Source organism: Aegilops tauschii, chromosome 3 (assembly GCF_002575655.3).
Source record: "Aegilops tauschii subsp. strangulata cultivar AL8/78 chromosome 3, Aet v6.0, whole genome shotgun sequence".
Classification (NCBI taxonomy): domain Eukaryota; kingdom Viridiplantae; phylum Streptophyta; class Magnoliopsida; order Poales; family Poaceae; genus Aegilops; species Aegilops tauschii.
Genome location: NC_053037.3, coordinates 218,275,603 through 218,347,691, shown reverse-complemented (window position 1 = coordinate 218,347,691; position 72,089 = coordinate 218,275,603).

Here is a 72,089-nt window from a genome sequence, read left to right as displayed (position 1 = left end):
TTCGACATTGTTATTTTCACGTCAAACCCGCTGACCATGTTATATGACAAAAATAAGCAGATTCTCACAATGATAAGTGTGGCCCGCTTGTCAGGAGTAACCAAGCGAATAATTTTACAGGAAAATAAGAACGTTGTTGGGATCAAGTAGGTGCCACACTTTATTGTACTATAGTGAGATAGAGGGAGAGCTGGCATGTTGGTCCATAGGTATTTATGTCATTATAACATGGCAAAAGAGATTTGAGTCACAATAATGGTGTCTAGCACAACACACCCCTCAAATAAAACTAAGCACCCTGAAATTCTTTGACAACTAAACTGCTGGCTATATGATGTTGGCCATATATATTGTACGTATATAATGTGAAGAAACGAGTGGTAGTACTACCAACTACAAGATGAACTATACGAAATACTAGCATGTGCGTACTGAAGAGTTAAAGTAACGAGAGGGAACATAACATAGTTCTGCTGGGGGCTCAGCATAACACACCCCTCAAATAAAACTAAGCACCCTGAAATTAAACTAAGCAACTAATCCGGTAGACACTGCATTACAACCACCATGAGCAACGACACTGCCACCTTACTCAGACTCCTCGTCCACGTGCTCGACTTCGTCCTTGTCCCTCTTCCTCTTGGCCGATACTTCTTTGCTTGAACCGCACACTTGGCTCTCGCTCTTCATCCAACCCTTGTAGATACTGAAACAAAGGTAGGCATCCATTGCAGCGTAATTGATCTGGTGTATATCTAGTACATTCCACTGCCATTCACGATGAAACTTGGGTGGAGGTTTCGTCAGTTTACCATATGAAGGATCAACCATGGCTCCTGCCAGGGTCAGCATTGAAGGCTAATCACAGGAGGGCACCAACCCATTCTTCTGGAGGTCGAAGGGCTCGCCTACAACGAGGCCTATCCGACACAGGACTTCTTTGTCGTTTGTAAAGTCTACAGAAACGAATTTGACTTTGCCACCCCCGAGGAAGTGCTTAAAATCCTCGCACTCAACGTCGACATGGCATATGTGGTAGAACAAGCACAAGTTATGCACGCAAACCTGGATCACGGCGGGCTTCTTCTTCTCTTCCTCCTTTAGATTCTTCTCTTTTCCCAGGACTGTGGTGTACTCAACATCTAGCCCAGCGACCCACTCATCATTTGACTTTTCGAACATGCGTCTGAAGCGAGCAAGGCGTCCTTTCACCGTCGTGGAAGAACGGGTGTAGATGACGTTGAACTCATCAACGGTGATGGTTCTAACCTTGTACTCACCACCGATCATGGAGATTTAGGAGGCCATGGATTTGGGAGGAGGGTTAGGATTAGTGGAACTGCCGTAATGTGAAAGGACGGGACGACTAGGAGTGAACTGCCGTAATGTTAAAGGATGACCGGGGACGAGTAGGAGCAAACTGCTAGCGGTTTTCCGATTGTAAAAATGCTGAGTGGGGCGTGCGAATGACAGGGTAGTGGGCTTGCCCGGTGGATAAATGGATTCATGCACAGTACTATGGGGCCCAATTAGATGTCATGTCTACTAAATGCCCAATTAAATGGCTTCATGCATCTGCGTGTTCGCACGTCAAGCGTCGGGAAAATTACAGGTGATACGAAGCTTTCCATTCTCCCATGATATGGGCTTCCGAGAGCCCCTGGATCTGAGATCGAGCGGTTGCATGGCGTGATTCTAGACCTATGGGTGAATATCCTATCCTGGAGGGTTATTCTACAAATTTTTAGCAACTTAGCATGCGACCGTTCGATCTCAGATCCAAGGGCTGCCAGCAGCCCGTATCATGGTCGCGCCTACCACGACCATCGCCTCACTCGCGCGGTCGCGCCCTTGGAGATTTCACATGGTGCGTTAGGCTATCTGATGTTGGCATGTCATACATAGTCATCACTTAGTCACTCATACAACAAGGTTAGCTATAAGGTTGGCCATAAGAGTATTTTTTTTACTTCTCTCTATATCTTTCTTCGTATTCCATCCGTTCCTAAATATAAGTCTTTGTAGATATTCCACTACGTGGACTACATACGAAGCAAAATGAATGAATCTATACTTAAAGTGCATCTATATGCATCCGTATGTGGTTCATAGTCAAATCTCTACAAAACTTATATTTAGGAACGAAGGGAGTAGTATTTATTGCATTTGCCAAGGAGTGACCTCTTCCAATGAAATGATGCTTAGATGAGGTGCTAAGGGCATTAAATGGCTTAGCAACTCAAATTCCCAATGCATAGGTGCTTAGTTTTTTGTTGCTAAGCTTGCTTCATTTAATTAGCTATAGACTTAAAATTGTTTTTTCACCTAGGTACACGCGCTTAGCACCGTTTCTTCCTGGGGTCACCAAACTAGTCTCTCTCTTCTTAATTAACTTGCCACATTAGACTTTATGCCTATGTGGCAGGCTTAGCACCTGTACGAGCAAGTACAATAGTGGGCTATAAGCCCACTTACATGGCATTTTTGCATATGTGGAGGAGAGAGGCAAGGAAAAAGTGGAGAAGTGGGCTCTCATGCAAGAGCCAACCTCTACATGGTGGAGCATTGGGAGAGGCACCTGTATACCATGGAGGCGATCAGGAATCGGGAGTCTCACACCGGTCGTAGTGCCGCAGTTAAAATGATAATGGCAAGTCAAATCACGGGGCCCCACCTGTCCAGGAGTAACTCGCTGTCAAATCACACAGACCTACGTTTGCAGTAGCCTACTCCCTCATCTTCTCGTGTCTCTGTCGAAACGACTAGGCGGAACTGTCTCGCCTACCATGCGGGAAAAGCTCCGCCCTCAACTTTTAAATGGTATAGTATAATTTTGTATCCATGGATTGCACCATGGAGCAAAGCCTCAAGAAAACGGCGGTACACATGTACAGAGTATACAACATGCCCGTCGCGTTTGCGTCGCACCCCAGACGGTCTGTCGGCCTGGCACGCCACTCTCCAAATGGAACGCGCGTCATATTGCGTTTGCACACACATGTGGGGCCGCAATTGAGAACCGACCATAGGCACACTCCCCGTCCCGGCAAGTCGGGTGAGTTAATAGAGCGATAGTAATGGAGCAGTGTTGTACAGCCGTTGGTGCCTGGGCGATCCCTGCATGACACGGAAGATCAGTTCGTCCATGCATGTGACCAGACTCCAGTAGACATGGTTGGATTCGCTATCGTCTACATTTCATGCAGGTTGTGTTGTACAGGGCTGTAGTTCTGATGAGAAATCTAAAAAAATATTTCTTGTCATCTCGCAATATTAGGTGTCTGCGATGGTTAAACAACGACAACTGAGTTCCTCCAAGGCGCTGGTCATTGGGGGCACATGCACAAAGACTACTCGGCTGCCATCTAGGTCAAGCCGGCTATGTTAATTAGGACATCTATCGATGGACCCCTTTTCTGCGAGTTTATCTTTAATTTGAGCTTTGATCCTCGCCTAGTTTGTCCGTCGGGATTCATGTTGTCTCCTTGGGGTAGTGAGGTTATGGTTTCTTGTCATGTGGCATGTTTGTGTGTTATATGTTAATCCGGTGCTTCAGATCAAAATGACGACAACTGCGCCTCCGATGCACGTGCATGAAGACTTCTCGACATTCATTGACGAGGTCAAGCTGGCTTCGGTAGACAGAAGAAAACTACTCCACTATATAGGCAGGAGCCTCTGCGCTTGCTTGCTAGTGTTGCTCTCTTCACACTGTCTTGTCCTCTCCAGATATAAACACGACAGCGGTGGCCACACTCTCTCTCTCCGCTCACCGCTGGTCACAGATCCAGCCGGATCCTCTTCGCCGGGGAAGGTGAGAAGGTGCAACGTTCATGAGGTCGTCCTCGGCGATGGCTCTTACCCACTGCCGGCGCGTCTCGATCAGCTTGCCTTGCCATTTTCTCCCACGCACCGCCGGCTAGGGAGGGCCTCCGACCCCTTCTTCCTCCCTGCCGTAGTGTGGGCAGACCCGGCCTCCCACCGCCCACCTAGCGACATCCCGGCGACCCTCAGGTATAACTTCCTTTGAAACCGGCCTTGCTCTACTTCCCCAGCTCCTAACGTCACTGCATTTGTATCTTTTACTATTTCTCAGGCCCCCTCGTAGATAGGATCGATCGGCTGTTTAAAAGCCACCTAAATTTTTACTGTTAAGAGGTAAAACTAGTTCATGCACTCGAATCTAGTACTACTTGGTTCAAACAAGGAAGAAAGGGGGTGGGGGTGGGGGAAGATTTGTTACCTGAATCTAGGACTTGGTCGAAAGAGGAAATAATGGGGGCGAAAAGTAGCAGAGACTGGCTATCCAACTGGTCTCTTGGTCTAATAGGGAAAGAAAGGGAAACGCGGTACAAACTCAATATAAACCCGATCTATTGGTTGAAAAAGGAAAGAAAGTGGGGACTGGGGGACAAGTCAACAGAGTATGTCCATCACTAGATTTGCTAGCCTCACACAGTATAAGGTGGCTATACCGAACAAAAATGGGACCAACCCAGATATCCTGTTCTGATGTTTGTTGCCCCGAGCCCTTCTTATGTAATGCCACTGGTAAAATGTAGCAGTCACACTGTTAAAAGTAAGGACACGTTAAACCAATGTTGTTTTCAATGTAATGCCTCGAGTAATATGAATCAACGGCACTGTTTCATGTCCTGCTAAATTTCCCATTAAGATAAGTTGCTTCTTTTCGTTAGAAATGCAACTGTCCAGGCCCGCCTACTCTCCCGTGCCCAAATACCAACTCTGTAGCAGCTATTAATGTAATGTTGCTGGTAAAATGAAGCAATGGCACCATTAAAGTAATGTCGTATTTAACGGTTGTCATAGTTAATCCTAATGCCCACACTGATATCTAGCAATGCTGCTGCTTTAGAAATTGCTACTGTCCTTGTAGGATTGCCATTCAGATAAGGAACATGCTTCTTTTCATTTGATGTATGTTTCATCACTTGTTAGTCACCCTCCTTTCCACCTTTTTATGCAAACACAGATATACATTTCACGCTTCATCTTAGTTGAACTGAACAAATGATATCCAAATTATAGTTGAACATTCCACGAGCTTCACAACTAACCTTGATGTTGCTCAATTTATTGCAGATAATGAAGAAGAAGCTCTGTGGGTTTCATTTTCTGATGGAAATGGAACTGGGGATGGAGCCCTTTTCTTTAAAAAAATGAAGAAGAAGCTGCTAGCTCATGGGACATTGCTTCATTTTAGGTGAACTGCACCAAAAGGTCCCATGAATTGAATCATCCATGTTGGTGACTGGTATCATCCTTTCTACGATGGTGTTAACTGCAGATATGGTTCCCATCACGAGGTATGTTCCTTTTTGGTCCGACCGTTTGCCAAAGACCCTGCATGTTGAGTCTGCTCTTGTGCTACTGTTTTGGCACTGCCATGATAAATCAGTAATATTATTATTTTGCACCTTAATCTAGTGGCACTATTTAATTTGAGGCAATGTTTTGGCACCGCTAGTGCCACGGATTTTTTTATGTATCGAAACAGGGAGTTTCCTCTGGTTTCATTAAAGAAACCCAACCATAGAGAACTATCATCCGACAACATCTCAGTGTGAACGGGCAGTTATGCAACTACTACTAGAACGGACTGAGTACTAGCAGGAGACAAGTTCGCCACATAAGCTTGGCAGGAAGGGGGACGCAGCACCAGTTCGACCATGTTTGGATTACAACCCAAATGCTACCACAGAAACATCAGGGGGGAATATAGGGACTGAAAGAGCCAGCTTCAGCATCCTAGTCTAAGAACCCCCGGCCTCCATCCTTGCGATGCACGGTACACCTTGTTTGCCACCTGCTCGACCCTAGTGCCACTGATAAAATGAAGTAAAAATACAGCTAAAATAGAGCGAGTGTCCTCTCTATCATTTCATTTCCAATTTACATAAAGAAAGTGCTTCTCTTTGTTAGTATATGTTTCATCAACTAGTCCCATTGTTAATGTTTAAGCGTTTCTGCAAACTGGGGGGCTTAATTTTAGTTGACCTGCACAGAAATAGAGATTGAAATGTCTCAAGGCCCCTCCTTGTACTACCGCTGTACACTAATGTTCATCACTGGCAGAAGGTGTATCGGGGAGACTTGGGTCGATTTCCAGTATGAGGCCTACCGTATGAGGCGTCGTAGGGCCCATCTCGCCCTCGCAACATGGCATACTATGATACTATCACAATATTTTCTTCTATTTATTAGTGTATGTTTCATCAACTAGTGCCACTATAATGTAATCATGCTTTTTCATTATCTGTGCAAACAGGGTTATTCAGCTGCATTTTGGTGGAACTACACAAATGTACGGATGGAACCGGCATATATGCAGAGTGCGAGGTGTGCCAAGTAAAAATTACCGACACCAACCTTGCTCCATGCATGCATTGGCATCCACCACCACCAGTGGGATGTGTGGCGCTCTCTATGGACGGATCTTTCTTGGCAGCAAATCCTCTAACCAAATACTAGTAGCTTATATTGGCAGTTTTCTAGGGAGTACTCTTTTCTGATAGAAGCACCAATCTATTTTTCTTGATTTGTACACAATGTCACAACTTTGACCCAAAGGTCCAGAGCTATTTTAGGGTGATTGTCGTAGTACTCGGAGACTGATTGTAAGCATGATTTTCATTAGCCGTCACACTGATTGTAAGCATGAGCAGATGGAAGATTAGGTTAGTGCGAAGCTTACCTTAAACCCTACCGCCGCCGTTGAAATGAGGCGAGCGTCGAGGGAACTGTGGAGAACGGCAGGGAAGTGACGTCGCGCCATCGGGCCTCCTCTTGCGGTGGGAGAACGAATATTCCTGTGGCTCCGGCTAGCTCTCCACCCTCACGAATGGCACACCGTACTTGATCAATTCGTTATCCTCTGGATGCTTGACCTTCGACCTGTACACCCACCAACTCGGCTTGACTTTCGCCTCGGGCGAATCTGTCTTCTCCATCGCCCAGAGGAGATACTCGATGAACTAGAAGGACTGCGGCGTGACTGCCGCCAGGAGTACATCGCCGCCCTCATCACCGTCGTCTCGCTCTTTCGCATAAATTGCCAAATGGACCTCACCGTCCATGAGATCTCCCACTCATTGTCAAACCAAGTAAGGATCTCCTTCAACCTGGCTAACTTCGCCTAGTCACCGCCGGTGATCTGCCTGATTCGCTATTGCACCCTCTCCATAGATGTCCTTCTGAGAGGTCCGGTGCTAGCTTTGGAAGATGGGAGGAGAGACGGTGCTCTTGCAATAGAGAAGAGGGAGAGCCGAGATGGTGGTTTTGCAATGGAGAAGATGGAGAAGAGAGGGAGTGGTTTTGCAATGGAGAAGAGGGAGAGGCAAGACGGTGGTTTTGGAATGGAGATGATGGAGAGGAGAGGAGGTGGTTTTGCAATGGAGAAGAGGGAGAGGAGCGTGCGGCAGCGATTTATGATTGGACAAGAGGGCCGACACGCTCTGATTGGATCAAAATCAAAATCAATTTACCCTTCAATTAAGAAAGCGACCCCACATTAACTAGTCTCCCTTTTATTCTGGGTCATAATTGACCATGATTTTCACAAATAAAATATATGTTATATGTTGCAAAAATAATATAATTTGAAAGTACATTCAGATACGAACCAAACGATACAATTTTCTGTGACATGCATTCACATTTTGCTTGTCAAATACAGTACGTGGTCAAACTTTGACCCAAAATACGCAAAACAAAAGAATACTTCCAAGACCAGCGCCGCTCCTCTCCTCTTAAACCACTGCTGCTCCTCTCATGTTCCAATCTAAATCCAGCACCGCTCCTCTCCTCTTCCATTTCAAAACCACCGCCCCGCCTGTCCTGTACCAATCCAAAACCAGCGCCGCTCCTCTCCCGTTCTAATCCAAAACCAGCGCCGCTCCTCTCCTCTTCCGTTCAAAAATCACCACTGGCGAGTGAAGGTGCTGTGGAGAAGTAGATCGATGGAGGAGTACAACCTATATGTGAGGATCGCAGACGGCGACCCTGTGAAGCTAGCTAGGATGTTGGAGATACAATTTTGGTTTGACAACAAGGACCAACTAGCGGCGACGACGACATCCATGGCCAAATATCTGCAACAGAGCGAAAAGGCGGTGATACTCCCGAAGGGAGTCACACCAGAGTACTTAGAGCTGCTCCTCTGGGCCATGGAGCAAACAGATTCACCGAATCCGATCGTGAGGCAGCGGTGGTGGGAGTATCGATCCCAGATGGAGCATCCATCAGGGATTGAAGGATCGAGCATCTACAGGGTGCCGCTTGTGAGGGTGCCGTGCTAGAGCGAGCCGGTGGAGTCTTTGTTGACCAAACCCAACTGCAAGAGGAGAAAAGTAGTTGGACCGACGATGCTTCCCAGCCATCCTCTCCCTCGCCGTTCACATCATCTCACGGGGCAGCTGTCTGCCGCCGAGGAATAGGAGGGGACTGCCCCTCAACCCAATAGTCGGGAAGTTTGTGAATTGTCAGGAGGAGCTTAGGCTTGTCAGTATTTGCAGGTTGTGAATTGTGTTTTGTGTTGTGTATTTTGAGAGTACTTTCAGATATGAATGTCTTTTGAATTTCAGATTTGCAGCATTGAGCATAAGAAGTATTTATGAATTCTAGAGATCTATTTTTAGCACTTCAAAATTTAGTTTCATGGGAGTATAAAAGTGCAGACAATGTGATTCTCAGAGAAGAAACTACAAGTTTCAGTTTCAGATAAGAAACTGCAAGTTCAGTTTCAGATAAGAAACTGCAAGTTTCAGAGGCAGAGCATTTATATTAACACGCCCTTTTCAAATAGGGAGAACATCATGTTGGAAGTTTTATTAATGGTCGAAAATGGAAATACCAGCTAGTTAACATCACGCTGATCAACATTCATGCATAGCACATCTTCATATGATGCACAGTCAAAAAGATATGCTATTTTCCAAAAGCCCACACAATGTCGAGTGTGCGAAAAACAGAGAAAATGAGGGATGAAGTTTTGGGAAGTGTTGGATGTGGTGTGCGTAGATGACAATGGGGACCCACATGACAATAATGGCAGAGGCAAAAAATTGGAGATATTTTCCCTACATCAGGTGGAATCAAACCCGGACGGAACAGCGATCGGGTAGTGTCACTTGGCCTTTAGGCTAGTTTAGTAGTTTCGGTAGAAATAAGGCACTGCCTCGGGTGGTTCGTGTTGGGAATCGTAGCATAATTTTTTTTAAAATATTCCTACGCTCACCAAGATGCATCTATGGAGTGTACTAGTAACGAAGGGAAAGGAGTGCATCTACATACCCTTGTAGATCGCGAGCGGAAGCGTTCAAATGAACGTGGATGACGGAGTCGTACTCGCTGTGATCCAAATCACCGATGACCGAGTGCCGAACGGACGGCACCTCCGCGTTCAACACACGTACAGTGCAGCGACGTCTCCTCCTTCTTGATCCAGCAAGGGGGGAGGAGAGGTTGATGGAGATCCAGCAGCACGACGGCGTGGTGGTGGATGTAGCGGGATGCCGGCAGGGCTTCGCCGAGCATATACGAGAGAGAGAGGTGTTGCAGGAGGATAGGGAGGCGCCCAAGGCTGTAATGCTACTGCCCTCCCTCCCCCCTTTATATAGGCCCCCTGGGAGGGGGGCACCGGCCAGAACCCATCTAGGGTGGGGGGCGGCGGACAGGGGGGTGCCTTGCCCCCCAAGGCAAGTGGGAAGCCCCCACCCTAGGGTTCCCAACCCTAGGCGCATGGGGGGAGGCCCATGGGGGGGCGCCCAGCCCACTAGAGGCTGGTTCCCTTCCCACTTCAGCCCACGGGACCCTCCGGGATAGGTGGCCCCACCCGGTGGACCCCCGGGACCCTTCCGGTGGTCCCGGTACAATACCGGTAACCCTCAAAACTTTCCCGGTGGCCGAAACTTGACTTCCTATATATAATTCTTCACCTCCGGACCATTCCGGAACTCCTCGTGACGTCCGGGATCTCATCCCGGACTCCGAACAACTTTCGGGTTTCCGCATACACATATCTCTACAACCCTAGCGTCACCGAACTTTAAGTGTGTAGACCCTACGGGTTCGGGAGACATGCAGACATGACCGAGACGCCTCTCCGGTCAATAACCAACAGCGGGATCTGGATACCCATGTTGGCTCCCACATGTTCCACGATGATCTCATCGGATGAACCACGATGGCGAGGATTCAATCAATCCCGTATGCAATTCCCTTTGTCAATTGGTATGTTACTTGCCCGAGATTCGATCGTCGGTATCCCAATACCTTGTTCAATCTCGTTACCGGCAAGTCTCTTTACTCGTACCGCAATGCATGATCCCATGACTAACGCCTTAGTCACATTGAGCTCATTATGATGATGCATTACCGAGTGAGCCCAGAGATACCTCTCCGTCACACGGAGTGACAAATCCTAGTCTCGATCCGTGCCAACCCAACAGACACTTTCGGAGATACCCGTAGTGCACGTTTATAGTCACCCAGTTACGTTGTGACGTTTGGCACACCCAAAGCACTCCTACGGTATCCGGGAGTTGCACGATCTCATGGTCTAAGGAAAAGATACTTGACATTGGAAAAGCTTCTAGCAAACGAAACAACATGATCTTTTATGCTATGCTTAGGATTGGGTCTTGTCCATCACATCATTCTCCTAATGATGTGATCCCGTTATCAATGACATCCAATGTCCATAGTCAGGAAACCACGACTATCTGTTGATCAACGAGCTAGTCAACTAGAGGCTGACTAGGGACATGTTGTGGTCTATGTATTCACACATGTATTACGATTTCCGGATAACACAATTATAGCATGAACAATAGACAATTACCATGAACAAAGAAATATAATAATAACCATTTATTATTGCCTCTAGGGCATATTTCCAACAGTCTCCCACTTGCACTAGAGTCAATATTCTAGTTACATTGTGATGAATCGAACACCCATTGCGTCCTGGTGTTGATCATGTTTTGCTCTAGGGAGAGGTTTAGTCAACGGATCTGCTACATTCAGGTCCGTATGTACTTTACAAATATCTATGTCTCCATTTTGAACACTTTCACGAATGGAGTTGAGCGACGCTTGATATGCCTGGTCTTCCTGTGAAACCTGGGCTCCTTCGCAAGTGCAATAGCTCCAGTGTTGTCACAGAAGAGAGTCATCGGGCCCGACGCATTGGGAATCACCCCTAGGTCGGTAATGAACTCCTTCATCCAGACTGCTTCCTGTGCTGCCTCCGAGGCTGCCATGTACTCCGCTTCACATGTAGATCCCGCCACGACGCTTTGCTTGCAACTGCACCAGCTTACTGCTCCTCCATTCAAAATATACACGTATCCGGTTTGTGACTTTGAGTCATCCAGATCTGTGTCGAAGCTAGCGTCGACGTAACCCTTTACGACGAGCTCTTCGTCACCTCCATAAACGAGAAACATATCCTTAGTCCTCTTCAGGTACTTCAGGATATTCTTGACCGCTGTCCAGTGTTCCATGCCGGGATTACTTTGGTACCTTCCTACCAACTTACGGCAAGGTTTACATCAGGTCTGGTACACAGCATGCCATACATAATAGACCCTATGGCCGAGGCATAGGGGATGACACTCATCTTTTCTCTATCTTCTGCCGTGGTCGGGCATTGAGCCGTGCTCAATTGCACACCTTGCAATACAGGCAAGAACCCCTTCTTGGACTGATCCATATTGAACTTCTTCAATATCTTGTCAAGGTATGTACTCTGTGAAAGACCAATGAGGCGTCTTGATCTATCTCTATAGATCTTGATGCCTAATATATAAGCAGCTTCTCCAAGGTCCTTCATTGAAAAACACTTATTCAAATAGGCCTTTATACTTTCCAAGAATACTATATCATTTCCCATCAATAATATGTCATCCACATATAATAAGAGAAATGCTACAGAGCTCCCACTCACTTTCTTGTAAACACAGGCTTCTCCATAAGTCTGTGTAAACCCAAACACTTTGATCATCTCATCAAAGCGAATGTTCCAACTCCGAGATGCTTGCACCAGCCCATAGATTGAGCGCTGGAGCTTGCATACTTTGTTAGCATTCTTAGAATCGACAAAACCTTCCGGCTGCATCATATACAACTCTTCCTTAAGGAAGCCGTTAAGGAATGCCGTTTTGACGTCCATCTGCCATATCTCATAATCATAGTATGCGACAATTGCTAACATGATTCGGACGGACTTCAGCTTCGCTACGGGTGAGAAAGTCTCATCGTAGTCAACCCCTTGAACTTGTCGATAACCCTTAGTGACAAGTCGAGCCTTATAGATGGTCACATTACCATCCGCGTCCGTCTTCTTCTTAAAGATCCATTTGTTTTCTATGGCTCGCCGATCATCGGGCAAGTCTGTCAAAGTCCATACTTCGTTTTCATACATGGATCCTATCTCGGATTTCATGGCTTCTAGCCATTTGTCGGAATCCGGGCCCGCCATCGCTTCTTCATAGTTCGAAGGTTCACCGTTGTCTAACAACATGATTTCCAGGACAGGGTTGCCGTACCACTCTGGTGCGGAACGTGTCCTTGTGGACCTACGAAGTTCAGTAGTAACTTGATCCGAAGCTTCATGATCATCATCATTAACTTCCTCCCCAGTCGGTGTAGGCACCACAAGAACATTTTCCCACGCTGTGCTACTTTCCGGTTCGGAAGGGGTGACTATCACCTCATCAAGTTCCACTTTCCTCCCACTCAATTCTTTCGAGAGAAACTCCTTCTCTAGAAAGGACCCGTTCTTGGCAACGAAGATCTTGCCTTCGGATCTGAGGTAGAAGGTATACCCAATAGTTTCCTTAGGGTATCCTATGAAGACGCATTTTTTCCGACTTGGGTTCGAGCTTTTCAGGTTGAAGTTTCTTGACATAAGCATCGCGTCCCCAAACTTTTAGAAACGACGGCTTAGGTTTCTTCCCAAACCATAATTCATACGGTGTCGTCTCAACGGATTTCGACGGAGCCCTATTTAAAGTGAATGCGGCAGTCTCTAAAGCATAACCCCAAAATGAGAGCGGTAAATCGGTAAGAGACATCATAGATCGCACCATATCCAATAGAGTGCAATTACGACGTTCGGACACACCATTTCTCTGAGGTGTTCCAGGCGGCGTGAGTTGTGAAACTATTCCACATTTCCTTAAGTGTGCACCAAACTCGTGACTTAAATATTCTCCACCACGATCTGATCGTAAGAATTTTATTCTCCTGTCACGTTGATTCTCAACCTCACTCTGAAATTCCTTGAACTTTTCAAAGGTTTCAGACTTTTTTTTCATTAGGTAGACATACCCATATCTACTTAAGTCATCAGTGAGAGTGAGAACATAACGATATCCTCCGCGAGCCTCAACACTCATTGGACCGCACACATCAGTATGTATGATTTCCAATAAGTTGGTTGCTCGCTCCATTGTTCCGGAGAACGGAGTCTTGGTCATCTTACCCATGAGGCATGGTTCGCACGTGTCAAATGATTCGTAATCAAGAGACTCCAAAAGTCAATCTGCATGGAGCTTCTTCATGCGCTTGACACCAATGTGACCAAGGCGGCAGTGCCACAAGTATGTGGGACTATCGTTATCAACTTTACATCTTTTGGTATTCACACTATGAACATGTGTAACATCACGTTCGAGATTCATCAAAAATAAACCATTGACCAGCGGGGCATGACCATAAAACATATCTCTCAAATAAATAGAACAACCATTATTCTCGGATTTAAATGAGTAGCCATCTCGAATTAAACGAGATCCAGATACAATGTTCATGCTCAAAGCTGGCACTAAATAACAATTATTAAGGTTTAAAACTAATCCCGTAGGTAGATGCAGAGGTAGCGTGCCGACGGCGATCACATCGACCTTGGAACCATTCCCCACGCGCATCGTCACCTCGTCCTTCGCCAGTCTCCGTTTATTCCGTAGTTCCTGTTTTGAGTTACAAATATGAGCAACCGCACCGGTATCAAATACTCAGGAGCTACTACGAGTACTGGTAAGGTACACATCAATTACATGTATATCACATATACCTTTGGTGTTGCCGGCCTTCTTCTTGTCCGCTAAGTATTTGGGGCAGTTCCGCTTCCAGTGACCACTTCCCTTGCAATAAAAGCACTCAGTCTCGGGCTTGGGTCCATTCTTTGACTTCTTCCCAGTAACTGGTTTACCGGGCGCGGCAACTCCCTTGCCGTCCTTCTTGAAGTTCTTCTTACCCTTGCCCTTCTTGAACTTAGTGGTTTTATTCACCATCAACACTTGATGTTCTTTTCTGATCTCTACCTTAGCTGATTTCAGCATTGAATATACCTCAGGAATGGTCTTTTCCATCCCCTGCATATTGAAGTTCATCACAAAGCTCTTGTAGCTTGGTGGAAGCGACTGGAGGATTCTGTCAATGACCGCGTCATCCGGGAGATTAACTCCAGCTGAGACAAGCGGTTGTGCAACCCAGACATTCTGAGTATGTGCTCACTAACAGAACTATTCTCCTCCATTTTACAGCTGAAGAACTTGTCGGAGACATCATATCTCTCGACCCGGGCATGAGCTTGGAAAACCAATTTCAGCTCCTCGAACATCTCATATGCTCCATGTTTCTCAAAACGCTTTTGGAGACCCGGTTCTAAGCTGTAAAGCATGCCACACTGAACGAGGGAGTAATCATCAGCACGCTGCTGCCAAGCGTTCATAACGTCTTGGTTCTCAGGGATTGGTGCTTCACCTAGCGGTGCTTCTAAGACATAATCTTTGTTGGCTACTATGAGGATGATCCTCAGGTTCCGGACCCAGTCCGTATAGTTGCTGCCATCATCTTTCAGCTTGGTTTTCTCTAGGAACGCGTTGAAATTGAGGACAACGTTGGCCATTTGATCTACAAGACATAGTGTAAAGATTTTAGACTAAGTTCATGATAATTAAGTTCATCTAATCAAATTACTCAATGAACTCCCACTCACATAGACATCCCTCCAGTCATCTAAGTGAAACATGATCCGAGTTAACTAGGCCGTGTCCGATCATCACGTGAGACGGACTAGTCAAGATCGGTGAACATCTCCATGTTGATCGTATCTTCTATACGACTCATGCTCGACCTTTCGGTCCTCCGTGTTCCGAGGCCATGTCTGTACATGCTAGGCTCATCAAGTCAACCTAAGTGTATTGCGTGTGTTCCGAGGCCATGTCTGTACATGCTAGGCTCGTCAACACCCGTTGTATTCGAACATTAGAATCTATCACACCCGATCATCACGTGGTGCTTCGAAACAACGAACCTTCGCAACGGTGCACAGTTAGGGTGAACACTTTCTTGAAATTATCATAAGGGATCATCTTACTTACTACCGTCGTTCTAAGCAAATAAGATGCAAAAACATGATAAACATCACATGCAATCAAATAGTGACATGATATGGCCAATATCATCATGCTCCTTTGATCTCCATCTTTGGGGCACCATGATCATCTTCGTCACCGGCATGACATCATGATCTCCATCATCATGATCTCCATCATTGTGTCTTCATGAAGTTGTCACGCCAATGATTACTTCTACTTCTATGGCTAACGCGTTTAGCAACAAAGTAAAGTAATTTACATGGCGTTATTCAATGACACGCAAGTCATGCAAAATAATAAAGACAACTCCTATGGCTCCTGCCGGTTGTCATACTCATCGACATGCAAGTCGTGATTCCTATTACAAGAATATGATCAATCTCATACATCACATATATCATTCATCACATCTTCTGGCCATATCACATCACAAGGCACTTGCTGCAAAAACAAGTTAGACGTCCTCTAATTGTTGTTGCAAGTTTTTACGTGGTTTGTAGGTTTCTAGCAAGAACGTTTTCTTACCTACGTATGACCACAACGTGATTTGCCAATTTCTATTTACCCTTCATAAGGACCCTTTTCATCGAATCCGTTCCGACTAAAGTAGGAGAGACAGACACCCGCTAGCCACCTTATGCAACTAGTGCATGTCAATCGGTGGAACCTGTCTCACGTAAGCGTATGTGTAAGGTCGGTCCGGGCCACTTCATCCTACAATGCCGCCGAAACAAGAAACGACTAGTAGTGGAAAGAAGAATTGCAAACACAACGCCCACAACTGCTTTGTGTTCTACTCGTGCATAGTAACTACGCATAGGCCTGGCTCATGATGCCACTGTTGGGAATCGTAGCATAATTTTTTTTAAAATTTTCCTACGCTCACCAAGATGCATCTATGGAGTGTACTAGCAACGAAGGGAAAGGAGTGCATCTACATACCCTTGTAGATCGCGAGCGGAAGCGTTCCAATGAACGTGGATGACGGAGTCGTACTCGCCGTGATCCAAATCACCGATGACCGAGTGCCGAATGGACGGCACCTCCGCATTCAACACACGTACGGTGCAGCGACGTCTCCTCCTTCTTGATCCAGCAAGGGGGGAGGAGAGGTTGATGGAGATCCAGCAGCACGACGGCGTGGTGGTGGATGTAGCGGGATGCCGGCAGGGCTTCGCCGAGCATATATGAGAGAGAGAGGTGTTGCGGGGGGAGAGGGAGGCGCCCAAGGCTATAATGCTACTGCCCTCCCTCCCCCCATTTATATAGGCCCCCTGGGAGGGGGGGGCGCCGGCCAGAACCCATCTAGGGTGGGGGGCGGCGGACAGGGGGGTGCCTTGCCCCCCAAGGCAAGTGGGAAGCCCCCACCCTAGGGTCCCCAACCCTAGGCGCATGGGGGGAGGCCCATGGGGGGGCGCCCAGCCCACTAGAGGCTGGTTCCCTTCCCACTTCAGCCCACGGGGCCCTCCGGGATAGGTGGCCCCACCCGGTGGACCCCTGGGACCCTTCCGGTGGTCCCGGTACAATACCGGTAACCCCCGAAACTTTCCCGGTGGCCGAAACTTGACTTCCTATATATAATTCTTCACCTCCGGACCATTCCGGAACTCCTCGTGATGTCCGGGATCTCATCCGGGACTCCGAACAACTTTTGGGTTTCCGCATACACATATCTCTACAACCCTAGCGTCACCGAACCTTAAGTGTGTAGACCCTACGGGTTCGGGAGACATGCAGACATGACCGAGACGCCTCTCCGGTCAATAACCAACAGCGGGATCTGGATACCCATGTTGGCTCCCACATGTTCCACGATGATCTCATCGGATGAACCATGATGTCGAGGATTCAATCAATCCCGTATGCAATTCCCTTTGTCAATTGGTATGTTACTTGCCCGAGATTCGATCGTCGGTATCCCAATACCTTGTTCAATCTCGTTACCGGAAAGTATCTTTACTCGTACCGCAATGCATGATCTCGTGACTAACGCCTTAGTCACATTGAGCTCATTATGATGATGCATTACCGAGTGGGCCCAGAGATACCTCTCCGTCACACGGAGTGACAAATCCCAGTCTCGATCCGTGCCAACCCAACAGACACTTTCGGAGATACCCGTAGTGCACGTTTATAGTCACCCAGTTACGTTGTGACGTTTGGCACACCCAAAGCACTCCTACGGTATCCGGGAGTTGCACGATCTCATGGTCTAAGGAAAAGATACTTGACATTGGAAAAGCTTCTAGCAAACGAAACAACACGATCTTTTATGCTATGCTTAGGATTGGGTCTTGTCCATCACATCATTCTCCTAACGATGTGATCCCGTTATCAATGACATCCAATGTCCATAGTCAGGAAACCACGACTATCTATTGATCAACGAGCTAGTCAACTACAGGCTGACTAGGGACACGTTGTGGTCTATGTATTCACACATGTATTACGATTTCCGGATAACACAATTATAGCATGAACAATAGACAATTACCATGAACAAAGAAATATAATAATAACCATTTATTATTGCCTCTAGGGCATATTTCCAACAGTTCGATCTCGTCCCGCGCCTTTGTGCGCTCGCCGTGGCACCGCTGTCTGCCGTTGTGAACATGCTGAACAAATGAGAGGAATCTCGAGAGGACTGCACGTGGAGAGGAAGACAGTCGGGACCCACTAGGTCTATGGCCGTACGCAAGCAAGTGCCCCATTGGAAAAATACTTCCTCCTAATGCTATACTAACGTTGGGGCCCACGGGTTTGTCAACATAGTTACCTTTTTTTGAGGTGCTTCAACGTAGTTACTAAAGGAGATAAATTTACAACGAAGCCAGGGAGCTGGCAGGTATCATTTATTATCAGTGGGCCAGCAAGTATCAGCTGGGTTGTGGGCTACCTCGTCTAGGCTTTCTTTTTTAACATGCGCAACCCATGACATGCCGGTTTGTATTTTCTTGAGGGCCGTCATGTATCAACCGGCCTATGGACCTCCATCCGAGGTTTTATTTTTCCTGAAACACCGGCAGCCCAACTTATGTATTTTTTTGAAGAAAACACAGAGGCCAGCTCCAACTTATGTTTCCCTTCTAACTATATTATATATATTTAAATTATTTTATATGTTATTGTATATTATTGTTATTGTCATCATATATTTAACACATACTTACATATATAAGAAAACAATATCCCACATCTTATTAACTTATAAAAATAATTTCTTAACAATAAAATCCTAGATTTTCTTACATTAAGGCAACGAAAATCCTGGTGATTGTGTACAAAAGCTTGGTAAGATTTAAGGGCCAATGTAATAATAAATCACTTATTATTTAAATATATTTATAACAAAATGATCAGCCCCTATTTATTTTTTGATAACATTGTTGCGCCCAACCCAACATTATAATTATAACCAGCCCAGCAAAATCGTGTATTTCGAGAAAGTGCAAATGGCCTGTAATTTTTAGGAAAAAAATAAATGGGCCGCACGGACGCTACATTATTTGTTCAGCCAACCCAGAAAATTCGTGTATTTCGAGAAAGTGAAAATGGGCTGTAGTTTTAAAAAATGGGCCGCATTGACGCTACATTATTTGTTCACCCAGCCCAGCAAATGGACTGTAATTCTAAAAAAACAAGATCAAATGGACTGTAAATTCTGAAAAAATGGGTTGAATATGTGCCACATTTTTGGAGGCTGAAATGTGGGCCAATAGGTCGAAGACAACGCAAGTCGTTGTCAACTTAGTCAACAAATGATTCTGACATCGATAGCCATTGGATTTACATCCAACGACCGGCATCCATCTTCAATCTCTCGTCTTCTTCCTCCAGCACCGCCGGGACCACCTGCTCCCGCCTCCTGCTGCAAGCAGCTCTACTTAGCACGCTTCACTCTGAAGCGCTACCCCACCGCCGGCCAGGCCATCCCTTCACCCCTCCTATTCTTCTCCACCGACTGCCGAACCATGCCGCACCAGAACCAGTTAACCCTCGTACACCTCTGCGTCTGCGACTCCACTCTCGCATCTTCCCATCTCCGGCCCGTTGCTGTCTGGGGCCTCGCCCTCGTCCACCACCTTGGATGCGCTAGGTGCGGCATGGTCAACACACAAAAAATTGAATACCCCCTGCCAGCTGGGACCCACCATAGTGGGAGGCTAACTTGTGGGCCTACTAAGTTGACGGGGACGGAGGGCTTTGTCAACTTAGTCAATATGAACGATTCTAGCTCCAGTGACCGTACCATGTCCATCCAATGGCCGTAGTGGTTCTTCAACCTCTAGTCTTCTTGCTCCAGCCGCCCAAACCAGCGCCGGTCGTGCCGCGTGCTCCTGCCTCCCGTGGCCGGCTGTGCTGCCGCGGAGGCCTCACCGCCCCCTACTACTCCCACCGCTGGCCAGGCCCTACGGCGACGGCAGCCTCACACCGCAGTCAACCCTCGTACTCCTCTCCGCGTGGGCATCCACTGCCACGTTTTCCCCGACACTGCGTCGTCCCCTTCCTAGGCCTCGCCGTCGTCCTCCGCCTTGGTGCTCTCGGCGCGGCGTGGTCAATGTGGTCAAGGAACGACTTCCATCGGAAGAGTACTGTACGTGGAGAGGCTGACAGCTGGGTCCATGGCCGCAGCAAGGAAGTGCCTCCTTATTATGCGGAAAATAATGATTCCTCCACCTGATAGCAGGGACCCACCAGACGGGCCACCGTATTTCATGAAAAAATGTTTCCCCCCTGATTGCTGGGACCCACCAGCTACATCTTCGCACACAAGGAAGTGCCTCCTTATCCTCCCTGACAGTCGGGACCCACCTGGTCGAAGCATACGTAGCATTGTCATTCTGGTTGTGAACGTGTACGTACATACGATCGATCTGTCTGCAGGCTGCAGCGATGAACCGTGGCCGAGTAAGGAAGGGCACGTGTCGTAGTAGAGGCGCGCACGTAGCATGTACATGTACGTACAACCAGGGTTCAAGAAAGTAAATACGGCCACGTATGTACATGCAGGCGGGGTCTCGAACGCCTACTCATGCATACGTACGACCAGGACTTGTGTACCTGGAGAGGCAGCGATGGTGTCCTGTTCATCGGTAGCCAACCGGCTGGGTCGGAACGAAATGCGTCGTGTTCATCGGGAGCCAACCGGCTTGGATGGAACAGCCGATCGAAACGAGGCCTGGCGTACCGCAGAACGGAGGAAACGACCTTGTGTTCGACTGCCTACTGTCGGAATGAGATCATGTTCACCAGGAGGGGTGTGGCGTACCACAAAATAGAGGAAACGGACTTCTCTTGGACCTCCTAGGGTCGAAACAGGGTCCTGTTATCAGGAGGGGTGTGCTGTACCGCAAAAGGGAGGAAAATGACTTGTGTTCGAGTGTTACGGTCGAAACATGGGTCCTATTCATCGGGAGGGGTGTGGTGTACCGCAAAATGGGTCTCCACGGGCTACTGTTCATCTCCACCGTCGACCTCCTCCAGCCTCCACGGGCTACTGTTCATCCACCGTTGACCTCCTCCAGCCTCCACCTGTGACTGTTCATCCACGGGCTCCTGTTCATCCAGCCTCCACCGCTCCTCCACTGGCTACTGTTCAACCAGCCCTCTTCACGGGGTCCTGTTCAACCTCCCCTCCATGGGCTACCGTTCATCCAGCCCTCCACCGGCTACTGTTCAACCAGCCCTCAATGGGGTCGTCCTGTTCATCCAGCCCTCCACGGGGTCCTGTTCATCCACCCCCAACCGGCTCGATCGATCGGGGTCATGTTCATCCAGCGGGGCCCTGTTTATCTACTACCACAGGGTCATGTTCATCCAACCCCCCACCGGGAACTGTTCATCCAACCCCCCCAACAACACTCACTGTTCATCAAGAGGCAGTAGGTTTAATCGGCTTCAGTTAGCAGTTGTAGCGAAGAATCGCTCGATCGGGATCAGTTAACAGCCAGATCGATCGATCGCTGGGGTTCAGTAATGTGTAGCCTATAGTGCAATTGCTCGGGTTCAGTAACGTGTAGCCTGTAGTGCAATCGCTCGGGTTCAGTAGGCGAACGCCTCGCTCTGGTTCAGTTAGAGCCGAACACATCGCACCCACGCGGGTACGTGTACGAGAGAAACACGCATCGCTCGGCCCCCGACCATGCACCGTAACCGGGAACCCCCCGATATTTTCCTCGCCCTCGCTTCTACCATGAATTTTTTTCGTCATGGACGACACAAAGGATGTCATGCAGTTGCATCTCCGGCCCGCCCAGGACGAAAAGCCCATTTTCTGTCATGATTTTTTTCTCATAGAAGTAGGCTCCCACCACATCTATGATGATACCGGGTTTTGTCACAATTATTGTCATAGAAGTGTCATAAGCATGACAATTTTTTTCGTTCGGCCCAAAATGTCACGGATGTGTCTTTTTTTGTAGTGAGGTTGGATCCTGAGGCTTGGAAACAAGGACTAGCAGCACCTCCTCATTCGTGGGAGCGCACTGCTCTACCGCGGGGACCGGTGGTCTGGCGGGAGGGTGTAGCTCAGCAACCGACGGGGAGTTGTTGCTGCCAAGCTCCCTGCCGGGAACCTCGGGAGGTTCTACCGGGAGAAGCTTGCCGGAGTCCAGTTTCCTCGTCTTTCTGGCAATTGTTGCCGTGGATACGAAGGGTTGAGTCAGACGGAGAACAAAAGTCCCTGGTTCCGCAGGGAGCTTTTGCGCAGCGCACTTTGACAGATGATCAGCAATGCTGTTTTCCGCATGAGGTACGTGCTCTGTTTGTAATCTGTCAAAGCGCTCCTCCATATTTCTCACTTCCTCAACGTATGCCTCCATCAATGGACTTTGGTAATCCTTGTTTACTTGTCTCACCACAAGCTGTGAGTCTCCATGGATGATCAGCTTCTTGATTCCCAGTTCTGTTGCAATCCTGAGCCAGCAAGGATCCCTTCATACTCTGCAGTATTATTGGTAACCCTCTCCCGGGGAAAATGCATTTGGATGATGTACTTAAGGTGTTCCCCAGTGGGAGCAACGAGAAGCACGCCAGCGCCTACACCTTGTAGGGAGAAGGACCATCGAAATACATAATCCATTCTTGGGGTGCTTCCTTGTCGGGGATGACTGTCTCCAACACTTCTTCATCAGGGTTTGGTGTCCACTCTGCAATAAACTATATCAGTGCTCTGCTCTGAATAGTTGATGTGCTCTCAAACTTCTGGCCAAAACTGGATAACTCCAAGGCCCACTCCACTATCCTGCCGGTGGCCTCAGGGTTTCTGAGTATGCGTTGCAAAGGAAAGCGGGTGACAACATGATCTCGTGGGCTTGGAAGTAGTGGCGCAGTTTGCTCAAGGCCATGACAAGGCCAAAAATCAACTTTTGCATGCCAGAGTACCTTGACCTAGCCCCCTGCAACAGGGAGCTAACGAATTACACTGGGCGCTGCAGCACTTTCTTCCTTGCCGCAAACTTGGGACTGTCTTCGTTGTCTTGCTCTCCATTGTCTTGAACTGTATCTGACCTTGCCGGGACGTGTTCACTTTCCTCTCCAGAGGGGACAATGGTTGTGGTTGTCGCTTCATGCACTTCCCGCTGCACCACCAGTGCTGCACTAGTCACTTGATTAGTCGCCAGTAAGTATTGCAGCAACGACTCTTGTGGTTTGGGAGCGACCAAAGTGGGCATAGAGGAAAGGTAGGTCTTGAAATCTTGTAGCGCAGCGTTTGCCTCCAGGATCCACTCCACAGGCCCTGCCTTCTTCAAGATTTTGAAGAACGGCAAGGCGCGCTCGGCAGACTTGGAAATTAATCTGCTAAGCGCGACAACACATCCAGTCAAACGCCTCACGTCCTTAACTATCTTGGGTTCTTGAATCTGCTCGATAGCCTTGACCTTGTCGGGGTTGGCCTCTATCCCTCGATGGGACACAAAGAAGCCAAGTAGCTTGCTTAGAGGAACACCAAACACACACTTCTCCGGGTTTAGCTTCAAGTCGATCTTGCGCAGATTAGCAAAGGTTTCTTCCAAATCCTAAATGAGGGTTGACCTGTCCTTGGTTTTGACCACAATATCATCCATGTAAGCTTCAATGTTTCTGTGCAACTGTTATTCAAAGCCAATCTAGACTGCCCTTGCAAAAGTGGAACCAACGCTCTTCAACCCGAAAGGCATCCGTACAAAGCAGTACATGCCATATGGGGTTACGAACACGGTCTTCTCTTCGTATTCCATGGACATAAAGATCTGGTGGTATCCAGAGTATGCATCCAAGAAAGAAAGCAGGTCACACCCGGAGGTGGAATCCACAATCTGGTCGATGCGCGGCAAGGGAAATGGGTCATTCGGACATGCCTTGTTCAGATTCGTAAAATCTATGCACAGCCTCCATTTCCCATTATCCTTGCGTACCACCACAGGATTTGCCAACCATGTTGGATGCAGTCCTCCTCTGACCAGACCAGCTGCCTCAAGTTTCTTGATCTCCTCAGCAATGAACTGCTGCCGCTCCAAAGCTTGCTTCCTGACCTTCTGCTTGATGGATCAGGCATGTGGGCAGACAACAAGGTAGTGCTCGATTACATCCCTGGGAACACCGGGGATATCCGATGGTTGCCAGGCAAACACATGGATATTCGCCCGCAGGAAGGCAACGAGCGTGCTTTCCTATTTGTCATCGAGGGTGGCACTGATAGTGAAGGTACCATCAGCGCCAGCCGGCCCTACCGGGACCTTTTTCACAGCGGCTGCAGTAGCCTTGGATCTCTTGCTATTGGAACTCTCCAGCAAGTCATCGACAGGCGCAGCGTACTCCGAAGAGGTATGCTTCCCGGATTCCTTGCTAGCATCCTTGTTAGCTTTGTTCTTTTCTTTACTCTCCTTGATGGCAACAATGGCTTCAGCGGCCTCTGCCATGACTGCTTCTCGGTACATCTTGTCCACGCAAATGATTGCGTCCTTCTCATCTCATGGAATGGAAATGACGCCTATCGGCCCTGGCATCTTCAAGGTGTTGTAGGCATAGTGGGATGCCACCATGAATTTGTCCAGAACTGGGCGACCAAGGATTCCATTTTACGGCAGGGGGAGGTCGACCACATCAAACACGATCTTCTCAGTCCGGTAATTCAACTCCCCCCGAATGTCACCGGTAGCATGATCTTCCCCTTAGGACGACTCCTGCCGAAGTTGATCCCTTGAAACATGCCAGTATTCTTGAGCTCTTCCTCTGCTATCTGAAGCTTGTTGGTGACCTTTGGAGAAATCAGATTCAACCCGGACCTGCCGTCAGCCAACATATTTGTGACTTTGAGGTTGCGGATTGTTCGTGAGACCAACAACGGCAAGCACCCTGCCGCGGTGGTGCGGTCAGGGTGATCCTCTTCGTCAAAGATGATGGGTGTGCGAGACCACTTGAGCGGCTTCCGAGAATGTGCCGCTGGCTCCACGGCGTTGACTTCACGTGCCCACCGTTTAAGTTGGTGGTGAGAGGAGTGCACGAATGCACCCCTGTCAATGCACAGGGCATCAGTGGCTTTCTGGAACTCCTGCTCGCTGGTTTCCTCTTCATCTCCTCCATCACTCTCATCATTGCAATCCTCCTTCTCACAGCCTCTGGTAGGTTTTCCTTGATTCTGAGGAGCCTTGTCGGGGCAGCTTGCTCCGCCGCCTCGGCCCTTTCTGCCAGCGCCGCCTTGACCTTTCTCCTTATCATGCTTCTCATATTCAGCCCTCTGCTTCTTAATGAGCTGCTCAACCTGATGACACTCCTGGAGATCATGGCGCTTGGTCCGGTGGATCTTGCAGTACGGCCCATCACCCTTCCCAGCCTTCTTGGCAGGCGCGGCTTCCCGGCAATCAGTGCACGCGGCAACTTCCTTGCCGGGAAACTCGGTCTTGGCCTTCTTGCTGGTACTAGGTGCTCCCGACCCCTCAACTGTCATCACTGCCTTATCCTTGTGCCTTTTTGGTGCGCTTCTTGTTCTTATTATTCTGATTGGTGGCCTTGTCATCATCCTCTGAGTCGATGTCGACACCATCCTCTTCACCGGGGAGCTTCCTCACCTCCTCTACCCTAGCACACTTGTCCACCAGAGTGTATAGCTCCTTCACAGTCTTGGCCAACCGAACTTTCATCTTGGAATGTATCCGACGATTGCGAACGTTGGACTGGAACATAGCTATCAGAGCTGCTGGGTGGATGTCGGGAATGTTCCTGTGTACTCGGATGAAATTCTGCATGTACTTCCGCAGAGTCTCTCCTTCCTTCTGCGGGAGGAGCTGCAGGTCGCTGGGCTACCCTGGTTCTTGATGGCCGCCCGTGAAGGCGCCAACAAACTCATGGCACAAGTCAGCCCAGGTCGAAATGGAGTTCTCCGGCAAGTGCATCGGCCAAGACCTCACATTGGGCTTGAGTGCTAAAGGGAAGTAGTTGGCGAGCACCTTCTCGTCTCTTCCCCTAGCAGCTTGAACAGCGATGGTGTAGATGCTCAAGAACTCTGCCGGGTTTAGTTTCCCATCATACTTCTCTGGTATTTCTCGCTTGAACGTGCGAGTTGATGGCCAACGGACATGCCACAACTCACAAGTGAAGGCATGGCACCCCACCTCGAAAGGTAGGTACCCACCTTCACCGAGCGTGGGCTCATCGACGTCGGCGCCATTGCACCTATCGGACTGGCGGTGGTGTCGCAGCGTCGCTTGATGGTGCCGTGCGCGCCTTCCCTTTGCCTGTCCTCCAGGACTCGCGGCCGGCCTTGACGCATTCGAGGGTCGGACGAAGCCATCGAGACGTCGTTGGGTTCCTGGTCATGTGGCTTCGGCTGTGGCCCCTGCACTGGCTGCCGTGGAGGGGACTACACCGTGGGGGTGGCCCCTTCCACACGGCCAGCAGCTTGGGCCGTAGTTGTCGCCTAGGGAGGCCGTGGCGGGAAAGCTCGCTGTGATCCTCCTGCCTCGATGAAACCAATCAAGCTCTGAATGGTGGCTCTCCACTCATCCATCTGATCGGCTGCCAGTGGAAATCTCAACAGCACCTGGGCCCGCGCCATGGCCACCGAAGCGGTACTTGGCATGGATGACGTAGATCATAACGTTGCCCGGCTCCTGACGGTGCCGGTAGTGGCCGTGCCGTGTTCTTGTCATTGTGAGCCAGTCGCCAGGATGGCATGGTGACGAGGTGGGGGCTCTTGAGGACCAGCGGCTTCGTCTGGTGCATTGGCTGGGTCGACTCGTTTCGGGGGTGGCACATGCCCTGCGGCTGTACCCATAGCGGGAGCGGCTGGAGAGTTGCGATTCGCCCCAGAACGAGTGCCGCCACTGCGGCTGTGCCCTTCGGTTGGGCGAGGAGGCGCAGACGGAATGATTTATCCACCTGTACCTCGTTGAGCGTGGCGGCTAGGATGCTGTTGGCGCCGTGCTTCCCCGGTGCCTCCTCCTCCCTTTTAGGCCATAGGGGAGGTGGTCACGATGCCGCCTGCTCTGACCACATCTCCCGCAGTGTCCACATCCCCGTGCGTCCCCGTAGCCCCCGCGACGGTGGCGGCCGCGTGCGACAGGGCCTTCGAGGTGGACGGGTGGGCTGCGGCACCAGGCTTCCTCTTGGGCGCCATGGACAATGGATCCGCCGATGAAGAGAATGACGATGAGGATGACGCGCTGCGTATGCTTCTCTGGTTCCCGCAAGCGCTGTCCTCCTACCTGGCGCGCCAAAGATGTCGTGGGAAACCACGGCCACCTATGGGGCCATGATCCCCTTGTGGTTCGGCAGGGGGATGAGCACATTTGCGCAAAGAGCGGAGAACGCCGTGCAGCACAACAGAGATCACACAGGCAGTTTTACCCAGGTTCGTGACGTCGGGAGGCATAAAACCCTACTCCTGCTTTGGTGGATTGATGCGAGGACCGTGGTGGAGACGCAGCGCTCTTGCCCGGCCGGGTTGACTCAGGGCGAGAGCAGCTACGCGCGTATGAGTGTACAAGGGTCCGAATCCTTTGTATGGTTGCCACGAGCCTCCTTTTATAGATCAAGGTGTCACAACAATGGCAAATCAGTCATTGTGTACTGATTATATAGCAAACAGTGCTATCATACCTAATTCTGCAGACAGGGTAGAGCGCATTAAATGCGCCGCTTAGTGCCACATCATGGCATGCCCGGCAAGCCTTATCGGGCTGTTCTGTGACCTTCTTGTCTGTTTGCTTGACACGTCTCTGGACGGGTGTCATTTGGAGGCGATTTCCTTCGAAGTGGCTGCCATGTGTCAAGACACAACCACTTAGTCACTTGGGGGCTTGACACCGCACCGATCAATGACTTGCATCGCTGTGAGGTGGAGCGGTGTAGCCTTGGCGGGGTGGTCTGCCCTCGGTGTCCCCTGCAAGCTTGCCGGGGCAATCTTGAGACTTGTCTCTAGAGCAACCTCGTCCTTGCTAGACTCGCCCGCCCGAAAAGGGAGGCTTTCCCTTAGTGGTATCTTGCTTCCCTTGGCTTGACTTGGTCTTCTTGATCCGTTCTCTAATTCCTCAAAGAGCCGATCTCTTCTGCTTGGTCTAGTCTTGGATGTCGCAAACTTGCTCTTAGGCCTGTGCACGGTCTAGGCAACAGACCCAGGGTTGTTGCACCGACAGGCCAAGTCCTCATAAGAAGCAAGTGGCTTTCCATGTTCCATCTGATGATGAAGAACTTCTTGAAATCATCAGAGATAGACAAGAAAGGGCTGCAAGAGCCAAGGGCAGCTTTGTTCCTCTTATGCTGGATCCAAAGACGATCCTTGATTTCATTGACATTTGGCACAAGGATCCAAACACTCCACTCCCTGACCTAAATTTGGCTCATGGTCAAAGTCACATGCTGGCCGCCTTTATAGGCGAAGAAAAATGGAAATTTGAGAAGGCCAGGTGAGTCAAGAAGGAACATTACAAGAAAGGGCGCTTTCTGAGGAACAACGTTCTTACGCTGTCTTCTGAAGAGCTGGTCATAGTTCAGAAGGAAATCAAAGTCCTGAGTGATGAATTTACCGGTTCCATGCTGATTGGCTAGGAGCCAAGGTCAGATTTGTCAACATCGCCAAGAACCTCAAGGAAAATGTTGCAGCTCCATCACAACAACAAATTCTCTGGCTGAAGAGTTTGTTCAGCCTACTGAAGAAAATGAAAGCGCATCTGATGAAATTTAGGCTGCTGAAGAAATTCCTGCTCCCGAAGAAACTGACAGGGCAACCACCAATGTTGCACCTGAAGAACAACCTAGGCCAGCTGAAGAATCTGCTATGTTGGAAGAAACTGAGAATGTCAGGGCAAGTGCATCAGTCGTGCCTGAAGAAACTATACCAACTTCATCCTTTGCTCCTCCTGCAAAATCTTCAAAGGTGAAGAAAACAACACTTCCTTCTGCATCGGAAGTGAAGAAAACTAAAGCCGCGGAGAAGGAAGCCGCAGAGAAACGAAAAGCATCAACCTCTACAAAATCCTCAGCTCCCAAGAAAGTGAGTACTTTGACGAGCTCTTTCAATGAACCAATCGATGCTGTTCTAATTTATATTATCCCATCAAAGGAATTAGTTCATTTGGTGAAGAATATGCCATTCCTAATGATGAAAATGATGAAGAAAATCCTTCAACTACTTCCTCAGAGCAGATGGACGAAGAAATTGAGGTGGAAGTTGTTGTTTCAACACCTCTGGTATCATCGCCTATGCCTCAGTTCACTGTTGAAGAGGCGGGCATCAAAGAAATTGATGAAGATGTGGATATTGGCTCAACCATCCCAGTGCTAAATGATGAACTTTTGGAAAATCTTCACTCAAATTCTCCAACTGCCACACCTCTCCATCAAATTCCTCAGCCCCCTGTGCAGACTGAAGAAATATTGACAGGGTCTGAAGAAAGTCAAACTTCTGTCCAATCTATTCTTGAATAAATTCCAGCTGCATCAGCTGAAGAAATGGATAACCACACTGCTGCTGATGAAACTGCCGCTACAATTCCTCAGTTTGCTGCACTAGAACTTGTGACTCAAGAGCTTGTGAGGCCTACTACTTCAGATGTTCAGCCAAGCCTCAAAATCCTCAGTCTGGCACAAGGAGGCCGAAATTCAACAATGCCGATTTCTTCGCTGAGCATCAGTTCTTCATAGATGAAAGTCCTTATGACTCAGCAAGATTAAGGTGCAAGAGGTTTTGTACTGCAAGTCAGATTCTATGCCTCTGTTCTGTTTGACAAGAACAAAGTCTTCCATCACCGTCAAATTCCTCATGTGGATATGGAGTCCACTCCATGCTTTCAACCAGTTCTGAATGTTCTTCACGAAGCTCTACTCCTCACTTTCTATGCTGACATTTGTGATTGGAACGAAGAACTCATTCTTCAGTTCTATGCAACTCTGCACCTCACTAGCAATGTCACTCATGTTAATTCATGGGTTCTGGATTGGATGACTGAAAACACTCACTACAAAGGTCCAGCAACTGAATTGCTTCATGCCATCCAAGTCACCCCTCTAGCATAAGGTCCAAGGCTTATCTATGAGGAACCTGAACTTCAAAACCATCTCATGCAAGTATTGACGAAGCCTTTGCGTCCCGGCCAAGCTCCAAGAACCACTTTCCTCGTGAAGGATTTGCTTTATGTGCACATGATAGTTTATCGCATCTTGACAAAAACCCTCAGTCCGATCAAAGGCCACAACTCTGAAGAAGAAGTTGTTGGCATCATGAAGAATATGCTGTTCAACATCATCCATGGGATTCCCATTAACTATCACGATTTCTTCATGAGGACTTTGGGAAATGTTGCACTTTCGCCGTTTGAACTGAAGCCCTATGCTCCTTGGATAATGAGGTTCATCAGAACCAGTTCTTCCGCTTTAGGTAGCGGAACCTGGATGCCCATATTGGCTCCTACATATTCTATGAAGATCTTTATCGGTCAAACCTTATGACAATATACATAATTCCCTTTGTCCATCGGTACATTACTTGCCCGAGATTCGATCGTCGGTATCTTCATACCTAGTTCAATCTTGTTACCGGCAAGTCTCTTTACTCGTTCCATAATACATCATCTCATAACTAAATCCTTGGTCACTTTGCTTGCAAGGCTTCTTATGATGTGTATTACCGAGAGGGCCCATAGATACCTCTCTGATACTTGGAGTGACAAATCCTAATCTTGATCTCTGCCAACTCAACAAACACCTTCGGAGATACTTGTAGAGCATCTTTATGATCACAAAGTTACATTGTGATGTTTGATAGCACACAAGGTATTCCTCCGGTATCCGGGAGTTGCATAATATCATAGTCGAAGGAATATGTATTTGACATTAAGAAAGCAATAGCAATAAATTGAACGATCAAATGATAAGCTAATGGATGGGTCTTGTCCATCACATGATTCTCCTAATTATGTGATCCCGTTATCAAATGACAACTCATGTCCATGGTTAGGAAGCCTTAACCATCTTTGATCAACACATGTATTAGAGGCTCACTAGGGACATGGTATTTGTTTATGTATCCACACATGTATTTAAGTTTCCGGTCAATACAATTGTAGCATGAATAATGAACATTTATCATGATTTAGGAAATATAATAATAACCATTTTATTATTGCCTCCATGGCATATTTCCATCAGTCTCCCACTTGCACTAGAGTCAATAATCTAGTTCACATCGCCATGTGATTAACACCCATAGTTCACATCGCCATGTGAGCAACACCCAAAGAGTTTACTAGAGTCAATAATCTAGTTCACATCGCCATGTGATTAACACCCGAAGAGTACTAAGGTGTGATCATGTTTTGCTTGTGAGTGAAGTTTAGTCAACGGGTCTGTCACATTCAGATCCGTATGTATTTGCAAATTTCTATGTCTATAATACTCTACTCTAGCTAATTGCTCCCACTTTCAATATGTATCCAGATTGGTACTCATAGTCATCTGAATCGATGTCAAAGCTTGCATCAACGTAACTCTTTACAATGAACTCTTTATCAACTCCATAACCGAGAAAATATTTCCTTAGTTCTCTAAGGATAATTTTGACTGCTGCCCAGTGATCTACACCTGGATCACTATTGTACCCCCTTGCCAAACTAATGGAAGGTACACAATAGGTGTAGTACACAACATGCCATACTTTATAGAACCTATGGCTGAGGCATAGGGAATGACTTTCATTCTCTCTCTATCTTCTGCCATGGTCGGGCTTTGAGTCTTACTCAACTTCACACCTTGTAACACAGGCAAGAACTCTTTCTTTGACTAATCTATTTTGAACTTCTTCAAAAACTTTGCCAAGGTACGTACTTTGTGAAAGTCCTATTAAGTGTCTCGATCTATCCTTATTGATCTTGATGCCTGATATGTAAGCAGCTTCACCGAGGTCTTTCATTAAAAAAATTTCTTTTCAAGTATCCTTTTATGCTATCTAGAAATTTTATATCCTTTCCAATCAATAATATGTCATCCACATATAATATCAGAAATTCTACAGAGCTCCCACTCACTTTCTTGTAAATACAGGCTTCACCATAAGTCTGTATAAAACAATATGTTGTGAGCACCTCATCAAAGCGTATATTCCAACTCCGAGATGCTTGCACCAGTCGATAGATTGATCGCTGGAGCTTGCACACTTTGTTAGCACCTTTAGGATTGACAAAACCTTCTGGTTGCATCATATACAGCTCTTCTTTAAGAAACCCGTTAAGGAATGCAGTTTTGACGTCCATTTGCCAAATTTCATAATAATAAAATGCGGCAATTGCTAACATGATTCTGACAGACTTAAGCATCGCTACGGGTGAGAAAGTCTCATCGTAGTCAACCCCTTGAACTTGTCGAAAACCTTTTGCGTCAAGGTGAGCTTTATAGACAGCAATATTACCATCAGCGTCCATCTTCCTCTTTAAGATCCATTTGATTTCAAAGACTTGCCGATCATCGGGTAAGTCCGTCAAAGCCCACACTTTGTTCTCATACATGGATCCTATCTCAGATTTCATGGCCTCAAGCCATTTATCAAAATCTGGGCTCATCATAGCTTCTTCATAGTTCGTAGGTTTGCCATGGTCTAATAACATGACTTCCAGGACAGGATTACCATACCACTCTGGTGCGGAACATGCTCTGTTCGACCTACGAGGTCCAGTAGTAACTCGATCCGAAGGTTCATGATCATCATCGTTAGCTTCCTCTCTACTTGGTGTAGGCATCACGGGAACATATTTCTCTGATGTGCTACTTTCCAATCCGTGGGAAGGTACAATTACCTCATCAAGTTCTACTTTCCTCCCACTCACTTCTTTCGAGAGAAACTCATTCTCTAGAAAGGATCCATTCTTGGCCATAAAGATCTTGCCTTCGGATCTGTGGTAGAAGGTGTACCCAGTTCTTTCCTTAGGGTATCCTATGAAGATGCACTTCTCTGATTTGGGTTCGAGCTTATCAGGCTGACGCCTTTTGACATAAGTGTTGCAAACCAAACTTTAAGAAACGACAGCTTAGGTTTCTTGCCAAACCACAGTTCATACGATTTCATCTCAATGGATTTAGATGGTGCCCTATTTAACATGAATGCGGCTGTCCCTAATGCATAACCCCAAAACGATAGTGGTAAATCAGTAAGAGACATCATAGAATGCACCATATCTAATAAAGTATGGCTACAATGTTCGGACACACCATTACGCTGTGGTGTTCTAGGTGGCGTGAGTTGTGAAACAATTCCACATTGTTTTAAATGAAGGCCAAACTCGTAACTCATATATTCGCCTTCGCGATCAGATCGTAGAAACTTTATTTTCTTGTTATGATGATTCTGTACTTCACTCTAAAATTCTTTGAACTTTTCAAATGTTTCAGACTTGTGTTTCACCAAGAAGATATACCCATACCTACTCAAATCATCTGTGAAGGTCAGAAAATAATGATACCTGCCGCGTGCCTCAACACTCATTGGACCGCATACATCTGTATATATTATTTCCAATAAGTCATTAGCTCCCTCCATTGTTTCGAAGGACGGAGTTTTAGTCATCTTGCCCATGAGGCATGGTTCGCAAGTATCAAATGATTCATAACCAAGTGATTCCAAAAGTCCATCCGCATGGAGTTTCTTCATGCGCTATACAGCAATATGACCTAAACAGCAGTGCCACAAATATGTTGCACTAGCATTATCAACTTTGCTTCTTTTGGCATCAATATTATGAATATGTGTATCACTACAATCAAGATTCAACACGAATAGACCATTCATCAAGGGTGCATGATGATACGTCTCCAACTTATCTATAATTTTTGATTGCTCCATGCTATTATATATTCTGTTTTGGATGTTTAATGGGCTTATTTATACACTTTTATATTATTTTTGGGACTAACCTACTAACCCAAGGCCCAGTGCAAATTGCTGTTTTTTTCCCTATTTTAGTGTTTCGCCGAAAAGGAATATCAAACGAAGTCCAAACGGAATGAAACCTTCGGGAGAGTTATTTTTGGAACAAACTTGATCCAGAGGACTTGGAGTGGACGTCAAGAAATCAATGAGGAGGCCACGAGGCAGGGAGGCGCGCCTGCCCCCTGGGCACGCCCCCACCCTCATGGGCCCCTCGTGGCTCCACCGACCTACTTCTTCCTCCTATATATATACCTACATACCCCGAAACCATCCAGGAGCACCACGAAACCCTATTTCCACCGCCGCAACCTTCTGTACCCGTGAGATCCCATCTTGGGGCCTTTTCCGGCGCTCCTCCGGAGGGGGCATCGATCACGGAGGGCTTCTACATCAACACCGTAGCCTCTCCGATGATGTGTGAGTAGTTTACCACAGACCTTCGGGTCCATAGTTATTAGCTAGATGGCTTCTTCTCTCTCTTTGGATCTCAATACAAAGTTCTCCACGATCTTCTTGGAGATCTATTCGATGTAACTCTTTTTGTGGTGTGTTTGTCGAGATCCGATGAATTGTGGGTTTATGATAGAGATTATCTATGAACAATATTTGAATCTTCTCTGAATTCTTTTATGTATGATTGGTTATCTTTGCAAGTCTCTTCGAATTATCAGTTTGGTTTGGCCTACTAGATTGATATTTCTTGCAATGGGAGAAGTGCTTAGCTTTGGGTTCAATCTTGCATTGCTCGATCCCAGTGACAGAAAGGGAAATGACACGTATTGTGTTGTTGCCATCGAGGATAAAAAGATGGGGTTTATATCATATTGCTTGAGTTTATCCCTCTACATCAGGTCATCTTACCTAATGCGTTACTCTGTTCTTATGAACTTAATACTCTAGATGCATGCTGGATAGCGGTCGATGTGTGGAGTAATAGTAGTAGATGCGGGAAGGAGTCGGTCTACTTGTCACGGACGTGATGCCTATACACATGACCATGCCTAGATATTCTCATAATTATTCACTTTTCTATCAGTTGCTCAACAGTAATTTGTTCACCCACCGTAAGACTTATGCTATCTTGAGAGAAGCCACTAGTGAAACCTATGACCCCCGGGTCTATTTTCCATCATATTAATCTCCCATCAACTAGCTATTTATCTCGCCGTTTATTTTGCAATTTTTACTTTCAATCTTTATCATAAAAATACCAAAAATATTATCTTATCATCTCTATCAGATCTCACTTTTGCAAGTGGCCGTGAAGGGATTGACAACCCCTTTATCGCGTTGGTTGCAAGGTTCTTATTTGTTTGTGTAGGTACGAGGGACTTGCGTGTGGCCTCCTACTGAATTGATACCTTGATTCTCAAAAACTGGGGGAAATAGTTCCGCTACTTTGCTGCATCACCCTTTCCTCTTCAAGGGAAAACCAACGCATGCTCAAGAGGTAGCACATGACCATAAAAGATATTACTCATATAAATAGAACAACCATTATTCTTTGACTTAACTGAATAACCGTCTCGCAATAAACAAGATCCAGATATAATATTCATGCTCAACGCTGGCACCAAATAACAATTATTCAGGTCTAAAACTAATCACGAAGGTAGAAGTAGAGGTAGCGTACCAACGGCGATCACATCGACCTTGGAACCATTCCCGACGCGCATCATTACCTCATCCTTAGCCAATCTTCATTTATTCCATAGCTCCTGTTTCGAGTTACAAATATGAGCAACCGAACCAGTATCAAATACCCAGGTGGTACTACAAGCATTAGTAAGGTACACATCAATAACATGTATATCAAATATACCTTTGTGCACATTGCATTCCTCTTATCTGCCAAGTATTTGGGGTAGTTCCGCTTCCAGTGACCATTCCCTTTGCAGTAGAAGCACTCAGTTTCAGGCTTGGGTCCAGCTTTGGGTTTCTTCCCGGGAGTGGCAACTTGCTTGCCATTCTTCCTGAAGTTCCCTTTCTTTCCCTTGCCCTTTTTCTTGAAACTAGTGGTCTTGTTAACCATCAACACTTGATGCTCCTTCTTGATTTCTACCTCTGCAGCCTTAAGCATTGCGAAGAGCTCAGGAATCATTTTATTCATCCCTTGCATATTATAGTTCATCACAAAGCCTTTGTAGCTTGGTGGCAGTGATTGAAGAACTCTGTGAATAACACTATCAACTGGAATATCAACTCCCAGCTGAGTCAAGTGGTGATGATACCCAAACATTTTGAGTATGTGTTCATTGACAGAACTATTCTCCTCCATCTTGCAGCTATAGAACTTGATGGAGACTTCATATCTCTCAACCCGGGCATTTTCTTGAAATATTAACTTCAACTCTTGGAACATCTCATGTGCTCAATGACATTCAAAACGTCTTTGAAGTCCCGGTTCTAAGCCGTAAAGCATGGCACCCTGAACTATTGAGTAGTCATCAGACCGCGTTTGCTAGACGTTCACAGCGTCTAGATTTGCGGGAGCGGGCTTGTCACCTAGCGGTGCATCAAGGACATAATTCTTTTGTGCAGCAATGAGGATAATCCTCAAGTTATGGACCCAGTCCGTGTAGTTGCTACCATCATCTTTAAACTTAGCTTTCTCTAGGAACACATTAAAATTCAGGGGAACGGTAGCTCGGGCCATTGATCTACAACATAGATATGAAAAACTATAAGACTAAGTTCATGATAAATTTAAGTTCAATTAAATCAAATTACTAATGAACTCCCACTTAAATAAACATCCCTCAAGTTTATTGATACGTCTCCATCGTATCTATAAATTTTTATTGTTTCATGCCAATATTATAAAACTTTCACATATTTTTGGCATCATTTTATTTGATTTATTTGACTAACATATTGATCCAATACCCAGTGCCAGTTCCTGTTTGTTGCATGTTTTTTTGTTTCGCAGAATATCCATGTGAAACGAAGTCCAAACGCGATAAAGATTTACGGAGAATTATTTTGGAATATATGTGATTTTTGGGACTTGGAATCAAAGCAAACGGGGGCCCACAGTGCCCACAAGACACTAGGGCACGCCATAGGGGCCAGGCGCGCCCAAGTGGGTTGTGCTCACCTCGTACGTCGGTTGGATCTCTACTTCGGGCGCAACGAAGCTTATATCTGAAAAAAATCGTGTTAAATTCTCAGCGCAATCGGAGTTACGGATCTCGAGGAATATAAGAAACGATTTTAGACCAGAAAACAGGAATGCTAAACAAAAGAGAACAGGGGGACAGATCCGATCTCAGAGGGGCTCCCACCCCTCCGCCTCCATGGAGGCCATGGACGAGAGGGAGAACCCTCTTCCAATCTAGGGGGAGGCCAAGGAAGAAGAAGAAGAAGAAGGGGGCTCTCTCCCCCTCTGTCGGTGCAACAAACCCTGGGTCTGTTGCCTAGACTATGCACAGGCGCGGGAACAAGATTGAAGCACTAACCCAAGTCAGGATACAAGAGATCAAGGTATTCGAAGGACCAGCATACAGATCAAAGAGACCAAGATCGAGCCAGAGAAGCAGGATATCGCCAAGGGAAAGGCCTCCCTTGCCGGGAAGGCGAGCCCGGCAAGGGGCGAGGCCACCCCCAGAAGCAATTAACCGAAGCACCCTGGCAGGTCCTGTGGGAGCTCACGGAAGCAAAACCATCTCACCAGCCACTCAGCCACAACCCACATCGTCAATAAGTGCGGTGTCAAGCCGCAAAGTTACTAAGTGGCAGTCATTCGCCACATGGCTGCCTCTCCGTACAGAAGAAACCCACAGATGACACCCGTCTTGCGACGTGTCAGGAGAACAGGTGCAGAGCTGGTAAGATAGCCCGGCTAGCCTTGTCGGGCAACCAGTGATGTGACACTAAGCGGTGCATTTAATGCGCCCTGTCAGCCCGCAGAGTTAGGTATGATAGCACTGTTTGCTATCATATCAATGCATAATGACTACTTTGCCATTGTGGCGACCTCTTGATCGATAAAAGGAGGCCCATGGCAACCATAGAAAGGGTTAGAAGGTTGGATAACTCACACCCCCATACGCACGTAGTCACTGCTGCCCCAAGGCAACCCCTGTCGGGCAAGTGTATTGCGCCCACCACCATCTTTTGCACCATCAATCCACCAAAGCAGGTGTAGGGTTTTACGCCTCGTGGTGGCCCGAACTTGGGTAAATTGCGTGTGTGATATCTGTAGTGCTGTCCCACGCCCCTCTGCTCTTTGTGGAACGCATCGCACCTCTGCCAAACCAGCAAGGGGCCTCCTGGTCCCATAGGTGGCCGTGGTTTCCCGCGACACCCTCTCTCCCGGTGTCACTAGAGTGCCGTCGGGGCAAGGATCGTGACGACGATCTACATCGACAATCTGGCTACCGTCAACACCAACTCTCTTCCCCTCTATGCATCAGTTTAACGCCCCTTCTCCCTACTGTATCTCTACTTAAACATGGTGCTCAACTCCATATATTATTTCCCAATGATATTTGGCTATCTTATGATGTTTGAGTAGATCCGTTTTGTCCTATGGGTTAATCATGATCTTGGTTGGTATGAGTGTATATTTTATTTATGGTGCTATCCTACGGTGTCCTCCGTGTTGCGCAAACGGAGGGACCCCGTTGTAGGGTATTACAATATGTTCATAGTTTGCTTATGGTGGGTGGCGTGAGTGACAGGGAGCACATACCTGAGTAAGTGGGCTATTGCATATGGGAGTAAAGAGGACTTGATACTTAATGCTATGGTTGGGTTTCACGACCTTAATGATCTTTAGTAGTTGCGGATGCTTGCTAGAGTTCCAATCACAAGTGCATATGATCCAAGTAGAGAAAGTTTGTTAGCTCATACCTCTCCCTCATATAAAATTGCATGAATGATTACCAGTCTAGTTATCGATTGCATAGGGACAAATGACTTTCTTGTAGGCAAAAGCTATCCACTTTTATTACCTTGTAATTTACTCGTAGTTTTATTCTCGCAAAGTACTAGTAGTTTTATTCTTGCAAAATAGTTTCATACTTGTTTTAGGTAAGGCAAACATCAAGTGTGCGTAGAGTTGTATCGGTGGTCGATATAACTTGAGGGAATATTTGTTCTACCTTTAGCTCCTCATTGGGTTCAACACTCTTATTTATCAAAAAAGGCTACAAATGATCCCCTATACTTGTGGGTTATCAAGACCTTTTTCTAGCACCGTTGCCGGGGTGGAATAGCGTGGGGTGAATATTCTCGTGTGTGCTTGTTTGCTTTATCACTAAGTAGTTTTTATTTTCTGTTCTAAGTTGTTCTCTATGTTTAATTATGGATATGGAACACGAAATACCAAAAAAATAGTTGTACTTGCTACTCATGGAGATGGGGAACCTCCTAAAACCCTTGATGCTCGTTATGTAAAAAATATTAAACACTACTTTGATAATCCTGAGAAAACCCCATTCAACATGATAATGGGAGACACGTTGGATCATCGTGAATATTTTAGGGATTATTGCTTGACTGTTATGGGATCAAATTCATATGTTGCATTGGTATGCTCGGGAGCTATGCTTAAGATATGATTATACTTGTTGCTCTAGGATGAAGGCTCCACACCTTCCTCTTTCATGTAAATTTAATGATTATGAAACCTTAGCTTCGTATGCTATTGGTAGATATGATTACTATGATGTGGAACGAATAGAAGAATTCGTTGCGTTTAAGTGTGCTTATGAAATTGAATCCTTGTTTGCAAAGTTTGAAAATTTTGATGATTCAGTTTATAGACCTGATTTTTTTGCTATCCTTAAATATTGCTATGATAATTATATATGCAATTACGATATTGATGTATTTATTGAGAAAGTCTCCGCTGTCTAAGAAGGGACTAATATTTTGCAGGAAACTATGGAAGTAGAAATTGATGAAACTGTGTGCTCATTGGATGAAAAAGATGACGAGGAGTGCGAACAACAAAAGGAGGAATAATGGATTATAGTAACTCTTCAACTCATATATTATTTAATATCCCTTCATTCTTACCGAAGGATGAATGCTATGATAATTGCTATGATCCCGTAGATTCTTTTGAAATATCCCTTTTTGACGAACTTGATGCTTGCTATGCTTGTGGCGATGATGCCAATATGAATTATGCTTATGGATATGAACATGCTACAGTTCCTAATGTTAAGAATGAAATTGCAGCTATTGCACCCACACATGATAGTCCTATTTTCTCTTCGAATTCTCCAAACTACACTATATCAGAGAAGTTTGCACTTATTAAGGATTACATTGATGGGTTGCCTTTTACTATTTCACATGATAATTTTGATGAATATAGTATGCATGTGCTTGCTGCTCCTACTTGCAATTATTATGAGATAGGAACTATATCTCCATCTCTTTATGTTTCCAACACGATAAAATTGCAAGAAACTGCTTATGCTATGTATTGGACTTATTTGATGTGCATGAACTGTTCTTTTATGACATGCCGATGCATAGGAAGAGAGTTAAACTTTGTCATTGCCTGATATATGTTGCTTGGTGCTCACTACTAAATGCCAAATCATTATTAATTAAAATTGGCTTTGATATGCCTTGGGATCCGGGTGGATCTATTACTTCAGCACTTTATGCCTAGCTTAATGGCTTTAAAGAAAGCGCTGCCAGGGAGAGAAGAAGTTTTAGAGAGTCATTTTATTCTTTTGAGTGCTTTTATAAAGTTTAAAAACAAAATAAATATAGAGGGGAACCTAAAAACTTCTTCAAAAAGAGAAGCGATTGAAAGGTGATGCATTGGAGAAGTGAGGGTCGACCTTGAACATTATCTTTTCATGGATGTGTTCATGCTCATGGAAACAATATAAAATTTTCATGGATGTTTCTCACAAAAATAATTATCTCCTTGTACAAATCCATCATAGTATAAAAATAATGTGCCAAGATTTTCCTTTAGGATGATTAGATTGCTTGTTGGTATGTGTGGTGTAAAAACAGAAACTTTGGCTGTAGTGCGTGAATTTTTATTTTTTACTGAAATGTCAATCTGAAATTTTTACACATTATTGCTATACAAATTGTTTATTGTCCTAATTTTTCAGAATTTTTGGATTTATAGAAGTATGGTAGATGTTCAGATTTCTATAGACTGTCCTGTTATGACAAATTCTGTTTTTGATGCACTGTTTTTCTTTGATGAAACTATCTTTTTTTATCGGTGGTATAAGCCATGGAAAAGTTATAATACAGTAGCTACAATGCAAAAACAAAATATGAATGGGTTTTCAATAGTACTTAAAGTAGTGATTTGCATTATTATACTAACGGATCTTACCGAGTTTTTTGATAAGTTTTGTGTGGATGAAGTGATCAAAGATCGAGGAAGTCTTGATCTGAGGAGAAGGAGGAGAGGCAAGAGTTCAAGCTTGGGGATGCCCAAGGCACACCAAGTAAATGTCCAAGGAGACTCAAGCATCTAATCTTGGGGATGCCCCGGAAGGCATCCCATCTTTCTTCAACAAGTATCGGTATGTTTCCATCTTCGTTTCGTTCACGTGGTATGTGCAAATCTTGGAGCGTCTTTTGTGTTTAGTTTTTATTTTTGTTTTATGCACCGTGCTGGCATGAGATAGTCCATGGTTGAATTATAGAATGCTCATTGCACTTCACTTATATCTTTTGAGTATGGCTTTATAGAATGCTTCATGTGCTTCACTTGAAGTTTGGATTGCCTGTTTCTCTTCACATGGGAAACCTTTATTTGTAGAATGCTCTTTTGCTTCACTTATATTTATTAGAGCATGGTATTTTGTAGAAAGAATTAAACTCTCATGCTTCACTTACATCTATTTAGAGAGTCAATAGGAATTGGTCAATTGCATGGTTAGTCATAAAATCCTACATAAAACTTATGGATCACTGAATATGATAGGTTTGATTCCTTGCAATAGTTTTGCGATATAGAGATGATAATATGTGGGAGGTACTAGTAAACAGTTGTGGTTAGTAGGAATATTTTTGTTAAGGTTTGTGATTCCCGAGGCATTCACGTATAGTCTCTCGTTATGCTATGAAGTTGGAGCACGATTTATTATTGATTGTCTTCCTTATGAGTGGCGGTCGGGGACGAGCGATGGTCTTTTCCTACCAATCTGTCCCCCCTAGGGGCATGCGTAGTAGTACTTTGCTTCGAGGGCTAATAAACTTTTGCAATAAGTATATGAGTTCTTTATGACTAATGTGAGTCCATGGATTATACACACTCTTACCTTTTCGCAACTTGCTAGCCTCTACGGTACCGTGCATTACCCTTTCTCACCTCGAGAGTCGGTGCAAATTCGCCGGTGCATCCAAACCCCATGATATGATATGCTCTATCACACATAAGCCTTATTATATCTTCCTCAAAACATCCACCATACCTACCTATTATGGCCTTTCCATAGCCATTCCGAGATATATTGCCATGCAACTTCCACCGCTTCCGTTTGATGACTTGAGAATTCATTGTCATATTGCTTTGCATGATCATATAGCTGACATAGTAGTTGTGGCTCAGCCACCGTTCATCTTTTTTTATATATGTTATGCTAGATCATTGCACATCCTGGTACTCTGCCAGAGGCATTCATATAGAGTCATATTTTGTTATAGGTATCGAGTTGTAATTTTTATTTCTTTTGAGTTGTAAGTAAATAGAAGTGTGATGATCATCATTATTCATTAATAGAGCATTGTCCCAGTGAGGAAAGGATGATGGAGACTATGATTCCCCCACAAGTCGGGATGAGACTCTGGACAATGACAGAAAAAAGAAAAAAGAGAAAAAAGAAAAATAAAACAAGGAAACATAAAAAAGGAAAAAAGAGAGAAGGGGCATTGTTACTATCCTTTACCACACTTGCGCTTCAAAGTAGCACCATGTTTTTCATACAGAGAGTCTCCTATTTAGTCACTTTCATATACTAGTGGGAACTTTTCATTATAGAACTTGGCTTGTATATTTTAATGATGGGCTTCCTCAAATGCCCGAGGTCTTCATGAGCAAGCAAATCGGATGCGCGCACACTTAGTCTTCATATTGAGCTTTCATACACTTATAGCTCTTAGTGCATCCGTTGCATGGCAATCCCTACTCCTCATGTTGATATCAATTGATGGGCATCTCCATAGCCCGTTAGTTAGCCGCATCGATGTGAGACGTTCTTAATTTTTTTTCCTCTCTATATTTATCCTTATCATCATACTCTATTCCACCCGTAGTGCTATATCCATGGCTTGCGCTCATGTATTGCATGGGAGTTGAAAAAGCTGAAGCGCGTTAAAAAGTACGAACCAATTGCTCGGCTTGTCATTAGGGTTGTGCATGATAAATACTTTGTGTTAAGAGGACAGAGCATGACAAGACTATATGATTTTGTAGGGATAGCTTTCTTTAGCATAGATATTTTGAAAGACATGATTGTTTGTTGGGCTGCCTGAGTATTGATGTCTTTATGTCAAATTATAGACTATTGCTTAACTCCTATCTTAATATTCATGCCATGATTAGACATATGATCAAGATTATGCTAGGTAGCATTCCACATCAATAATTATTCCTTTTTATCATTTTCCTACTGGAGGACGAGCAGGAACTAAGCTTGGGGATGCTGATCCGTCGTATCTATATTTTTTGATTGTTTCATGCCAATATTATACAACTTTCACATATTTTTGCCATCATTTTATATGATTTATTGGACAAACATATTGATCCAGTGCCCAGTGCCAGTTCCTGTTTGTTGCATGTTTTTTGTTTCACAGAATATCCATATCAAACAAAGTCCAAACGCGATAAAAATTTATGGAGAATTATTTTTGGAATATATGTGATTTTTGGGACTTGGAATCAACGCAAACGGGGGCCCACAGTGCCCACAAGACGCCAGGGCACGCCCCAGGGGCCAGGCGCGCCAAAGTGGGTTGTGCTCACCTCGTACGTCAGTTGGATATCTACTTCGGGCGCAAGGAAGCTTATATCCGGAAAAAATGTGTTAAAATCTCAGCGCAATCGGAGTTACGGATCTATGAGAATATATGAAACGGTTTTCGGCCAGAAAGCAGGAACGCGAAATAGAAGAGAACAGGGGGACAGATCCAATCTCCGAGGGGCTCCCGCCCCTCCGCTGCCATGGAGGCCATGGACCAGAAGGGAACCCTCCTCCCATCTAGGGGGAGGCCAAGGAAGAAGGAGGAGGGGGGCTCTCTCCCCCTCTCTTCATGAGCAACGCATCGCCCCCCTGCCAAACTAACAAGGGGCCTCCTGGTCCCATAGGTGGCCGTGGTTTCCCGCGAGACCCTCTCTCCCGGTGTCGCTAGAGTGCCGCTGGGGCATGGATCGTGACGACGATCTACATCAACAATCTTGCTACTGTCAACACCAACTCTCTCCCCCTCTATGCAACGGTGTAACACCCCTTCTCCCCACTGTAATCTCTACCTAAACATGGTGCTCAATTCCATATATTATTTACCAATGATATTTGGCTACCCTTTGATGTTTGAGTAGATCCGTTTTGTCCTATGGGTTAATCGTGATCTTGGTTGGTATGAGTGTATATTTTATTTATGGTGCTGTCCTATGGTGCCCTCCGTTTCACGCAAACAGAGGGATCCCCGCTATAGGGTGTTGCAATATGTTCATAGTTTGCTTATGGTGGGTGGCGTGAGTGACATAAGCAGATACCCGAGTAAGTGGGCTATTGTGTATGGGAGTAAAGAGGACTTGATACTTAATGCTATGGTTGGGTTTCACGACCTTAATGATCTTTAGTAGTTGTGGATGCTTGCTTGAGTTCCAATCATAAGTGCATATGATCCAAGTAGAGAAAGTATGTTAGCTCATGCCTCTCCCTCATATAAAATTGCATGAATGATTACTAGTCTAGTTATCGATTGCCTTGGGACAAATGACTTTCTTGTTGACAAAAGCTATCCACTTTTATTACCTTGCAATTTATTCGTAGTTTTATTCTCGCAAAGTACTTGTAGTTTTATTCTTGCAAAATAGTTTCATACTTGTTTTAGGTAAAGCAAACGTCAAGTGTGCGTAGAGTTGTATCGGTGGTCGATATAACTTGAGGGAATATTTGTTCTACCTTTAGCTCCTCGTTGGGTTCAACACTCTTATTGATAGAAAAAGTCTACAAACGATCCCGTATACTTGTGGGTTATCATTTATCTAAGTGATACATGATCCAAATCAACTAACCCATGCCCGATCATCACGTGAGATGGGGTAGTCATCAATGGTGAACATCTCCATGTTGATCATATCTACTATATATATGACTCACGTTCGACCTTTCGGTCTCCAGTGTTCCGAGACCATGTCTGTACATGCTAGACTCGTCAAGATTAACCCAAGTATTCTGCATGTGCAAAACTGTCTTACACCCATTGTATGTGAACGTAGAGACTATCGCACTCGATCATCATGTGATACTTCGAAATGACGAACTTTGGCAATGGTGCATACTCGGGGTGAACACTTTTATCTTGAAATTTAGTGAAGGGATCATCTTATAATGCTATCGCCGTTCTAAGCAAAATAAGATGCATAAAGGATAAACATCACATGCACTCAAAATGTGTGACATGATATGGCCATCATCATCTTGTCCTTTTGATCTCCATCTCCAAAGCATCGTCATGATCTCCATCGTCACCGGCTCGACACCTTGATCTCCTTCGTTGCGTCGGGGCCGTCTCGCCAACTATTGCTTCTACAACTATTCCTAATGAATAGCGATAAAGTAAAGCAATTACATGACGCTTTCATTTCATACAATAATTAAGAGACAACCCTAAGGCTCATGCTAGTTGTCGATATTACAAAACATGATCATCTCATACAATAAAGTATATCACATCACGTCTTGACCATATCACATCACAACAAGCCCTGCAAAAACAAGTTAGACGTCCTCTACTTTGTTGTTCCAAGTTTTACATGGCTGCTACAGCCTTCTAGCAAGAACCGTTCTTAACTATGCAAAGAACCACAATAGTGATTATCAAGTTTGCCGTTTTAACCTTCTTCAAGGACTGGCCATAGTCAAATTTGATTAAACTAAAGTAGGATAAACACACACCTGCCAGCCAACTTTTATGCAAAACAAGTTGCATGTCAGTCGGTGGAACCGGTTTCATGTGCGTGGACATGTAAGGTTGGTCCACGCCGCTTCATCCCACAATACTGCCAAATTAAAATAAGAAGTTGGTGGTAAGTAGTATGACTATCACCGCCCACAACTTTTTGTGTTCTACTCGTGCATATCATCTACGCATAGACCTGGCTCGGATGCCACTGTTGGGGAACGTTGCATGGAAAACAAAAAAAATTCTACGCACACGCGAGATCTATCTATGGAGATGCATATAACAAGAGGGGAGAGTGTGTCTACGTACCCTCATAGACCGTAAGCGGAAGCATTTGTTAACGCGATTGATGGAGTCAAACTTCTTCATTATCCAACCGATCGAGTACCGAACGTACGACACCTCCGCGTTCAACACACGTTCAGCTCGGTGACGTCCTCGCCTTGTTGATCTAACAAGACGACAAAGTAGTGGATGAGTTCTGGCAGCACGACGGCATGACGACGATGGTGGTGATGCTATCTCCGTAGTTGTGTGCGTGTGGGGGGGGGTGCACATGGCTAAGAGGTTGTCGTGGTTCTATGTGGCGCCCCCTCCCACATATATATAGGTGGGGGGAGGGGAGCAGCCAGGAGGTGCCCCCAAGTAGGCCGAATCCTACTTGGGGTCCTCCCCAAGCCGCGCCCCTTCCTTATTTGGGTGCGGGACGAAGGCAGGGGAGGGTGGCGCCCCCCCTTTCCTTTCTCACATGAGGAGGGAAAGGAAGGAAGGCCGCCCCTCCCCTTTCCTTCCCCTAGGGCCGACCGGCTAGGGAAGAGTCGCACCAGACCCCTTGTGGGTTGGTCTATCCCACCTTTGGCCCATTAGGCCCATACACCTACCGGGGGTTTCTAGAACCCCTTCCGGTGACCCGATGACTACCCGGTGCACTCTAAAACTCTTTCGGTGTCCAAATATCATCGTCCTATATATCATTCTTTACCTCCGGACCATTCCGGAGCTCCTCATCATGTCCGTGATCTCATCCGGGACTCCGAACAACATTCGGTCACCAAATCACATAACTCATATAACACTATATCGTCAACGAACTTTGAGTGTGCGGACCCTACAGGTTCGAGAACTATGTAGACATGACCGAGACACCTCTCTGGTCAATAACCAATAGCAGAACCTGGATGCCCATATTGGCTCCTACATATTCTACGAAGATCTTTATCGGCCGAACCTTATGACAACATATGTAATACCCTTTTTCCATCGGTATGTTACTTGCCCGAGATTCTATCGTTGGTATCTTCATACCTCGTTCAATCTCTTTACCGGCAAGTCTCTTTACTCATTTTGTAATACACCGTCTCGTAACTAACTCCTTATTCACTTTGCTTGCAAGGCTTCTTATGATGTGTATTATAGAGAGGGCCTAGACATACCTCTTCGATACTTGGAGAGACAAATCCTAATCTCGATCTATGCCAACTCAACAAACACCTTCGGAGATACCTGTAGAGCATCTTTATGATCACCTAGTTACATTGTGACATTTGATAGCACACAAGGTATTCCTTCGGTATCCGGGAGTTGCATAATCTCATAGTCGAAGGTATATGTATTTGACATTAAGAAAGCAATAGCAATAAACTGAACAATCAAATGCTAAGCTAATGGATGGGTCTTGTCCATCACATCATTCTCTAATGATGTGATCCCGTTATCAAATGACAACTCATGTCTATGGTTAGGAAACCTTAACCATCTTTGATCAACGAGCTAGTCTAGTAGAGGCTCACTAGGGACATGATATTTGTTTATGTATCCACACATGTATTTACGTTTCCGGTCAATACAATTCTAGCATGAATAATAAACCTTTATCATGATTTAGGAAATATAATAATAACCATTTTATTATTGCCTCTAGGGCATATTTCCATCAGAAACATCGTACTGTTAAAGGGGGTCGAGGTAATACTAAGGAAAATTTTCCATGTGATGCTCATCTCAAAGCCTACACATACCCAATCCTTCGAGTGAAGCCTTTGGAAATCTCATGCAGTTCAGTCAATTTCTTCAGTGACAAAGACGAAGATCTTCTGGTCTCTGAGGAATTTTTTCTGACTGAGGAGTTAGGAATTCGCCAGTACGAATTGCCTACAGTGAGGAACATGATAGCCTGAAGGAATTTGAGAGCTCAAATTTCTGACCGTTGCTGCGCTTCGCGCCAGCTGTCCCAAATATCTTATCCACATAACCGTCATATCATTAGGGGCATTTATGTCTTATCATGTCAGGCTGCTCTCCGGCTATAAATTTCCGGCCCCTCAACCACTAGTTGGTTGCCTGCTCCGAGAGAAACCGACAGTAGTCATTTAGAGCATCCCATCCTCTCAGGACTTTGAGAAAATCATAAGTGACGAAAAACCCAAAAACCCAACACCTACAACCAAATGTGATTGAGCATCACTGAAGAGATTGTTCCTGTGTGGAACCGATGCTTGTTATCTTTCAAGACTATGCATCTTCTAGACGGTTAGGCATCAAGGTCTTGAGCATCCAAGAGGAATTGTGAATCCCTGAGTGACCAAGTTTGTGAAGGTTTGGAAGTCACCTTGAACACTTACCATGAGTGATTGGGCGAGGTCTGTGTGACCATGGCTCAAGGAGAATATGGTAAGGACTGTGTGTCCTGGGACTGTGTGTCCTTTGGTTCAAATACCAAGCCGCTCCAACCATACGTACAACTATCAAAACAGTTAGAACTGGTCTACCAAATCACTGTTTTCACCAAGCTACTGGTTCTATTTCCTCAACTCTTTCATTTCCTCGTTTATGTGTTGATGAAATTGATCATTACTGCTTGAAGACTTTTACTGAAGTCTTTCTCAATTTCCTCAATCCCATTTCTTCAGTCATCTTCCACTACAAAAAAAGACACATCCGTGACATTTTGGGCCTAACGAAAATGTTTTCTGTCATGCTTATGACACTTCTATGATGATAATTGTGAAAAAAACCCGGTATCATCATAGATGTGGTGGGCACCTACTTCTATGAAAAAAATCATGACAGAAAATGGGCTTTTCGTCCTGGGCGGGCCGGAGATGCAGCTGCATGATATTCTTTGGGCCGCCCATGACGGAAAAAACCGTGGTAGAAGCGAGGGCGAGGAAAATATCGGGGGAGTTCTCGGTTACGGTGGGTGGTCGGGGGCGAGCGATGCGCGTTTCTCTCATACGTACGTGCGTGTGTGCGATGCATTTGGCTCTAACTGAACCCGACCGAGGCACTGGGCTCTAACTAAACCCGAGCGGTTGCATTGCAGGCTACGCGTTACTGAACCCGAGCGATCGATCGATCCCTTGCTGTTAATTGGACCCGAGTGACTTTGCTACTGCTGCTAACTGAAGCCGGTCGATGCTGTCTCTAGATGAACAGAGAGTGTTGTTGGGGGCTTTGGATGAACAGTTCCCGGTGGGGGGTTGGATGAACAGGACCCCGTGGTAGTAGAGGCCGTTGCCGCTGGATGAACAGGACCCCGATCGATCGAGCCGGAGGATGAACAGGACCCCGTGGAGGGCTGGATGAACAGTAGCTGGTGGAGGGCTGGTGGAGGGTTGGTTGAACAGTAGCGGTGGAGGGCTGGATGAATAGTAGCCTGTGGAGGGGTGGTTGAACAGTACCCTGTGAAGAGGGCTGGTTGAACAGTGAGCCGGTGGAGGAGCGCGCGGTGGAGGCTGGATGAACAGGAGCTCGTGGATGAACAGTCGCAGGTGGAGGCTGGAGGAGGTCGACGGTGGATGAACAGTAGCCCGTGGAGGCAGTCGATGGTGGAGATTAACAGTATCCCGTGGAGTCCCGTTTTGCGGTACGCCACGCCCCTCCCGATGAAAAGGACACCCGTTTCGACCGTAGCGCTCCAACACATGTCGTTTCCTCCGTTTTGCAGTACGCCACACCCCTCCCGATCAACAGGACCCCATTTCGACCGTAGGAGGTCTGTTTCCTCCGTTCTGCGGTACGCTAGACCCCTCCCGATGAAAAGGATCCTGTTTCGACCGTGGCCGGTCGAACACAAGGCGGTTTCCTCCGTTCTGCGGTACGCCAGGCCTCGTTTCCATCGGCTATTCCGTCCAAGCCGGTTAGCTCCCGATGAAGAGCACGCGTTCCGTTGCCTCCCGATGAACATGACTTATTCTGTTGCCTCCCCATGAACACGACGATGACGCAGTTTCTCCGTTCCGACCCAGCCATGTACACAAGCCCTGGTCGTACGTATGCGCGCATAGGCGTTCGAGACCCCGCCCGTATGTACGTACGTGGCCGTATTTAATTTCTTGCACCCTGGCCGCTGTACGTACGTGTACATGCTACGTGCGCGCCTCTACTACGACACGTGAGTGCCTCTACATCGACCAGTATGTACGTACACCTTCGCGACCAGAATGACAATGCTACGTACGCTTCGACCGGGTGGGTCCGGACTGTCAGGCACTTCCTTGCGTGCGAAGATGTAGCTGGTGGGTCCCAACAGTCAGGGGGAAACATTTTTTTTTTCACGAAATACGGTGGCCCGTCTGGTGGGTCCCTGTTGTCAGGTGGAGGAATAATTATTTTCCGCGTAATAAGGAGGCACTTCTTTGCTGCGGCCATGGACCCAGCTGTCAGCCTCTCCACGTACATTACTCTTCCAATGGAAGTCGGTCGTTGACCACATTGACCACGCCGCTCCGAGAACACCAAGGCAGTGGACGACGGCGAGGCCTAGGAAGGGGACGACGCGGAGCCGGGGAAGACGCGGCAGTGGATGCCCAAGCGGAGAGGAGTACGAGGGTTCACTGGTTTGGCTATGGTGTGAGGATGCCGTCGCCGCAGGGCCTGGCCAGCGGTGGGAGTTGTAGGGGGCGGGGAGGCCTCCACGGCAGCACAGCCAGCCACAGGAGGCAGGAGCAGGCGGCATGACCGGCGCTGCTTTGGGCGGCTGGAGCAAGAAGATGATAGGTTGAAGAAGCACTACGGCCGTTGGATGGACATCGTATGGTCACTGGATCTAGAATCGTTAATATTGACTAAGTTGACAAAGCCCTCCGTCCCCGTCAACTTAGTAGGCCCACAAGTCAGCCTCCCACTATGTTGGGTCCCAGCTAGCAGGGGAGTATTCATTTTTTTTGTGCGTAATAAGGAGGCACCTCCTTGCGTGCGAAGATGTAGCTGGTGGATCCGACCTATCTGCAGGGGGAACATTTTTTTCGCGAAATATAGAGGCCCTTCCGGTGGGTCCCAGATGTCAGGTGGAGGAATCATTATTTTGCGCGTAATAAGGAGGCATTTCATTGTGTGCGGCCGTGGACCCAGCTGTCAGCCTCTCCACGTATTGTCCACGCCTGATGGATGTCGTTCGTTGACCACGTTGACCACGCCGCGCTGAGAGCACTAGGGCGATGGACGACGGCGAGGCCTAGGAAGGGGACGACGTGGAGCCGGGGAAGACGCGGCAGTGGATGCCCACACGGAGAGGAGTACGAGGGTTCACTAGTTCAGCTGCGGTTTGAAGACGCCATTGCCGCAGGTCCTGGCCAGCGGTGGGAGTGGTAGGGGGCGGTGAGGCCTCCGCGGCAGCACAGCCGGCCATGGGAGGCAGGAGCAGGCGGCACGACCGGGGCTGCTTTGGGCGGCTGGAGCAAGAAGACCAGAGGTTGAAGAATCACGTTGGCCGTTGGATGGACATCGTACGGTCACTACAACTAGAATCGTTTATATTGACTAAGTTGACAAGCCCCTTGGTACGCGTCAACTTAGTAGGCCCACAGGTTAGCCTCTGAAACGGTGTGCCCCAGATGTCAGGGGGAGGAATTATTTTTTGGGCGGCTGAAGCTAGAATATCCGAGATTGAAGAAGAAGCACGACATCTGTTGGATGGACATCCAACGGACATTGCTGCTAGAACCGTGTGTTGACTATAAGTTGACAAAGCCTTGCATATGCATCAACTTAGTAGGCCCACAAGTGTGTGGCAGAGAACTTATAGCCCATTTGTGATTTGTAAGAATGTACAACCCATTTTTGATTTCTAATGGAATTTACTACAGCCCATTTATAGTTTGTTAAAAGTACAGCCCATTTTCTAGCTAGGACAATGATTAATAATTTCAACCAACCGTTCAAAACATAATTCAATAAAATTTCCCACATTTTGATGGGATCCGAAATATTTTTTCCCCAAAATTTCTAGTCAGATTAAATACAATTTCAATATAAATTTGTATTACGTAAAAATCCAACGGAACATTGCACGCGCAACAATTAATGAAATTAAAATTTTCAAAATCCAAAAGTGATATTTTATAAACTAATTACGTGTTTGGTGCATTTTTTATAGTTACTGCCCAGTTTTTATAATTACATCCCTTTTATTATTTCTTAAAGCCCATTTTCTTGTTAAGCCTAATGCATCCCTCCTAGGAAAGATTTGCAGCCGAGCGGGGCGGAGAATAAAAAGTTGACCCAGATTGTGTACAACTGTCAGCCCAGTTGCATTGCTGATGTTGAAAAAAAAGCCATGTGTAGTACAGTACAACCTTACATGGCTACTCAGCCCACATTCAGTGATGCCCGAAAGGCCCAAACAAGGCTTCTGTACAACTTTTTGAAGTCACTGAGCTCAATTAATAACTTAAGAAAAAAGTTAGAGTATAGTGGAACCTAATTAAAAGCTATCACGAGCGAAGAAATAATTCAACAGGTCCCACTTGTGCGTGTGTGTGTGTGTGAGATCCATCGGTCGATGCTCGTAAATACATCTTTCAGCCATATGCATTGATGATCCTCAGTAAAAACTTATATAGTTGACACAATCATATAGAACATCATAGCACAATGAACTTGCATACAAAAATTTCACGCAGGCGGCACAATCAGGGTGGAAGCAGTGGATCGCTACGGGTGAAACCAACGAACTCGTACATAACGGTTCATCGTCTTTATCAATGACAGGGAAATATCTTGAATGCTGTGCAAAGAAAACAGACAGACAACACAATAGATAAGTTCTGCAAGAACATTAAGTTGACGTACAACCCTTTCTAAAAAAAGTTCAGGTAAAAAAATAGAACAGGTTACAATCAATTGTACTGGCACATTAGTGCTTCACACCCATAGCTCCGATTTAACTAGTACAGTATCTGACAAGATTCAGTTGTTACCTCAAATTAGAGCACAACCAGGCAGCTAGCCCTGCCTCTTCTCCCAAAGAAGCAGCGGCCTCCGCCGTGCGATGGAGTAGGCCCTATGCCATCCATCGTTCCGAGCAACACGGGGAAAGTCTGACGTTGACTCCTGTAATGGACGTCGTCGACGGACCCGGGCACCAGCGGCGGCAGCAGGACTTCGATTGATGGATTCACCAGTTCTTTGACATGCACGAACACTCGATACAGGTACATCCCTAACGTGGTCTGCGGCGGCCTTGGTGGCGACGAATAGTACAACCCTGGTACCTGCACCGGTATCTCAACACCAATCACCTTCGGTATGGTGGACGGCTTCTTCATCCATGCCATAACCATTAGAGCCCAGCTGTCTGGAGGAACAAACATACTTACAAGCTCACCTCCAAGGTCGCTGATAAGCTCATTCATGGACTCGCTGTTCCAAGCACGTCGAGGCATGCTGTGGAAGGTAAGCTTTGTTAAAAACTCAAGCTCAGAGGGCACTGAGCCCCATCCTGGGTGCCACCGATCAAAGTTCACCAGCGCGCCATCGCATAACAAACGCCGGGAAGATTCGAACACACGACTGCGGTCGAAAGTTGTCCGGAAACTGACGAGGAAATCAGCCGGTGGCGGACAGACTTCGATGAGCAAGTCACTTATTTGGATGCCGTGCGCAATGCCAAGAGCTTTGACAAGGTCGTCCGGCGAGACGGGAGACCGGTCGCCGTTGATGGTTACCATCAGCACTTTGCCGGCAAATTGGTCGTCAAGCGCTGCCATGCCACTGTTGAGCAACAGCACGCAGTGCCCGAAGGCAGGACGGACCTCAGGATCTCCGTCTCGGAGATCGGCGTTGACCGGCGACATGATAGTGCGCTTGAGTACAGGGAGTACATGAGAGGGATTTGGGGAAACTGGAGTAGGAATCGAGATTCCAAAGGTGGGGGAGGGGCGGGAGATTGGGGACGAAAAGGTAGCATGAATTTCGAACACGCGCCAATATGCTCTCGGCGCTCAAGCGCACGAAAACACCGGTGGCGCCCACATGTCGGCCTAAGAGTCCCTATTCTTTCTTTTTTTGAGAGCCTGGCATTTTTTGAGGATCTTTTGGGAGCCCGGCCTGAGAGTCATAATTGACCTATTTGGCATTGCGTTACTACTCGGCCCATATTCAACGACACCTCACTGGCCCAAACAAGTGTACATCATCGAAAAGACACTGAGCTCAAATTATAACTTGAAAAAAGGAGATATATTCCGAACACTGGAGAATGGTGATGCCCTCATTTAGCCCACCAGCAGTTCGAGACAATAAACAGTTCGAAACAACGATATATACAACATTCAAACACTGACTAGCGACTACTACTGACATAAATAGCAAGACATGATAGTTCATAAGAAGTCTTTCTACACCACCAAAATGCACCCATCTGCAGCGCTCAGACTCTCGTGGTCCAGACGAGAATGACATTCTAAATAGAGGCAACTATTACATAGTAAGAGTGACATAGACGAGGATGACCAAATGACAAGGAATATGCATAACAAAAGAGAGAACTACCCATCCAGAACAAGCAGCAAAGACAACAAGTCATTCGAAGAGGGATGATCCAACACCATCATAATTTGCAGCCCCGGTTCAGCCACCAGTGATCCGGAGATCCCAGTACTCCACCCTTTCGACGCAACAGCCCAATTACCTATCAACCTGAAGGCTTGAACCACATCACTGCCTGTCGGACTCGATAGATCCAAGGATCAAAGTTAATCCAGATGCCTTTGTCATTCTCACCTTCTTTTGGCTGCAGGCTGTATCGTTGACAATCAGGGGAGTTTGCTCCCAAACTCCTAGGGCTCGCCGTGTAGATACAGTTTTCCATAGGAAACAGAGCCTCTCTGCCATCAAGGTCCTTGCCAACGGTGATCTCCTGGTTAATCGGATAATTAAGTCCGAGAAACAGAGAGTGTGAACCAAGGCTGTTTACCCGCCTCCAACTCAAAAATCCTGAAGGCCCCAACAAGCTGCTATCCTGCTCATAGACGTAACAACCACTGTCCGGATACTCACGTATTTCACGATGCTTGCATACAGTGGGGTTTTTGCAATATAACTTTTCTGGCTCATGTGTCTGAATGATCATCAGTCTTTTGCCGTCGTCTGATCGAGCGAGTAACCAGTTGTGCTTCCTTGTTTTTGGCAAAGGTGGTGTGATTACAAAGGGCAGTAACTGTAGGGACTGCATCATATCAAAAAGAACAGGCATTGTTAATGTAAGATCAGCATTGTTCAGATTATGAGTAGGATAATGCAAGAAACAACATTGATATGTCCCTGTTGGAACTGGGAGGAAAATACAGGGAAATGTATACCGGGTTCTAAAATATAGGAGTGCCATGCATGGTTATACTCATGATATCTCACAATCGATTCTTCACAGGAAACTACCATGTCATGCATGTTATGTAATCATGTTTTGTCCTCACAAACAAATTCTTCAAGGAAACTAATAGACCATGCATTGTATTCTAGCCACTGATTGCTGAAGGGCGAACATAGGTATGTACACATGGTAAGCATTACAGGATTTCACTACTTCTAAATATAGAGTTCTCCATATGCACATTTACTTCCCTAATGTATGGTTAGATGAAACCAACAGTGTGATGCATATTTCTACATCATGAAAATGAGGAAACTAACATGGCCATTGATACACACTCATATTTAGTAGTATATAGATTACTATAAAATAAGGAGAATATCAATATCTTCCTAATCGTTTGATTATTCAGGGGTACAAATTGGCTATAATGACATGGTCACAATCGCATGAATTAACTCATTCCAAATATAGCTGATTTACGACGTCTCTAATACATTGCCATAGTTGTACTCAAATTCTGCTCAAACAGGGATATGTCAATCATCACAAAAAGTTCAAACAATGTCATGGCGTCATCATTAACATCAGATGGAAACAACTTACTCGCGCCGTCCTAGCAATACGTGGTGCCATCTTCTTTGTCGATCACGTAGATGATGCCATTGTGTTCAATAGCATCATAGAAGTGTGTATCAGCTTTGACGACGATCCACTACGAGCTGAGCTATCTCCAGCTAAAGAAGGCACCGGCGGAAAGATAGGCGAGTCCCTTGTCGAACAAGGCAATTATCTTTAAGTCTGCGTAATCCGCGTGTCGTGTGGGCACTTGGCAGATTACAATCTTCGGCAAAACAAGGTGTGTCCAACTGACGACGTAATCTAGATGACTTGGACCGCGACGGTAAAACTCTATATCATCCAATGGAGGAAGGATAATCTCATGGGAGGTCTATAAGTTCACGAGCACCAACTTTTTCCCGTCTTCTCTGACAGCAACCATCCAGTGGGAGTTCATGCCGACCCAGTACATACCTGCAAGAAGTTTCGAGCGATGGTGATCGGATCAAAGTCAAGGGAAATGATGTACGGCGACCCACTACATACCTACAAAGAAGTTTCGGCTCATGGAGGTCGGATTGAAGTCGAGGGGCATCATGTAAGCCTCCGTATCATGGTGAGCAAATCTCGCACGACTAGATAGCTGCAAGTAGGGTGTCTTGAAAAGCTTAGGCCTCGCTTCGACGATAGCCGTGTGCATGCCCCTCGAGTATGCAGCCAGCCACAGGGCGGTCAACATATCCATACACGAACAACAAAGGTCGAGGACGTCACTGGGGAGATTGCTCCAATCGCGGCTCATATGGATGCTGCGCGGTTCGCGTTCGGCCATGGTAGAGTTTGGAAGGTGGGGTTTTGGGGGGCTTGCTTTACGGGGGAGAAGGCTCTCGGTGCTGGAGCAGCTAGCGAGGGAATAGTGGTACTGGGGGAGGCGAGCGAGGCGAGGGTACGCAGGGGCACAGTGAGATGATGAAGAGTGACCTCATGATCTCCGGTGAGATGGAGATGGAGATGGAGTGGTGCTAGGTGAGAGGGAGACGAGGCGAGGCATGCTATACAGTGGCGGTGACAGTGACTGCACAGTGCGCAAGGTGAGTCTGAGTTTGGTAACCCGGACAGGCCGCCTAGACTGGTGTCACCTCGGGCGCAGGGTCTTGTCACTTCATTGTGAGGACCGGATGAATAATAGTATTTTGACCATCAAGTGTACCAAAGTTGTACTACTACTAGTAGGAGTAGTAGGAACATGAGTAGTACTCCCATGCTAGCATGCCTCTGGGTTCACTTCATCCTCTAGGTATCATCCATATTGCAAGCAGAACCAAATTCTCGTGCATGCAGAAGTGCGAAGGACTTTTCTTTTTTGAGGATAACCGCATATTACTTAACTAGAGAATGTTGTGTCTCCCATGCACGCGCCAATATCCATCCGAACCAGCTACGACACATTTTTTATCCGTTTGCATAGGTCCCACCTGTCAGGAGGGGTGCAGAAATAAAAAGGAATCATAAAATGTCTCGCCACAGTGATTCGAAAGAGTGGCCTCAACTAGCCAGTGGCACATGTTGCGCTAGAAGGATGGGACGTACAGGGACAGGCCCCACTCCTCAGTCTACCCGCGTAGCCTTTTCATTTAGTCTACCTAGTCGTCTAATCAACTGCCTGCAGGCAACTTCTCCCATTTAGTTCTCCATCGGGAATCGATTTTCCTCGGCTTCTTCGCTACTCCTTCATCTTCATTTGCATCCAAACCACACTGCATTCACATTGTTTTAACCTCTTCACATTCTCCTGGAGTAATTCCGAAGCCCCTATAAATAATCATCTTCTTTAGTTAGACTAGCCATCTAATCCTAATTCTCCAAACCATAGCCCTCCGGTCCAACGGATCCAAATGCAAAAGAGATCGAGATGCAGGTTTTTAGCGTCCAACATGTCCTCGTCGAAGGCTTGTTGAGCATAGTTGCCATAGTCACTGACCACCCAAGGGTTGTTCGGAAGTGGATCAACAATGTATCCAACTCCCTCCAAAAGGTGGAGATGAAGGTCATTGGTCTCGACGCAGAGTACACAGAGCGTGCCACTAGGAAGATCCAACGCGCCGCCGTCCTTCACCTGTGCCTCGAAGATGATGTTTGGTGTACCACATCATATACGCGCCCTCCATACCAGGTGAGCTTCACGATTTCTTGTCTCGGGAGGACATATACTTATGTGGGGCAGCCATCGCAGGGGACAAACAGAAGTTGGAGCCGTACAACCTTGATTTGAAAAGCATCGCTGACGTACAAACCAAAATAAACATTCCTATAGAAGATGGTGATAAACCGACACCATCCCTATTCGACGTAGCAAATTTTGTGCTCGGAACAAATCTTCAGAAGGGTGACGAGACGCTGGCATTAAGGTCATCTGGATGAGAGAATTATCCCTTGACATACGAGCGGATAAAATATGCTGCCCTTGATGCCCGTGTGAGTTTCGAGATAGCTGCAAGGTCCAGAGAGCTTGTTGCGAAGCCGTCTCCCACAAAAAATGAGAACAAGAAGAAGAAGAAGAGGAAGATGCTGCTGCACCAGCAACAGGGCATTATGGATGGATGAACTATTTCCTCTCTTGTAAAAAAATATTCCCTCTCTGTGTGTATTGATATAGATGGACTATTTCGATGGTGTGCATGTCTTTGGAACAAGTAGTAGCATGGGCCCGCTTGACTATAAGGAACTATTTATCCACCTAGCTTTATCTACTATTCCTTCCAGTGATCGGTATGCAATGCAAGTGTGCGTAGACATGACAGCTTGTCCATGGAAGTTCAACTTCGGTGACCATCACGTTTCATCCACTGCCACTCGCGATTCCCATGATGCCGCTCCATCCCACGGCACCACGTCCCCCGACGTGCGCCTGACCCCTCTCGGCCGCACCGCCCCTCTGCCTTTGTGTGCATGACATGTGGGCCAACTGAAATGCGGCGAGCATCAAGTTTCTACCACAGCAACATGCGATTCCCACGACGCCGCTCGAACCCATGACACCACACGTCCCCCGACCTACGGCTCACCCCTCTCGGCCCCACTGCCCCTCTGCCTTTGGGAGCATTACATGTGGACCAGCCACCTATCGGGTCCACATGTTATTGACTCAAAGGCAGGTGTCGTAAGGCGCTGAAGCTCAGACCCGAGGGCCCCGAGAGGTAAATGTAACTCCTGCACCATGCCTTGTGGTGCTACCGCTGCACGAACTCGTGGCAAACTCGAGATTTGTTTCTTTACTATACATGCACGCAACGATTTAATGGACATTGTAATCTCAACATGTGATGGGGAGCTCTAAATTTGAATTTGAAACTTATAAAACAAAAAAAATTCAAAACGAATAAACTGGGAGAGAGGGAGTATATCGTAGGATGTGTCCCATACGAAACAAGTCCCCTGGTTTGTCACCGCGAAGATGCGGTTAGAAAGGAGCACAGCGTCTTCGTACTCATACGGCAACAAATCGTCCGCAAACAGCATCGTCCACCTTTGACCGCCATGTGCAAGGTTCGTCCTATCTTCTTCAATCTCACCGTAGTTCCATCGTACCAATTCAGCAGGTGGCCTGTTGCATGGCTGATCCCAATGTTGGACAAAGGTTCTACGGGAACGGTGTCACCGTTGTAAATGTTGTGCAAATTGATGTTGGTACCCTCCCGTACATATGCAAGCCAATCTCCACTCGCACCGAGCCTAACCTGTGAAACAGTGGGCAGGGGGAGAATTAGGAAATGGACACGGAAGTAGTCTTTAGAATGCATTTACTACGTGATCAAACTCATCTTACCTGCTCATCGGACAAAACCCGAGTGCCCCTCAACGTCGGCATCTCAAGGGGCGTCAACTTGCAACTACAGCCATGCCGCGCCGGAGAGACCCCCAAGGAAACATCCTCGTGCGTTGCACGGAACATCAAGATGCATTTGTATGAGTAGTTTATCTTGTGAGAGGAAAGGATGAACGAGGAAAGGCCTTATTCGCAAATGTGGAGAGGGGTGTAGGTTTCTTTTTGCAAAATTGCAACAGTTTTCTTCCTATCCATCAGATATAAATCAGACGGCCTATATTGCAGGGTGGCAGGCACACCATCATCACCAACTCTATTTTTTATAGTAGTAGAGACTAGTAAGATGCCCGTGCGTTGCACGGAACATCAAGATCTTGTGGGAGAAAAGGATGAACGAGGGACGGCCTTATCTACAAATGTGGAGAGGACTGTGGGTAAATTGTCATAGTTTCCTTCCTATCCATTAGATATAGATCGGACGGCCTATATTGCAGGATGGCAGGAACACTATCATCACCAACTCTGATTTTTATAGGAGCTCTTATAAAAAGCAGAGTTGGTGATGATGGTGTGCCTGCCATCCTGCAATATAGGTGTAACACCCCGGATGTGACTTTCCATATTTGTAACTCCAACTCTTACCATTTTCGGCTATGTGTTATGATATTCCCTTCGTGGTCGGGTTTTGTCTTTCGTTTTGCATTTTGTTTATGTTATGCATTTCATATCATGTCATCATGTGCATCTCATTTGCATACGTGTTCGTCTCATGCGTCCGAGCATTTTTCCCGTTGTCTGTTTTGCAATCCGACACTCCCACACGCACCGGCGCACCCTTCTTGTCTCTTTTCATGAGCGGGTGTTAAACGTTCTCGGAATGGACCGAGTCTTGCCAAGTGGCCTTGGTACACCACCGGTAGACCGCCTGTCAAGTTTCGTTCCATTTGGAGGTCGTTTGATGCTCCAACGGTTAACCGGGTAACCGCCAAGGCCTTTTGAGTGTTGCAGTCCAACACCCTCCAAAACAGCCCAATAACCCATCTAAGTCACTTCCATGCTCTCCGTCGTTCGATCACGATCGTGTGGGCGAAAACTACACCCCATTTGGAGTCTGCTAGCTCCCTCTAGCTATAAATATGTGCACCCTCCTCCAAATCCGAGTCCCGAAACCCTAGCCCCGCTCCCTCTCCGCCGCTGGACATGCCCGGTCCGGCCGGACAGATCACGCCGCCGCACCGCGCCAATCCCGCGCTGCCACGTGGACTCCGCCACCGACCGCCACCGCCGGCCCGCGAGGCCCGCGCGGGGCCCCCCGAGCCCATCCGCGCCGCCGCCTCCGCGCGGGCCCGAGCGCGCCGCGCGCCCCGCCGGCCGCCGCCCGCGTCGCCCTGGTCGCCGCCTCCGTCCGCCTCCACGCCGCCTCCGCCCGCTCCACCGCGTGCCCCGGCCTCCCCCTCGCCGGATCCGGCCGGCCCCGACCCCGGCGACCTCCCCTGAGCGCTTCTCCGGTCGCCGCGCACTCCATCTCTGGCGAAGCTCCGCCGCCTCGGTTCGCATGCACGACCCTAGATCTGGAGAAGGTTGACCCCGAAATCCCTCCAAGTCTTGAGATTATCACATTATGTTGCCATGTTCATCGCACCATATCTCCTTGCATACTGCTCCGTTTCATGCGCATGTTATATTGAAATGTTCACTACGAGATGCTCTTCATTTTGTTCCATTGTTCCATATTCGTTTGAGTTCATCTTGATGCTCAAATCTCTGATGCAAGAGTGCTATATGATGTGTACTGCTGTTACTTATCAGAACTTGGGGTTTTGTTATTTTTGTTGCATTTGATGTTTGCATCTTATGAGCATCAGCTCTACATGTGTTTTGATCTATGCCATGCTATCTTTACAGGGGTGTATGCCATGTATTTTTGTGATCTATGTGGTGACTAGCACAAGCATGCAAACTAGGCTTCGTGATGTTTATGTTTTCAGGGACTTAGGATTTTGCCAAGTCTTTTCCTGCTATTATTTTGATGCCATGTATCCATGTGGCTACAGTGAGATCCATACTTATTTTGAGATACTTCAGTAAGGATGTTTTGAACATATGGTTATGCTCTATCCATCCATGCCCCTGTTTGCAATTATGGAGTGCCCTAGAATGTCTCAATCTTGCTCTACTTTTGCTATAAAATGTTCCTGGCAGAATGTTAACATGCTATTCAATTTTGCCAAGGTTGTTGTAGTTGATCCATACATGCTATGAACTTGCTATTGCCATGGATAGCTTCATGAACATGTCTTCTTTATGTTGGTATGCTTGTTTTTGTCATGCAATGCTTTGTGATGAGTGAATCGAGCTCGCAAAGATGCCTTCATAATTCTGTCAATGCCATGCTCTGTTTTCTGCTAAGTCTGAAACCTGTTAACGAAACTTGCTATGTTTACAAGGGTGCCATCGTATCTTCTGTGCCTTTTTGGCTCAAGGTCAGTAAGGGACTTTTGTTCTATGCATTTAGTATATTTATGCCATGCCTTGTTTTGCTATGATAAGTTCCTGTAGCATGTTGATTTCTTGCTCTGAACATTGTTACCTGCTGCTCTTTAAGCCATGTTCAGTATTTTCACCAAGTCTGTGAAGCTGATCTCTTTTGCACGTTTGCCATTCTTGTTTGAACCTGTTATTTTGTGCTCTAGCCGTAGCTCAGTGTTCATCTTTTGTTAACCATCTTGAGTACATCACCGTCATATGCTTTGTTGTTATGTTGGAGTGCAGTGCTTAGCTTCTTGATGTCCTCTAAGTGCTATCATGCTGTTAATCGCAGAATTGTGTCATTCTTGTTTTGCTTGCCATTTGCAAACCGTGCATCCGTTTCCGGTGATCTTTATATCGATTTCGACCGAAATCATCTCATCTTTCCAGCGGCATACTTGGTTTGCCAAGTTGATGCCTTGTTCATCCTTTTCCTTCCGGAGCACGCATATGCATTGCATATCACATCTCGCATATCATGCCATGTATTGCATCATGTTGCTTGTGCATTTCCCGTGATTGATTGTTGGTCCTTTGCTTGTGTTCTTGCTTTGGGTAGAGCCGGGAGACGAGTTCGTGAACGAGGAAACTGTTGAGAACACTTATGAGGATCAAGTTTTTGACAACTCTGAGAACCTTGCAGGCAAGATGACCATACCCTCGAAATCACTTCTATCTTTGCTTGCTAGTTTTTCGTTCTATTGCTATGCTGCGCTACCTACCACTTGCTATATCGTGCCTCCCATGTTGCCATGTCAAGCCTCTAACCATCCTTTCCTAGCAAACCGTTGTTTGGCTAAGTTATCGCTTTGGCTCAGCCCTTCTTATAGCGTTGCTAGTTGTAGGTGAAGTTGAAGTTGGTTCCATGTTGGAACATGGATATTTTGGCATATCACAATATCTCTTATTTAATTAATGCATCTATATTTTTGGTAAAGGTTGGAAGGCTCAGCCTTATGCTTGGTGTGTTGTTCCACTCTTCCCGCCCTAGTTTCCGTCATACCGGTGTTATGTTCCTTGATTTTTGCGTTCCTTACGCGGTTGGGTGATTTATGGGACCCCCTTGACGGTTCTCCTTGAATAAAACTCCTCCAGCAAGGCTCAACCTTGGTTTTACCATTTTCCACCTAAGCCTTTTTTCCCTCGGGTTTTCGCGAGCCCGATGGTCATCTTTATTTTAAACCCCCGGGCCAGTGCTCCTCTGAGTGTTGGTCCAACCTGTCAGCCGCCGGTGGCCACCAGGGGCAACTCTAGGCTCGCCTATCGGAAGTTTGGACAATCCGGTGTGCCCTGAGAACGAGATATGTGCAGCTCCTATCGGGATTTGTCGGCACATTCGGGCGGCTTTGCTGGTCTTGTTTTACCATTGTCAAAATGTCTTGTAAACCTGGATTCCGAGACTGATCGGGTCTTCCCGGGAGAAGATATATCCTTCGTTGACCGTGAGAGCTTATAATGGGCTAAGCTGGGACACCCCTGCAGGGTATTATCTTTCGAAAGCCGTGCCCACGGTTATGTGGCAGATGGGAATTTGTTAATGTCCGGTTGTAGAGACTTGACACTTGAGTTAATTAAAATACATCAATCGTGTGTGTAACCGTGATGGTCTCTTTTCGGCGGAGTCCGGGAAGTGAACACGGTTTGGGTTATGTATGAGCGTAAGCAGTTTCAGGATCACTTCTTGATCATTTCTAGCTTCGCGACCGTTGCGTTGCTCCTCTTCTCGCTCTTATTTGCGTATGTTAGCCACCATATATGCTTAGTGCTTGCTGCAGCTCCACCTCATTACCCAATCCTTCCTATAAGCTTAAATAGTCTTGATCTCGCGGGTGTGATATTGCTAAGTGCTCGTGACTCACAGATTCTACCAAAACAGTTGCAGGTGCCGACGATACCAGTGCAGATGACGCAACCGAGCTCAAGTGGGAGTTCGACGAGGAACGTGGTCGTTATTATGTTTCGTTTCCTGATGATCAGTAGTGGAGCCCAGTTGGGACGATCAGGGATCTAGCATTTGGGGTTATCTTCTTTTCATTTGGTTTTGACTGTAGTCGGTCTATGTGTGTATTTTGGATGATGTATGAATTTATTTATGTATTGTGTGAAGTGGCGATTGTAAGCCAACTCTCATTATCCCATTCTTTTTCATTACATGGGATTGTGTGAAGATGACCCTTCTTGCGACAATACCTACAATGCGGTTATGCCTCTAAGTCGTGCCTCGACACGTGGGAGATATAGCCGCATCGTGGGCATTACAATAGGCCATCCGATTTATATCCGACGGATAGGAAGGAAACTATGGCAATTTTGCAAAAAGATACCCACACCCCTCTCCACATTTGCAAATAAGGCCTTCCCTCATTCATCCTTTTCTCCCACAAGATAAACTACACATACAAATGCATCTTGATTTTCCGTGCAACGCACGGGCATGTTGCTAGTATAAGAGGGGTGTGGGTATTTTTTTTTGCTAAATTACCATAGTTTCCTTCCTATCCATCAGATATAAATCGGACGACTTATACTGCCGGATGGCAGGCACACCATCATCAACAACTCTGCTTTTTTATAAGAGTAGGGTAGAGATAGAGATAGAGACCACTACTACCAATGTGCTGGCCCGTGCGTTGCAATGGATCCAAAGTAGTAGAATAATACTTGTTCACGGGCTTGAAATATAAACACTCTAGTTTTGATATACATATATCAGTAAAGGTAAATCATGCTTCACTCAAAATATATTCCTCGGGCTGTTTTGATGGTTTGAAGATAACAGGTTTTAAAAAAATTGGAGCTGTTTTTTTACATTTTGTAGCGTGGCATAGCATCCGGTGCACCCAAGCGTTTGAAAAAAAATTGAGTTTGGGTCGGTGGCACACCCTGCGGCAAGATGCCCGTGTGGGCTTCTTCTGTAACTAGCAAGATGCCCGTGCATTGCAAGGAACATCAAGATGCATTTTTTTACAAAACACCTGTTGTGATTGACCCTTGCAGGAGTAATCCCATGTGTAAAAACTAATGATATCTCGAGAATTTTATCAAAAAAATGGTATCTTTGGAACAAGTTTTCTCTACTACTGCTCCTTGAAGTGAGCGGTATGCAATGCATGTGTCAGCAGACATGACAACTTGTCCATGAAAGTTGAACCACGGTGACCATCACGTTTCTTGTTTCTACCACTGCCACACCCACACACGATTACCATGACGTCGCTCCAACCCACGGCACGACGACCCCCGATGTGCGCCTCATCCCTCTCGGCCCCACCGCTCCTCTGCCTTTGTGTGCATGACATGCGGGCCAGCTGAACTGCGGCGACCATCGACTTTCTACCACAGCCACACCCGATTGGACGCGGTTTGCTTGCTCCGCTCCTGTGCTTCGATTCGTACTCCCGCACCATCAAATTTTCATCCAGCGGCTGTGACACATTTCATCCCGGGCATCAATCCTCAGCTGGAGTACTTCTGTACTACAGGTAGTACCCGCCGGTGTGGCCATTTACGCCTCGTAACGCCTCAACGGCCAGCTGTGGCACCCTCGCCACGACCACTTCACCATCGGCCGGTTCATCTCGAACGAGTGAGTCATGAACGACGCCACCACCAAGAGAATGACATGTGGGCCACCTGCATTTAAGGTCCTCATGTCATTGACTCATAAGTCGGTGCACTAAGCCACTGAAGCTCGTTCCCGTGGGCCCCGAGAGGGAAATGTAACTCCTGCGGCACGCCTTGTGGTGCTCCCGCAGTACGAGCTCGTGCCAAACCCGGATGAGATTTGGTAACCAACCAGTATGGTACACGTGCATTGCACGCATGAGATTTGATAACCAAATCTCTACTCTCTATATCTATATCTATACTCTTATAAAAAACAGAGTTGGTGATGATGGTATGCCTGCCATCCTGCAATATAGGTCGTCCGATTTATATCTGACAGATAGGAAGGAAACTATGGCAATTTTGCAAAAATATACCCACACCCCTCTCCACATTTGCAAATAAGGCCTTCTCTTGTTCATCCTTTTCTCCCACAACATAAACTACTCATACAAATGCATCTTGATTTTCCGTGCAACGCATGGGCATCTTGCTAGTTATGAATAAATAACACTCTATCAACGAGCCCCATTAGACACCAAATTTCCTGGCTTCCGTGCTACATCTAGATCTTCCCCTCGTTTCTATTTTCCAACCCAGCAGCGGGCGGGGTGCGGTTTGCCAATTGTCGGTTTGCTTAACGGCGGTCACAAATGAAAGTGAAAATGCTAGGCAACACGCCTTCCCTAGCTATGTGGCGTGCTGGATGGGCCGTGGAGTACTCCCGATTCTCGGGCGTGTGGGATGCGACGCGAACGCGGCAGGCCTTTTCCTTTTACTGGCAAGGTGCCCATGCGTTGCGATGGATCCAAAGTAGTAGAATAGTAGTATTTGTTCACAAACTTGAAAGAAATCACTCTTGGTTTGATATACTCCTAATATATTACTTTTCACTCAAAATATATTTCTCAGGCTGTTTTGTTGAGGTGAGGGAGGGATGTGGTTGCTTTCAAGATAATAAGGGGTTTTCTGCAAATTGGAGCAGAGAAGTGGGCTATTGTTGCAAAAATGCCACAACTTACCTCACAGCCATTACATCCAGATCTAATGGTCAGAAACGACGGATTGCAGACACACCACCATCACCAACTGAGTCTTCTATAGGAGTAGTAGGAGTAGAGAAAAATGTATAAACTGTAACATTTGGTTCTGCTCCTTGGCATGATCGATAGATAGAAATAACGATTGGAAACACTAGGGCGGGGCTATTTGGGCCAAATAAGCAGGGTACATAGTAGCTAGGTTGGCGCATCGTCGGTTTGGTCACATGCGGTCCGACATGTTCTAGTGTTTCTAGCAAGATGCCCGTGCGTTGCATGAAGTTGATGGAAAAGGTAAGCACAACTTATAAATTGACAGATGGAGTACTAGTTACAGTGATGCATATAATTAAGAAAAGGGATCGCACATGTCGGTATTGACTGGAACGAGAATGCAATATCACAATAAGAATTAAGGCCACGATGATGCGATCGCAGTGGTGGTTACAGGAGGCAAGAAGAAAGATGCATCCATCAACGTACGACCCCCTCCTCCTCAACTTAGTGCGCCGGGCCACCGACCAGCGGCGAAGGAGCGGTAGCTTTTGTGGCCAGGTCAAGGTGCTTCTCAGCAAAGGCATCCAAGGCGTCCAGCCGGTTGAGGAAGGCCAACATCGTAGCATCCTCAATAGCCTTGTAGATACCAATGTACACGATTTGCTCGTACATGTGGATGTGTAGGTCGACGAATTCTTGCAGGGCGAGGCACCGCACGGCGAGCGTGACCTCTAGGTGGACTTTCTTCGTGGCGTCGGTGGGCAGTCGCAGGGCCACTAGTGCTTGAAAGAGGTTCCGGCCATGGAGGCAGATTAAGGTGGCAGGCAATGAGGAGCCCGGGTGCGCAGGCTGGAGGAGTATGGCGATGTCGTCCCCGAGCTTCTTGAGGACGGTGAACTTGTTGGTGGTGGCAATGATCATCTGGTCCAACTGAGAGTCGTAGTTGGCATTGACGGCGGCCATCCACCAGCCGGTCGCGAACACCGTCTGGAGATGATCCTCGGCGCCATGCCGCAGGCCCGCATCATGGACCTTGTGGCACAGCCGCTTGCCGCTCGCACGCATCACCGCCATGGGTCTGGAGTGAGCACTTTTGCGCTTAGTGTAGGTGCTTAGGCAAATGCTTAGGTGCATATGATGTGGTAGATGCATTGGAATGGAGGGGCGCCTTTATATGAGTGTAAACTGCATTGCATTCACATTGTGCAGCCTCTTTTCCCGGTCCTCCTCCCATTACTTCCCTCATGCATGCACGATGCTACTTGAAGGAGGATGCATCATTGGCCGTTCAACATTTCGGGAACTGCTACCCCTCCCTCGTCTGCATTAAAGCCGTATCGAGAACTGCGCCGCCCAATTTCAAATCGAATAGTACTGCGCACCCGCTACACGCCCGGCTGAACACGCCTCCTCGCCTCCATCAAACCCCTCAGTTAAACCCGCATGCAAACCGAGAAACCTACTCCGGCCACACGTCCATTCATGAGCGGGCCGGAATTAAACGCACCACCGGCCGACCTCCTCCCGTCCGCCCTCAGTTTAAACGAGGCCAGACGCCGGCCAAGCTCCTACCATCCACCCTCTATTTAAACGAGGCTGGATAGACAGCAGGCAACAACCGCACCCCTCCGCCGCTCCCCCATCTCCTCCTTCACCATTTCTCCACTCTTCCGATGGCTTCCGAGGAGCCGTTCTCCGGCATACTACCCGGCTGGGTGGCCCGCCGAGCCCTTCGGATACGGGCGAGGCCGCTTGGTGCTTCATCAACCTCGCTTGTCCCGATGGAGCCAGTTGCCGCCCCAATCTGGCGCGTGGTTCAGCAACTCGTCGCTCCAGTTCAGCTCGATGAGGAGTGGCGAGTTGCTCCACACCGGCACGGCGGCGAGCACGCCGGTACGGGCGTCGCCGCTGCCGCGTCATACCGCGCCACCAGTGGCCGCGCCTCCCATGTCTATGGATGCATCTCCCGTGCCTGCGGCCGCGCCTCCCGTGCCTGCGGCAATGCCATGCAGGCAGAGACAAAAACCGGGTGCGTGGAGAGCGACGAGTCGGTGGCCAGCTTCTCCGTGTCCGCCGCCATTATCGAGGAGAAGTAGAACACGGGAGGCCGCCGCCACTTGGGTCCCATGAAGGCCACTGCCGAGGCGACGATTGCGCATTCAGGTGGTTTCTTTGCTGCTTCGTCTATTCCGAGGACCTTCGTCGACCACGCAAGTGTGTGTTGGACATGAGGAAGACAAAGGGATCCGCGGGCAGCCATTTAGATTAGGTACTCCCTCTCCGGCTAGCTGGAAATATTTGTTCTAAGAATGGACAAATTGGATGTATCTATAACTAAAATAAGTCTAGATACATCCATTTATAGGAGAAGTATTTCCGGACGGAGGAAGTATTAATTATACCAAGAGAGCCGGATTAGCACCGCTTAGTTCATGTAAATGTAATGAAATCCATCATGTTTATATGAAGATCCAGCTTTTTTCTACGAAATCCTGCATGCTTATATGAAAACAGTCTGTGTTTGCACGAATTTCATCTGGTTGGTTAGAGTCGTGAAAATGTATGCCGCTGGCGTTTGATGTCGTCCTCCGCGGAAGGAAGCGGGAGGAAATTTGCCGGCTGCCGTTGGAGATGCTCTTATGCTGGAAATAATAGTCACATCCAATCCATTTGAGTTAATTGCTTGTATGATTCTCCCTCTATAAAAATTTAATTGCATGTACAGTGTACAGGTGACTTGCAGGGTGGCTACAGCTTCGTACAAAAAGTTAAAAAGAAACAAGTCCATCCTTAATCTTGTATTCTAAGTACTCTGTGGGTTCCACTATCAGTACAGTAGCGAAATAAGTATATATTAAATAAGTAATATATAACATAAAAAATCTAAAGTTAAAGACAGAATTAGAACTCAGGTCATCGCGTTGCGAGCATCCGGCGCTAACCAGTCCAGCACATTTTTGTTGTAGACCATGCTGGAGATATATCTCCATGTCTACTCTTATACTCCATCTGTTCCTAAATATTTGTCTTTTTCAGATTTCAAATGGACTACCACATACGGATGTGTATATAGACATATTTTAGAGTGTAGAATCACTCGTTTTGCTCTGTATGTAGTCACTTGTTGAAATCTCTAAAAAGACAAATATTTAGGAACGGAGGGAGTAGAAAACAGAGTTGGTGATGATGATGTGCGTGCCATCCTGCAATATAGGCCGTCGGATTTATATCTAACGGATAGGAAGGAAACTATGGCAATTTTGCAAAAAGATACCCACACCCCTCTCCACGTTTGCAAATAAGGCCTTCCCCCGTTCATCCTTTTCTCTACTCTTACTAGCAATGTGCTTGTGCGTTGCAACAGATCCAAAATAGAATAATACATGTTCACAAACTTGAAAGAAAAACACTCTAGTTTGGTGTATATATCACTAAAAATATACTCGTATTAGGTTTCACTCAAAATTTATTCCTTGTGGCTGTTTTGATGAGGTGGGGGAGGGATGTGGTTGGTTTCAAGATACTAAGGGGTTTCTACAAATTGGAGCAGAGAAGTGGGGTCTTGTTGCAAAAATGCCACGACTTACATCATAGTCGTTAGATGCAGATCTGATGGTCAGAAATGATGGATGGCAGGAGTCTCTACTCTTATAAAAAACAGAGTTGGTGATGATTGTGTTCCTACCATCCTGCAATATAGGCCATCCGATTTATATCTGACGGATAGGAAGGAAACTATGGCAATTTTGCAAAAATATACCCACACTCCTCTCCACATTTGCAAATAAGGCATTCCCTCGTTCATCCTTTTCTCCCACAAGATAAACTACTCATACAAATGCATCTTGATGTTCCGTGCAACGCAATGGCATCTTGCTAGTAGAGGTAAAAACAGAGTTGGTGATGATGGTGGCCTGCCATCCTGCAATATAGGCCGTCCGATTTATATCTAACGGATAGGAAGGAAACTATGGCAATTTGCAAAAAGATACCCACACCCCTCTCCACATTTGCAAATAAGGCCTTCCCTCGTTCATCCTTTTCTCTCGCAAGATAAACTACTCATATAAATGCATCTTGATGTTCCGTGAAACGCATGGGCATCTTGCTAGTGTCTCACAAGATAAACTACTCATACAAATGCATCTTGATGTTCCATGCAACGCACGGGCATCTAGCTAGTTTCTTTTAAAATAGTTACTACGATAATTGGGTTGAAGTGATATATTTTATGTCTGCCCCGAATGATTTTAGATTCATTAGTAGTAACAAAGAAAAGGTTGTCTTGTTAATTAACAAAAAACAGGGTGAAAACTATCACATAAGGCCGGTAAAAACAAGGCACATTGGGTTCAGCGTCATCGTCACTACAGTTGTGCGCGCGCGAGAAGTCTACATATCAAGGGGGCTACGGAGAAAAAGACGTATCGAGTGTGTCTGAGCGAGGCACAGAGACACAATGTTTGAGAGAGAAACCAATATACAGATTAAGATCAGATCGAGTTGTCACCCTTCTGCTGTCATTGTTGGGGTTGGGGGGTGGGGAGGGGGAGGGAGAGAAAGACGTATCGAGAGTGTGTGCGGTAGGCACAGAGGCACAACTAGCGAGTGTGTGTGTATTTGTGTGTGTTTGAAAGAGGAGTAGATAGATTACTATCAAGATCGAGGTGCCACCCTACTCCTTCGGTGTCGGGTAGTGTGTGTGTGTTTGAGAGAGAAGCTAGTCGATAGACTAGTATCAAGATCGAGGTGTCACCCTACTCCTTCGGTGTCGGGAAGTGTGTGTTTGTGGGTGGGGGGGGGGGCAGTGACACTTACATACCTCTACTCTTATAAAAAACAGAGTTGGTGATGATGGTGTTCCTGCCATCCTGCAATATAGGCCATCCGATTTATATCTGACGGATAGGAAGGAAACTATGGCAATTTTGCAAAAAGATACCCACACCCCTCTCCACATTTGCAAATAAGGCATTCCCTCTTTCATCCTTTTCTCCCACAA